Source organism: Argentina anserina, chromosome 2 (assembly GCF_933775445.1).
Source record: "Argentina anserina chromosome 2, drPotAnse1.1, whole genome shotgun sequence".
In the NCBI taxonomy this organism is placed as follows: domain Eukaryota; kingdom Viridiplantae; phylum Streptophyta; class Magnoliopsida; order Rosales; family Rosaceae; genus Argentina; species Argentina anserina.
Window position 1 is genome coordinate 7,259,291 of NC_065873.1, and position 60,948 is coordinate 7,320,238.

At 37.9% G+C, this 60,948-nt stretch overlaps 4 protein-coding genes and 1 pseudogene across 4 annotated transcripts; 2 read left to right on the forward strand and 3 right to left on the reverse strand.

Annotated features, from left to right (window-relative positions):
- Positions 1–3,636: 3,636 nt before the first annotated feature.
- On the reverse strand, positions 3,637–7,114 carry LOC126781978 (purple acid phosphatase). Its single transcript, XM_050507116.1, has 8 exons — positions 6,726–7,114; positions 6,253–6,450; positions 5,968–6,079; positions 5,562–5,791; positions 4,878–5,016; positions 4,491–4,711; positions 4,108–4,229; positions 3,637–4,007 (listed from the first exon to the last, which is right to left on the reverse strand). Exons 1-8 carry the CDS (start codon positions 6,918–6,920, stop codon positions 3,809–3,811), a joined length of 1,416 nt encoding a protein of 471 aa, XP_050363073.1. The 5' UTR covers positions 6,921–7,114; the 3' UTR covers positions 3,637–3,808.
- Positions 7,115–24,816: 17,702 nt separating this feature from the next.
- On the forward strand, positions 24,817–27,164 carry LOC126784983 (cysteine protease RD19A-like). Its single transcript, XM_050510549.1, has 4 exons — positions 24,817–25,304; positions 25,408–25,527; positions 26,307–26,553; positions 26,664–27,164. Exons 1-4 carry the CDS (start codon positions 24,840–24,842, stop codon positions 26,930–26,932), a joined length of 1,101 nt encoding a protein of 366 aa, XP_050366506.1. The 5' UTR covers positions 24,817–24,839; the 3' UTR covers positions 26,933–27,164.
- Positions 27,165–27,745: 581 nt separating this feature from the next.
- On the reverse strand, positions 27,746–28,729 carry LOC126784985 (N-(5'-phosphoribosyl)anthranilate isomerase 1, chloroplastic-like; annotated as a pseudogene).
- Positions 28,730–32,274: 3,545 nt separating this feature from the next.
- On the reverse strand, positions 32,275–47,122 carry LOC126784984 (V-type proton ATPase subunit a3). Its single transcript, XM_050510550.1, has 18 exons — positions 46,934–47,122; positions 46,572–46,616; positions 45,905–46,024; positions 45,714–45,821; positions 44,929–45,033; positions 44,657–44,830; positions 43,866–44,003; positions 37,097–37,204; positions 36,847–36,954; positions 36,583–36,731; positions 35,773–35,926; positions 34,720–34,880; positions 34,431–34,637; positions 34,066–34,249; positions 33,881–33,964; positions 33,578–33,774; positions 32,993–33,052; positions 32,275–32,765 (listed from the first exon to the last, which is right to left on the reverse strand). Exons 1-18 carry the CDS (start codon positions 47,066–47,068, stop codon positions 32,561–32,563), a joined length of 2,442 nt encoding a protein of 813 aa, XP_050366507.1. The 5' UTR covers positions 47,069–47,122; the 3' UTR covers positions 32,275–32,560.
- A 7,560-nt stretch (positions 47,123–54,682) lies between these two features.
- LOC126782764 (DNA replication licensing factor MCM4) lies at positions 54,683–60,290 on the forward strand. Its single transcript, XM_050508069.1, has 18 exons — positions 54,683–54,752; positions 54,842–55,480; positions 55,563–55,691; positions 55,761–55,842; positions 56,564–56,696; positions 56,785–56,856; positions 56,951–57,073; positions 57,165–57,278; positions 57,393–57,605; positions 57,709–57,807; positions 58,103–58,263; positions 58,501–58,597; positions 58,682–58,843; positions 59,218–59,298; positions 59,391–59,469; positions 59,552–59,688; positions 59,777–59,830; positions 59,917–60,290. Exons 1-18 carry the CDS (start codon positions 54,728–54,730, stop codon positions 59,989–59,991), a joined length of 2,475 nt encoding a protein of 824 aa, XP_050364026.1. The 5' UTR covers positions 54,683–54,727; the 3' UTR covers positions 59,992–60,290.
- Positions 60,291–60,948: the final 658 nt, after the last annotated feature.

The following is a 60,948-nucleotide window of genomic DNA, read 5'->3' on the forward strand; positions in this document are numbered from 1 at the left end:
TTTCAGATGAGAAAAAAAATTGCGGTAGAAGAAATGGGTTTTGGGATGTTTTTGCAGCTCCAGTGTGAGCAACTGCAGCTAGGTTTGTGTGGTTGGTTGATTGATAGATTTGATCATAGCCAGTGTTCCATTGTAGTACATGGCAAGAGATTCAAGCTTGGTCTGACCGACTTTGAGAACATAATGGGGGTCAAAGATGGAGGACATGAGGTTCAAATCCATGGCTCAAAAGCTGACATACAGGAACCAAGAAAAATCCACATTGGGAACAACATATATCGACTCAGTAATATGAATGAAATGGCGGCAAAGTTGAAAGAGATGAAGAATGCAGATGACACCTTTAGAGTCAGGTTTGTTCTATTTGCGTTGGCCACCTGGCTTTGTCCTTCAGGTGATTTGACTGAAAAGTATCTGTATCCACTAAGGGACATCAATGGTATAAAGTTAAAAAAATTGGGCGACATTTTCATTCAGTTTTCTAGTTGAAAGCCTTGGTACATTTAAGAAGAAAAATACAACATGTGTCAGCGGGTGTGTACTATTCTTGAAACTGTTTTATTTTGATCTTTCTGTTCATGGAATAACGTTTGTAAATAGATCATTGACTCCTATTGCTGCATGGGGGAAAAAGGAGGAAATTAAGTTGGTAAAGTGGATTGAAGAAAATGGGGGGTTTCTAGTTTGGACATTGCTGTTGCTTATGACCGTATAGCCTCAATCCCAATTAGTGGTGGTGAAGATCAGGTGGTCGCTGTGAGGTATGATCACTTAGCTGTTGCAACAGTTGAATCATAGGTACAACAAAAGGTACTATTAGCACGACTGCACTCAATCAATCAGTAATTTTTTCTTTGGTCTTTCATTTGGTTTATCCTATTCTCTTGATTGAGTAACTGTATGTGCTTCCAGTTTCTACTGTTTTGTGCTTTAAATCTCGTCATAATCTATTGGATTTTGTTATGTTTGTTAAATTAGTATGTAATCAATTAATCCCATGTACATATCATTCAATCCAACGTACATCTTGATATATGTCTTTGCATTTTCTTTTTTTAAGTTGTGGCATAACCCTATAAATCAGAGATCGCACTGGAGGGGATATGATGTACTCAACTAGTATTCAACTTACTGTTTGTAGTAAAAAGTATTCAGCTTTCTTTTGGTGCTAATTATTCCGTGAATTCGTGTACCATATAACAGTATGCTTTCAGTATCATGTTTAAGAATTAAAAGTGTGTCTATCCAGATTATTCATAGGATGAGAATGAGCTATTCTATTGGGTCCCTTAGAAAATTAGAACCGCCTGTTGAATAGGAATAGTAACATCTGATTAACAACTTCGGTAAGCTGTCATAAACTTATACATGATCATAAACAATTGAAATATATCTATGTTTTTCCTTAGTGTAGTTCTGAATTTCTTATTTTTAGCTGTGGATACTATGATGTCCTAATTGTCATTATTATTCTTCGGTTATGCCATGTAGATAAATGGCATTACTCTTGTTTACAAGCGTAGAGCCTCTGCTAGTTTTGAGAACTGTGTGGTGACCCTAAGGAATGATCTCTCAACCTCACACACAAAGGTTACCAAATTTGAACAAGCACTACAAGAAAAGGTTCTAACATTACTCTTTCTTTCTATCTTTATATCTTTCTTTCTCTTTATAATACACAGGCAGTCCACCATAAAAATTTGTTCAAACACCTGTACGATACTACTAGAGCAATATAACAACAGCAGAAAAACAATAATAGAAACATAAACTAACAAAAACCTTCAGACTTACTTTCACTGAAACTTTGTTGAGTTTTCTTATGTAAACTGACCGATATGGAATATAGGATGCAAGTACTTATTTTGTTACCTAGTTGTGGGTTTTGGAGGTTCGGATTTTTTTTTTGTGTGTGCTTCTGTTGGGTATGTATGAATTTGGGATTGGGTTATAATATTGGGATATGTTCACCATATTAAAAGTTACATGTAAATTCTTAATATGCTGTTTAAGAATGGCACCAAGCTGTTATAGTTGTTTTTTGTAAACAGTTGAGCGTGTATTAATTGGAAAAAAAAAGTGCACATGTATTTTTATTGGGATATGTTTTTGTTTTTGTCAATGAACATGTCATTAATTTGTTTTCTTTGCTGTTAATTTGTGATTGTATATCAATACTTTGATCCATGATATTCTGTTTGGTAGGTGTTAAATTATACCTTTTATTAATTCACATAATAATTAATCAGCTAATTCATTTTAGTTTGTTATGTCATGTTTGTAGACAAATGATGATAAGGCCACACCTCAAATGGAAGCTACACTTGGTAATGAGATGAGCAAGATTGAAGGCCTTACATGTTGGCAGGTGTTTCAAGCCACTAACAATTTTAACCACCAAATATGACCTTGTAGGAAAGTTTCTTCCCATGTCTGAGCAAAGCAAAAGGGCATTAATTTGTTCTAACTCTGTTAGAGTATGGCACCCATGGCTTATGACTAAATCATACATATTAGTGATATGACTATTAGTTAGAATTATGACCTTTACTGGGAATACGCATCAGCTTCACAAGTTGAATGTTTAGGGCACTTCACTAAACTCTGATCATGGATCAATAGCTGTACTGACTGTTTTTTGGTAAGCAGTTGGTGCTCTTTTGATTTCTCACAGTGATTCTAATCGAATCATTCTCTTGCTATTGCTTGCATTTGACTCAACTGATACTGGAAACTTACAACGTTGCTAGGCTCTAATTTCCTGAGAAATTATGTAACCAAAATGAGTGAACATCTACTCATCCGCCACATCTGCCTTCTTGCTGTTGCTTGTTTCTATAAATTACATACCCAGAATCACAAAATATCTACTTGTGTAGAATGAAAGGACTTCGACACCGTTGTCATCATCCTTGCACTAGCAGCCAGTGAGGGAGATTCAACTCTATCCAAGTCATTTGGGACTCGGATGTGTCGGCCATAATCAACTAGTTCGATTCGCATCTTGTAATGATGAAGTTGCTAGCCAACATTGTAACCAATGTAACCATGGTTGTGAGGAAATGCATTTGATGGCCGTAATGTAGTTGCTATTTCTCAGTTGAAATTGGATTGCTTTTTCCTTCATTTGTGCTGAAAATGCATGTAATATCCCCAAAAAAAGTCTTGAGATAGTTTGTTGAATGTCCCAATCTAAAAAGATGGAGACTTCCACTTCCATTTGCTCTTTGCTAAAAGAACTTTGCCCTGCCATGCTTCATTGGAAACATCTCGACTGTTCTTGTCAACTGCTATTGAAAAGCGTTTCGGATTGCCTGGAATATCATTTCGCTGTTTTGGAAAACAATGCTGAACTAGATTCGAGTCATCCACAGATAAAGGTTGTAAAAAGAGTTTGAAAGCTGGTATTGAGTTTAGGGTTTAAGGTGATGTGCTGAAAAATATGCTTTCTGGTATAAAATATGGTAATTTTCAATTTCTTCAAGGTTGATACTTTGATAGGAACATAATCTAAATGATGCAGCCATGCAGGGATCTGCAGCAAGCAGGAGAATCACCAAATCAATAGTTGACAAAGTAAAATGTCCTCAAACTGCTATTTTTTCACTTTGCTGATATGTGGAGGAGCATTTACTCTAATGGAATTTTCCCCAGTTCATTTGGGATTTGTTTTTCATTCTCTTAACTCATTCCATTCCGGTTGAATTAGGCAAAAAGACATAGTTCACACATTCATAAATTGAATACATATACAAAAAGAAACTACATTTTTATTCTAGATCAACATGATGCTTTTTGTATCCTATCATCATGATTGGGCACTTGTAGAATCATCCATAAGATGATAGTGTCGGTTGAAAAACCACATAGAGTCGGCTTGCACTGCATATCCATCATCGTTACGGTGCCAACTGTAGTAAGCATGGGTTCTGTTCTTGATGGAAAAAGTAGCATGACCAAAGCTGGCCTCTCTAAAAGCCGAGTATGCTGGCTGTGGTTCTGTCATACTGCACCAGAAAACAGAACAAAATAGATTCATTGCTTCATACACCGAATCACTAAAAAAAGTACCAAATGTATCATGCATACAGTATACTATACACTTACTTGGTTGCTAAGCCTTCAATATTTCCTCCATCACCAATGGTGATGTACACAGGTGCAGATTCATCTTTCACGGGAGCACAAATACCATTCACAATGTTATATGCAATGTTGGAAACACGCTCCTGTGGCATATTCAAATCAACATCTCAGACGACATCGTGGTTACAGAGTATTAATGGAGAATGGTAAACGAAAAACATAAGCAGGATTTGTTTATAATTTCAGATGAGAACTTTTACTCGAAAGGGTTTCCATTAAATTATCAAAAACTAAAAGATATATACAGTAAAAGTTGGCTTTCAAAATCTTACAGATTACCAGCTAAGTTTAGAGACACAGGTCCAATTCCATTCTATGAAGATAGCATATCAATGGGTACTTACAGTTCGTTCATAGGCATGGACATGACCAGCAAATACCACATCAACTTTGTGCTGCACAAACCAAGGCTCATACATAACTCTCATGGTCTCTCCTTCCATGTAGTGGTAATTGTAGCTATTATACCATGGGGAGTGCAGTAAAACAATCAGCCATGGGGTCTCGGTCCTGTTGACTTTTGGTAGTTCCTGCTCCAACCATTGGTACTGAGGAGTATATTTACCTAAGATATATGAAAATGATGTGTCAAATTTAAATTTGAAGCAATGGGGATACTGTATAGAGGATTTCGGGCCAAGTTACAACTTGATTAGAAATAAAAAAAAAGTTCTACCCTGTTTAGATGACTATTCAAATTAACAGGCTTAGAATTTGCTAGGTTTACTTACCATATGCAGAATATGAAGATAAGACTATAATGTGCGACGAAGCTCTCTTGATTGAGTACCAAAAAGGCGCAGTACTCCCTGCTGACTTGTATGGGACACGATACCGATTAGTGTAAGGCTTCCATGGTTTTGTTTCACCCTGCAAAAATATTAGCAATAGTCTCTTAGAAAAATAGCTCATAATAGAATTTCTTTCAGAATTAGAAAATAAATTCAGACAATAAGTACATTCTGGGTTCAATTAGAACATGGGAGACTAGAGCTGTACATAAAGTTACAAAACTTGAACATAATCGAGGAAGATGCTTTTCTGAGCTAATTAGCTACAATGGCTTATAATAGAGAACCTCCTATCACTCTTTTGGTTGCTGCATGAGAGGATCATTCTTATAGTGGAATCTCATAACTCAGATTGTACCCACAAAGCTTGGTTAAAAGAAGACAAGCAAGAGCGCAATTATCATCTGTAATAATTATAAAATAAGTCCCCAGATAAAGTTGATGTTATCTGTAGGTTAAATTTTGAAAGTTCAAAGCCAGAATTTTAGAATTTAAACTAAGAGGGAACAGGTATTATTATAATAAAAAATTAAAAATGATCTTTTCTATAACCAAAAATGATTAATTAGGGTAGGGTAATAAGATTACTTTCCACAGCAACATTATGTCTTATCAGACGCTTACAATTTCTGGAGCATAATCAAGTTCATGATTCCCTGCAGTCCATATCCAAGGTTGATAAGCAGTACTTCTCTCCACAAATCTTCCCCATGAATCCCATCTGTTATTATCATGATATGGATAGTTATCGGCATAAGAGAGGTCACCAACAAACAATACTGCTTGTCCTTTATGTGGGTTTAATTCATAATGAGTGAGTGTCTTATTCGAATCAAAGGTCTGGCCCAGATCACCTGCAAAAAATGGCAGAAAATACTCAGAATTGTAAATCACATTGAACATGCACAGACAATGAAGCAAAAATACTTCTCAAATAATGGCCGAAAAGCAGACTGCTTTCTATGATATAGCTTGCATTTAAATATGCTTTCTCAGAACCACTTAGCTGTATCTCATACAAAATAGTTACCTATGAGACCAAAAGTGTAAGGAACATCTGGCCCAACTGGTGGAGGAGTCACAAACCAGAATTGCCGTTTTGAGTGTCCAATCCCAACCTCATAGTAGTATTTGGTATTGTACTGCAAAAAACACGATGTTTCTATCATAATGTAATTCACACACTCAGCCTGCATTTTATCATTGGATCAGCAAATCCCAAAACCTTGTTTGGTGCATCTCATACAGATTGTATGAACCATTAATTTGAAACAAAAGAAAGGACAACTCGAAACACAAAGCAAATCAAATATACCTTTAAATTTCTGATTGTCACATGATGAATGTAAGGAGAGCTGTAATTGTAGTACTTGTAGGTGTTAAATTTACCCACAGCTATATTTTTCTTGCTATTTGCGCTCCAGTAGAGAACTTTGCTTAAACCTGGTTCATTCACAGTCACCCATGACACAATCACTGCCTTTCCCAGCTGGTCTCCTTGTGTTATATGAACCTATAATCAAATATACACACATCATACACCAGGGAAAAACTAACCACTAAATGTTCAGAATCACAACTACTAACCATTCAAAAAGGCCATAAGTATAGAAAATAAACTATTTACAATCATATAAAGGTACAATTAAATAAGGGGTTAGAATGATTCAACTTCCACAACCAAAAAGAAGTATAAATTAACTTATACCATAACAAGAAAAATCTACAATTGTTGGACAGAAAGCAATCATAAGTCTTAGCCATTAGTAAGAGAGAGAGAGAGTATACTTGTTGGGGAGCATTATAGCCATGAGGGGCTTTGAAGACATCACTATCAAAGGGCATATCCACAGTTTTCTCCACTTTCCTCACAAAAGAACTAGTCTTTCCTCCATTACAGACCACCCCCAAACTCAAAACCAAACCCAACACCAAAACAGCCGCTAGCATTGAAGAAGCAGAAGCAAAACCCTTCGCACCCATTTTTTGGTGATGAGATTATGCAGAGAGGACAAGGCCTTATATACTAGTAAATGGCTTTCTATCTATAAATGTGGGGAATATCCATAGCTCTATAGGCATATACACTTTCAGAGCTAACTGGTTTTGCTGGAACCCCGAGAGAGATATATTAAAGAAAACAAATTTCGATTGTGAAGGAGTTCTGTTGACTTTGGAGTCTTCTCTAAAATTTCTGCTGCGGCAATGTGAATAGATAAAATGGGAGTGAAAAGCTGCATTGTTTGACTTGGAAACTCGAGGATAACGACACCTGAGAATCTAATCACAGGCATAATTTCATGATAATAAAGAATCTTTTCATTATCTCTGTATATCTTTTCATTTACCAATTGTGTAGTTGTGTACAACTTCCTATCAAGCAGTCCAAGATTATTTTGTTTCCCTTTTTTTTTTTTCTAAAGTCCAATTTTATGACTTGAAATTGTTGATGAAGATAGATAAACTTCACTTTGAATTGGTACTTCTAAAGTCCAAGATAAGCTTCTACAGTTAACTGTAGTGGAAGATGTTTTCAAACACTGTATGAGTCTATGCCTAAGGCTTTGACAAAGATAATGAATTGGTACTTATTCTTTTTCCTTTAGTTGTGTATCATTCAAGGTGCTAGGTTTGTTATATATCTACTTGTTGGAGGGAGGATGTGACTCATTGAGGGTTTATTTTACATAGAAACCTCAGTATGGGACTGAAGTGATAGGGGAAAAACGACACAGCAAAAATATTTATTACTGAAGATATAAAGTGTTAAAAGTTTTAAATTGAGATAGATCATAAATACATTTTATTAAATACCTTTACTAGTTTGTTTTGGGATTATATTTGCATTTCCCAATGCACCTCCCATTTACTTTTTAAATTTTCTTAACCTAAGTATACCTCCTATTATACCATAATAACGTCCTCCACATTTCTTTATTTCTACCATATTTGTTTAGAAAGCCCACGACCGACCAAACTCTCTTGTTCTATCCCTTTCTCTCCAATGAGACATTGAAAGAAGAATAGTTTGAAAGTGAAAAGAATCAATTACATATCTTCTATGTCGTATGTGGGAAGAAAATATGTGAGCTAGAAAGAAAAAAAATTCTCTTTTTTTATTTTTTTATTTGTCTTTATCTATCTTTTTATAAGTGTTGAAAAAGTCAAATTAACATATATAATGTGTAGGGATGACAATGGGCAAGATAAGTTCAGGAGATCGAAATACCATACACATACCAAATTTCAATTACGTCCTTATACCCTCCAATTTCTTTTAGAAAGTAATAGGTATTCCCCGTCCCCATACCCACTGGGGATCCGTTTCTCATACCCGTCATAATACCCGTTAATGATATTTTGTTATATTATATAAAAATTCATATGAATTATAGAAAAATCTAAAATCTAAAATGAAAACTAAATATCATGATGAAATTAGTTTTTTTTTTACATTAAACAAATACAAGTCTAGTTCAAAATAAAATAATAACTATAAAAAAGTTTGTATTTACATAAATATTAATTAATTAAATAATATTGAAACATATATAATATATATTTTATTCTTATTGGGTGGGGATGGGGATGGGGATCAAAATATCATGCCCACCCGTTACCCGATTCCATATTTCGAATATAGGGGATCTCCATACATGTTCCCTATTTTTACCCATTACACAGCCCCATTAGGGTCGAATACCCGTGAATACCCTATCCAATGGGTAATATTGTCATCCCTAATAATATGTTACAGAATAATGTAATACACATTAAAATAAAGAGAAACAACATCTTTATTCATTGATAATGGAGACCTTTATATAAGCATTACATTGAATATCTCGTATATTCAGATATTATATATATATTCTTCTTTATCTAGACTAACATATATTAATTAGGACAAGATACACATGAATATTACGGAGAGTAATTCTGTTACAACACTCCCCCATGTATCGCGGTCCTAATGGGTCATGGTGCACAACTATTGCATCGGTAAAAACCTTGCCAAGCAAAATAAAAACCTCTTGAGTAAAATAAAAAAGCTTGGTTGAATGGAAAAGAGCACAACGCATCAAATACAATTGAATATAACATGTGGTATAGACTCCCCTGAAGTCTGTAAAACAACTCCCCTTATCAGTAACTCAATCTCAGAGTTTAGATAGATTACATATACGAACGCTCTTCACATTCTTCAAAAGTAGATATGGGTCAATGATTTGAATATCAAATCTCGCCAAACATTCTTAAATCAAACATATACATTTATCTGTACATGGATCAAAAGAAAGAGAATTGAATAACAACTCAAAACAAGAGTTTGTAATGAAAAACAGATTCACGCGTGGTATGACCTTCACACACTTAAACAGTTAAAACTTCTTCAACTCAATAGGTATGGATGAACTGTAAAAAGTAATGATTAGTAGACACCCGTGGCTTTCTAGTGATATATGATTCATAACCTAGTTCATTCAAAACTGATCACAAAGCTCTGTCGAAGTTGACTCAGCTGCAGGTTTTGGATAGAACCGTCATATTTAACAAAAACAGCTATAACTCACTCAATATAATATATATGGTCAAATGGTTGGTGTCCCTGGAAATTAGACACACAGAGATTTCCAATGATACCAAATTCACTATTTTCTAACAAGTGAGCTGCCCTATAGGTCCCGTGAAAATTTACCTATGAATCTGGGCAGATTCTGACATCGCTTCATTAAAGTGTCTTTTGTGTTGGGATATAGGATTTGATGTCATAACGTGTTGTGTTCAAGCATTGACATATGTGTGGGCGTACTCAGCCATCATATTGGCCTTATGAGTTTAAACCGAATGAGATGTCGAGTCAAGTATATTACAACAAGTACACGCATACACATATCATACTTAAATATTATAAGTTTCATTTCTTAAGACTTATCATCGCTCAAGTGGCGGAAACACGTCTTCTCCTTAATTCATGGAATACTTCTAAGCATCGGTTGAACGTTCTTACTGCCTTTAGCCAACCAATGGAAGAACACCATCAATAAAGGTCATCACTTTTGAGACCTAGTATTCTCAAGATCCTTTCATTCTAAGTATAGTTACATGCAATATTGAATATCCTCATGCAGTTATGGGTAAATTACATATGTGTAACGAGGGCTCTGGCTATAAGCTATAATCGCTTAATTGTCGCTCATGCTCATCCATTCTGCAGAATGAACATAGGGTTACGGGATGTTCAACATCTATCCCGTCATGCAATAAAAAGTCTTCGAAGTAAATTCTTCTGCATTATCCAGTCTAATAGACTTGATTGGATGGTCAAGGTGGTGAGCCCTGAGTATTAAGCAAGAAGCTTCAGAATTGCAGTTTTTGGCTCTTAGTTCATCAAGAGTCCATCACACTTCATTTTGATATCCCTACATTTATCAAGTTAACGCGCTCTGTAGTCTGGAGACACTTGAATTAAATTAAAACCAATCCAATTAGGATTTTTATCTACATCTCTTAGTCCTAACATAGATGATATGTGACCACAATCTGCAAATTCAATTGTTTTGGAAACCACCTAACTGATAAGGTATTATGAGAACAAACCGTCTCATATTTGATTCTATGGCGTTTTGTCAGAGAGTTTGCGCCATAAGGTGAGTCTAAACTCTTCTATTTCTCATTACGCCTAACAAAGGTATAACCAATAGGATTTACATGTGTGGTGTTTGAATTACTTGACCAATGACCTAACTCTTTGTTAAAACTAGATCATATGGTTTTTCAAGAGGTTGTGGCGGCGACATGGGTCGATCATCACCATCAATTCCTTCTAGATAGCACTTTCCATGTAGGCCAATCTACAATGTTGGAATTTTACTTCAACAAAGTGTATGGTTCGACATCAAACTCATTCAACATCGTCATTCTTCAAGATATCTCATTTGGATTAGTATTAACATTGAGGCGTCCCCCAATGATAACCATTATCCAAGAAAACAGACGAATGATTATCATTGATCATAGATCAAGTATTGTAAGAGCCACGGCCTATTGACACCATCTACCACATTTGTGGAGTCACCACGTCAACAACAAAGAATGAATACATGTCCATTTGTCGGACATCAATCCTTACAGGCATAGTTGCAACATGTATCTATAATCTCGTCCTTCCATTTATAGGACTATTAGGAACATGATGAGGCATAGTGGGATAAACCACGACAAACCAAGTCATTGAACTTGAACAAACTTGTTCTTATCTCCCCTTAACGACGGGGAGACTGGCTCATCAAAAGTGACTAAATGAGATAGGTGGAAGTTTATTTTTTATTCAAACACAAAATTCAACATCAAATGACCTAACATTATGCGCTTGTAGAGGCGCAATTTGGCACATAAAATATGTGGACGATAAACTGTTAACATAATCTGTTAACACACATGCATATTGTCAGACTTTAAACACTAACATGCGAATCATTACAACCGTAATGTTAATGATGGTGGTACAGATGGATACCGTAAAACAAGACATGCTACAAGTCATAGCTTATGGTTTGAATTGTTGGTTTGTTGGAATCCTAGGCACATCAACAACCAATACCAAACCTCTGTTTTACACTTCCTCGAATGATTCACTGAATTTTCTGAACCCCGAATGCTATGAGTTTTAAGGAGCCAGTAAACATGGGTGTTTTAAATCCAATATCACTAGCCTCATTGCCAAAATCGGTTAGAACATCACCGAACCAGCCAAAATACTCGCCAAAGGTCAGTGACCACTTATGTCGAGCGGTTCACCATGTTCAAGTCTCCAAATGCCCTCAAATTTTGTGAGCTGGTAGCCTTGGATGTTAGGAATCAGTGGTTGTAAGTAGAACCTCAATAGACCACCGAGAAGTAGGTGAACCGGTCCACACAATGACAAGTCCGCAATCTGTAAATCTTGAAATTTTAGGCTTTTTCACATTTTGTCATTGTTTGGGTGGTCCATAAGATCTAAGTGTTTTGGTTTGAGTTTAACCATGATATATGTATCACCACAACATATTTTATCCTCAAAGTGAATCATGAAAATCCAATTTTGGCTTCTCTCTTATGTCTCATTCTAACAATAAGAAGAAGGAAAAGAATTGAATAGAGGAACTCATAAACTTTGCTAAAGAATAGACTTGGAGATTGAGCATAGTCAATGAATAATCATAGAGGGGGCTTATGCACTTGTTAACGCATAGATTACGTCTTCATTACTTTAGATGAATTATATTGATATGTATAACATCTTTGCTCAAAAGAATATCCTATGAGAGTTACCGATTAATTAAACCGAATCATAGTAACGTGAAAGAATACAATTCACACTATATTGACTTTTGAGATGTGCTCCGTCATTAGAAGCGATACATAAGAACTCTTGCACAATGAGTTTTGAGGTTATACAAGTTGGTACAAGTATTGCCGTCAAGTAGTTTATCGTCTCACCAATTTAATTCATGGTTTCCATTGTTAATTCATCAACGTAGACAACTACTATAGCAAAACCAATTCATAGGTTTAATTGTTCTCTTGATGCATAAAAACATGTGACTTGAATCATAACGACATAAGACATTGTTCTCTTCGTAGTCACAATGGATTAAAAACTAAATCCATTAATAGCTTTAAGTTTTTCTAGCTATGCACTCAAAGTCTCTTGAACATATTCATAAACATAAATATAGACACAAGTAATCTTATGTTAAGACATAAATATCACAAAATAAAGCTCAGCAAGTGCACTAAAGTAGTCACAAATGGACGCCTAATGTTACTTAAGGGTTTTGGGACCCTTAAACATTATACACGAGTGATTTTGACTTGCAAATATCATGCATATATACCATAGATCCAAATATAAGGATCGGTGTTTCATAGACATACCTAAAAAGGGTTTCCAGTGTTAAAAATTAAAGCCGAAAAGGCTTGAAATTTGTGAAAAGACCGTGTAAGGGGGGTTGCGGAGGTCGTGCAGGGGATGCGAAGGAGCCCTGCAGGGGACTGCAGGGGCTCGGTAGGGGGGTTGTAGGGGTCTCGGCAAGGGGCTACAGGGAAGCTGTAGGGATCTCGGCAGGGGGGTTTGCAGGACAGCTGCATGAGTCTCGACAAGGGGGATGCCAATGGCCTAAGGGCCGAGCCAAGAGCTGGACCAATTTTTGATGTCATTAGGGGTAAAACCGAGCGGCAAATAGAACATGTTGGCGATACTGCAAAGGCCGTAATTCGCGAACATGTTATAGTTTGTTACTCCTCTAATCTTGTACGAGCGTTAGTTCAATACGAACTTTATGAAAAACATCACCATATTTTGAACCGGTGGAATATAGAGTACATTACATGGTGTGCAACACTTCAAATTATTGCCAAAATATGGTGGAAACATGTCATAACAAGACATTAATCAAGGCTTCATCATGCCAACGAGGCATAAATATGTTACAACAAGCATTGTCGGTTCAAAATAAAGCCGAGAGCAAATGCTCATGGCACGGAGTCATTCGGCGTTTTGCAATGCCAGTTTGCAAAGTTTTGATCAAAATCAATAGATGATGACCTAATCCGCCAAAGATTATGGAGAACTGAAACAGATGTATAATAACAACATTAAAGATTATATAAGTGTGCATTGTGCCACACAAAGATCGTGTAAGCTTGACTTATGCCACAATTAAAACTGTGGGTTTATGTAGGTGGTGTCATGTAGTATGTAATACGTTACATTGCATTAACATATTGTTTTTGATAATGAAACCATAATCACATCGAGACATTCTCGTATGTTTGTTTATTTGAACTACATGAAAATTTTTAACCAACAATTGGATTGAAATCTTAACCATAAATCAATTACTGATGCATCGACTAAGTAACATTAGTCACATAAACTTGAGAATAAACGGATATGTAGTCATTCAAATTATTAACCGAAGCATTTATGTTTCTTCTTTTTTTAATAACCGCAATGTATAATTATTTTGTATCAGTGTAATAGTTAGAAGATATTCTCATATTTTTCCATATAATGAATGTCTTGTTTCAAGAACTTCTCATATCTCACTCTTTTATATTTTGACCATAATGTTTCTATCTTTCAAAGAAACGATGTTGCACCAAAAGAAATTAATCTGGACTAGGTGCATAAACACATCCAACATGAAAATGTCAAATTTCAGGCGCATGTTGCGGTTGACAAGAGGGAAAATTCATTAGTATCAATACGATACAACTTCAAAATACTGAATTAGAGGTCAAGTCCCAAAGTATGGTAACTTAATTCAATAAACCGTGACAAATTCCGTCACAATGGTATAAGTGACAATTTCAGTCACAAACCGGTGGTATAAGCGACAATGTTAGTCGCAAACCAATGTTTGTTCCATTTTTTTCAAGCTTGTAGCTACACATAACGGCGATTACAGACAAGATACACATGAAGATTACGGAGAGTAATTCTCCTACAACATAATGATGGAAATATACACACTAATTTTAAAGGTGCAAAGATTGATTTTTTTTTCGTATATATATTCAAGTAATTCAACTATTTATCGAATTTCCGCTGAACAAAATTTGGGATATCAGTCAAGATAATGATAAATAGCATTCCAACAATAAATTTCCATACAAAATCTCACTTGGCCATAAATCCTTTTCTTTATGGTGTGTTTGGATGAAGGAAAGAAAGAGGGATTTTAATTAAAAGTGATGATTTTATAATTCCAACAGACAGTTCCCTCGTTTGGTAAGAGCATCTCCAACAGCTCCTCTAAAACTCAAATTATCCATATTCTAGAGAGAAAAACACCACATTTTTGCTCCAACATCTCATGTAAAACATTCTCTATTATAGAGAATATGGTAAGAGAGATAATGAAAATCTCTACATTTGTAGAATTCGTAAAACTTGCATAATTAAATAAAAAATCTCTAAACTTTATTAAAAAGTTTTATTCCTTAACCGATCTATTATATCACAAGTGAAGGTACATATATTGGCCTCCATATAGTTGATGAAGATCCAAAGGTGTGGAGGACAAGTCATGAAGATTTGATATGCAAAAGGAGAATTGAAGTTGTTTCCTAATTGGACTAGGAAAAGATTATGGTTTGTTTATCCTACCAAATAAGTCTCCACCGATTTGATTATGGGTAGATTGATATATATTTGGGTATATAGAAATTGTTATAGAAAAGAGAATTATTTTAAAAGGTGTATTCCATATTTATATGGATTTTTTCCTTTTCTATCTAAAGTTGTATTAGGAGGGGATTTGGGCTTAATACCTATTTGTGCTAGGGTTAAGAGGGAGTTGCCGTGCTATATATATGTGGTATATAGGCAGTAGGTTTCATAGCCTCAAGGGATATACACGGACAAGAGAAAAAGAAGAAAAGAGGTGAATCTAAGGAGAGCTTAGTGCTAGGAGATCTGTGTGACTCCATTGAAGACCTTAGTGGCAACATCAACGTTCTTAGTGAGGTTGATCATCCGTGTGACTACAACGATCTTAGTGAGGTTGTATCGACACTTGAAGCAACGATCTTAGTGAGGTTGTTTCATGTTTGATTGTGATTATCAAGTAAAAAGTATTTTTACTTTTGAAATAACATTATTATTGATTAAGGTGTAATCATTGTAATATCGTTTATTCAATAGAAAAGTAAAATTCTTCTACATATTCCGCTACTATTACTCGTCATTGTTATATCTTGTATTTTCAATTGGTACCAGAGCAGGTCACTAGACGTACTTAGTGAGATCTGTGGGATTAAAGATGGAACGTCAATGATTGAATCAACCACCCATGTTCTACAGTATGGATTTCGCTCAATGGAAGCTTCAAATGAGATCCTTTATATATGGTATTGATTTTCATGCATGGAGAAGCGTTGAACGTGGATGGAAACCTCCAATGAAAGATGTTAATTCAAAAGCTACTGAGGGGACATCCATTGGTGAATTAAAAGACGGAAGATGAGTGGACTGAAAAGAAGATTAAGGCTAGTGAAGGAAATCACAAGGCTCTTAATGCTCTATATGCGTCAATGGGCAGAGAAGAAAGGAAAAGAGTTTAGAATTGCGTTACAGTCAAACAGATTTGGGATAAACTTTGTGTTTTAAATGAAGGTAATGATACTGTAAAAGAACAAAGATTACAACAATATTATTCTGAAATCGATGCTTTAAAAATGAGAGATGATGAAACTATTGATGATTTTTATAGTCGTTTTACTGATCTCTCTAGTTTATGTGAAAGCCTTGGAAGACCTTTACAAGAATCTGATATTGTAAGAAAAATATTACGGTCTCTTCCAAAGTCTTACAGGATGAAAAAGACAACGATTCAGGAACAATATAATCTCAACACATATTTTGTGGACTTGTTGATTGGAAACCTGAAGGCTTGGGAGATGGAGCTTGAAGAGGATGAAAGACCAAAAGGTATGAATTCTAAAAATATTACTTTAAGTGTTACAAAAAATCCTAAATCAAGCTCTGAGGAGGCTGAAATAAATGAACTGTTGATTTTAGAATTTGAGAAATTTTTGAGTCAGAGAAAGTCATTTTCAAATGAACAAAATAATCAAAATTCTAGGAGGAATTTTAATGGAAATAATAGGCGTTTTGAGAAACGTAATGATAATTACTCACAAAAGAAGTATGAGTATGGAAGTAGTAGTAATAGTAATAAGAAGTGTTATACTTGTGGTAGCATTGGCCACGTTGCTACTAACTGTGGAAATAAAAATTTTGATTCAGGTAATAAGGCTTACAAGTCCTCTTGGAGTGATGATGATGATAGTTCCCTAAAAAGGGACAAAACATTTGCTCTTGTGTCTTCTTTCTCTTTAGATTATGCAGGTTCAAAAACTGAGGATGAAGAGGATCAAGAAGAAGATGGAGAAAACAACTATAAGGATAATGAGATGTTTGAATATCAAGCAAAAGTTATCAAGGCTGCTGAGAAAATTTCAGAAAAGAATGTTCTATTAAAGCAACAAGTGGAGAAGCTGGAAGGTGAAAAAATGGAATGGGAAATGGAGAAACTAAACCTGAGAAAGAAAAGTGACAATGGTGATCATGTGCTTGAAAGAAAACGGCTTCTAGCAAAGATTCAAATGCTCGAGGATGAGGTAATCGAAAAAGACAATCTAATTGATTTATTAAACTCTAAACTTGGCAAGTTGCAGGTTTTGCTTGATGGAACAGATAACAAGGTTGGAAAATTTCAAAATAGTTCTAAATCGTTATCTGACATTTTAAGTTCAGGGAAGAGCTACAATGATAGAACCCGACTTGGATATACTGGTAAGTCTAGCTCAAATAGAAATTCTAATTTCTCTACTAACTTTGTTCGTGAACAAACAGGTTCAAAGGCAAGTGAAACATATGTTGGAAAACATGAAAAAACTGAGAATATTCATACTTCTTTCAATTCAAAAGTGATCAACTCGAATGATAGATATGAGAAAGATATTAAAGATATTCGAAGTAAGTTGGAACAACATGATCAGTTTTTACTTGATATTTCTCACTTTGTCGGTTTATCTAAATCTTATAAAGAAACTAAGCAGGATGTGAAAAAGACTCAGAGATATCCAGGTAAGAAAGTTTGGAGGAAAAAGGAAGACCAGAGTCACATAGAAGCTTATTGTGATATGTGTTGTATTGATATAGATTATGAATCTGATGATAAAGAAACTAGAACTGTAATTGACTCTATAAATGTAACTGCTGATCATTATGTGGATTTGTTTGAATTATCTAATGATGGGTTACCAAGAACTAATAATACAAATGTGCAGTCACAGGGAGAATCAAGAGGAGTTGATAAAAGTTTACAACCTGCAACAAAACTTCGTACAGTTTTTAAACAGGTTCAAAAAGATCATTCAACTAGAGATGTCATTGGAGAAGGCATTCAGACCAGAGAAAGGACAATGGAAATTGTGTCACACAGAGGAGAAAACGCAGAAAGCTCCGACACTGAAAATGTGGAAATTAACAAAGCTCTAGTAAGTTTTATTAAAGAGAAAGTTAAAGGAACTAACGCTGAAATTGCAGGTTATTCTGATGCAGATTGGAGAGGTAATCTGCAAGGTCAGAAAAGTACTAGTGGTGGTTGTTTCTTCGTTGGTAAGAATTTAGTTGCACGGCATAATTAGAAACAAATTTGCACTCATTGTCTACAACAGAAGTTGAATATGTTGCTGCATGTAGTTGTTGTACACAAATGTTTTGGATGAAAAATATGCTTAAGGATTATGGTATTCCGCAAGAAAAGCGTGTTATATTATGTGATAATACAAGTGCTATTAGTATTTCCAAGAATCTTGTTCAACATACTAGAACTAACCATATTGATATATGTTATCATATCATTCGTGAACTTGTTGATAAGAATATTCTATCATTAGAATTTGTTTCTACAAATTATTAATAGGCAGACTTGTTTACCAAACCACTGGATACAGAACGCTTTCTGACCTTACGTAATGCCATTGGCATTTGCTCCCAATATTGACAAATAACAGCTTTGGTGAGTACATATGTCAAGGTAACATTTCCTTGTCCTTGATCTTATCTTACTATAGATGAGTTACTGCATTTTACCTGTTAGTTCTTTAGGGCTCTTGACATTGTTACTTTGGATCACCCATCCAATGTTCTCGGATATTATTCATGATCATTAGCCTTTATGTTTGATTCTCACGTACACATACTTCATAGTAGTGGACAAATCTGAGTTGAGTCACCTAATCAGGAGCCGGTGTAGTTGAATACATGTTATAGATTGTGACTGCATGCGGAAAAAAAATGTGTAAGGAATTTGTGCATGCAGTCTTAGGCCAGGCTAGTTCTACATCTCCAGGAGTTGACTAACTACTCGACTCCTAGAGGAATGGACTGATTTGGTCTCCCCGGAGGATATGATATGTTTAGGCCAAGCTAGCTCTCCTCTCCAGGGATTGACTAACTACTCGATACCTGTTGGAATGGGCTCGCTTGGTCTCCACGGTGGCTGGAAAAAAAAATCTCAGCAATGTACTGAGCTTATATTATCAAAATAAGAAAAATACGAATTATGATGTTATAAGGTGATTATATGGAGAGATTAAGGGGGAGTGTCGTTTAAGTTGGCTTGCGTATTTAATCACTCCTCTTTTTCATTCCCATTATGAAGTATATTCAAATGCACATCACATCTTGCTATTGGCTAATGATTATGCATATTACTCGAGGATGTTTGTTTGTGTGGTTGATAAAGTGTATTGTCTTGCTCAACAAGAATGTTTAGGTCATTGTATTAACTCTTACTATGGTTGGATGATATGCTTGGACCGTTTGTGTTACTGTGATATTATGGTCTCTGTCATGCCCCTACAAGTAGTGTTGAGAGCTAAGTGCATGTAAGGTCTTAAAATGGTTTATATCCTTAGAGTGGTCTGCCTGTTTCTAATTTATAGATTCCAAAATTCCCTCATGCCTTGAATAGTATCTATGTTGAGTGGTTCAAACCAACTTTTCTTTAGATTCTTATTTATTAGTAGTCGTGTACTAATATATATGTGATTTGCATGCAGTGGCTATTTGTGAAAATGCATCTAGAGTTTGGTTTCCATGATAATTGATTATATGGAAGTATATAGAGTATTGTACTTCTTACCTGTGTGGTTTTCTTGCCGTGTGCTTGATTTTTATGATGTGCATTCTTTTATGGACGGATATCTCTTATATGTCATAGTTATTTTGAGATAGTAATATCTATGCATCTGACTTCTTGCACATGTCTGTAAGGTTGGACCAAAATCTATTCCCGAAGCGGCTGTCATTTTGAATGCTAGAGTTTTATTTGAATCATGACTTATTTCTTCATCATGCATATTGAGGCTTTACTCTTTGATCTCTATGATACTAATGTCTTGCAAGCTTTTGTGAATGGAGCACTCGTCATGAGATTGAAGAGGATGATGTTCAGATTACTTTCTCCTCCTTTGGCTTCATCAACTTAGGGGGAGAATCAAGTCCCTACGACATTAGTGTTTATGTTTAAAGTTTGTTTATCAAAAAAAAAATTGTACTTACATTGTTCATAGTGGTCTTGTAGGTACTTGATGGTGAAAGTTGCATGGAAGGCCAAAGGGGGAGATTGAAGGTACATATATTGGCCTCCATATAGTTGATGAAGATCCAAAGGTGTGGAGGACAAGTCATGAAGATTTGATATGCAAAAGGAGAATTGAAGTTGTTTCCTAATTGGACTAGGAAAAGATTATGGTTTATTTTTCCTACCAAATAAGTCTCCACCGATTTGATTATGGGTAGATTGATATATATTTGGGTATATAGAAATTGTTATAGAAAAGGGAATTATTTTAAAAGGTGTATTCCATATTTATATGGATTTTTTCATTTTCTATCTAAAGTTGTATTATGAGGGAATTTGGGCTTAATACCTATTTGTGCTAGGGTTAAGAGGGAGTTGCAGTGCTATATATATGTGGTATATAGGCAGTAGGTTTCATAGCCTCAAGGGATATACACGGACAAGAGAAAAAGAAGAAAAGAGGTGAATCCAAGGAGAGCTTAGTGCTAGGAGATATGTGTGACTCCATTGAAGACCTTAGTGGCAACATCAACGTTCTTAGTGAGGTTGATCATCCGTGTGACTACAACGATCTTAGTGAGGTTGTATCGACACTTGAAGCAACGATCTTAGTGAGGTTGTTTCATGTTTGATTGTGATTATCAAGTAAGAAGTATTTTTACTTTTGAGAATAACATTATTATTGATTAAGGTGTAATCATTGTAATATCGTTTATTCAATAGAAAAGTAAAATTCTTCTACATATTCTGCTGCTATTACTCGTCATTGTTCTATCTTGTATTTTCAACAAGGCTTGAGAGAAGGATTAGATCGGAATTCATCAATTATCAATATTGTAACAAGACTCGAACTCATCAGCTCATGTTTATGTTGCCTTAACACCTTGTAGTAAGTGTGACAATTGTTAAAGTTCTTAATGTAGAAGAAACCATTGGCAGGGCACATTGAAGCATTGGCACACCAACCACAACCCTCAAAATCTTTATTGGAACACTGAGCAATAAGCATCTACTTATCATTCCTTACATACACAAACATGAACCCCACTTCAATTGCATATAGACATAACTTGCTCTCGAACGGTATGATGTTGATAGGTGATAAGCCTTTATCACTCTTTAATTAAACATGATATGATCAGTCTCTAACAAAAATTGGATTTCCTTATGAGTTTTCGGACATATGAGAATTACTTAAATAATTTCTAGGTGACTTTTGTTGAGATATAGTGGCTGTAATTTTCTTTTCTTTTTTTTACTCTCTTACCAATTGATCACTTAGTTTATATGCTCTCATTGTTCTGCATATCTTTTGTTGAGATATAGTGGTTGTATCTTTTTTTTTACTCTCTTTGAGATTGATTATATTCTAGGCATTAATCCGCATAATATGAGCTATGTGGTCGGATTTGGCAATCTATATCCTCTATGTACACCACATCGATTCCTCATAATTAGATGAAATATGATTGTAAAGGTGGATGGATTCGTTGATACTCAACCCCCAACATCATTAAGGGAACAATGGTTGGGGTCCCAACATGGATGATGGCTTTAAGGAGGTGAGGAATAATGTCAACCTTATGGAACCAACTATTGTAGGAAATGTCGGTTTAGTAGCTCTAGCGGTTGTCTATGTTATCAGCCAACATCAACAACAAATGCATTTTTACCCACGTCTTTCCACTGCCATAAACCACTTTCATTTTGTTGTTGTTTGTTTCCTCTTCGTATATCAGTTGTATGTGGCTGTGATTTTAATGACTAGTTCCATTTTATGAGGGATTAACATCTACGGTCACTTAGGAGTTGAGCACTCTCATATGAAAGGTTTGCTCTCTTTGAGGGATTACCATTTATTGCAGTGGCGTAGCCAGAATACTAAATCGGGTGGGTCAAATTTTGAACGCTTACTAAACACAATATAGTTTAATAATTAAATTACATAATATGAAAATTGATTGTTCCAAAGAGAATTGCACAAATTAGAATATTGGTTATTAATTAATCTCTCCAGACTAACTCTAATGGTTCATGATGATTGATCTAATTTTGAAATCCATCCATGTTTTGAGTATCAATAAAATGACCATAAGCTAGGTGAGCGAGCCAAATTGTTTGAATTTTAATTTAATTTTATTTTATTTCAAAAGACAAAAAGAAAGACAAACTCTGTATCAAATATAAATAACGACATAGAAATATGAGTAAATAGTTAAATTGGTTTGGATAAAATATTAGTCACTTCTCACAGTTTTACAAACTCGACAGTTTACTTCTTCAAGTTTCAATTTCAAGTAATCACTTCTTATACTTTTTAAATTCGAGCAATCTAGTTATTCCGTCATTTTTCCATCGAATTTGAGTGTTAAGTTGTTTTTAAGACAAACAGAAATTAGATGAACTTAACACCCAAATTAGATGGAAAAATGACGGAATGACCAAATTGCTCGAATTTGGAAAGTATAAGGAGTGGTCAGTCGAAATTGAAACTTAAAAGAGTAAACTGTCGAGTTTGTGATAGTTTGAGGAGTGACTAATATTTTGTTCATCTTTTTTTTTTTTAAGATTGAGTAAATAGTTATCAACTTAAATAGAGAAGTAATTATTGATTACTTGAGTACAAAATGTAGTAAAAACTTAATAGAACGGTGGAACGTGGTCGTGCAATTTACCAAAACTCAAAGTCTCAGTAAATTGACCAGTCATGAAAAGAATATTCTATTTTTGTCGGGCAATTGAAGGTATTATTAACCATGGATGTCGGGAACATGAAACACTATTTTAACCCTTTTTCTCTCTTTTTATTCTCAAATTTAATCCCAATGTATAGTCATGTACACAAAGTCACAAACTGTACATAATTTTAACCACCATCTAATTATCAACCACGTTATTGACGTCCTGAATTGAGAAACATAAGGGATAGGAGGCTTCCATGGCTCTATATACCACCGTCATGGGGTCAGGCCTGAACATTAGGGAGGATGGCTTCAGTCTCCTTCTACAGCTGCATAATCTATTGTTACGACCGGTGTTTTTGTCGATCCGACCCGACTCCGCCTGACTCGAATTGTGGTGGAAATCTAGACGCGAAAAACTTTAGAGACGAGACTGGGTTTGTAGGAGAGGCCTCAACGAAGTACGTATTTACTTGTATAGAAGCCTCAATTTCAGATGAAATTTTTTTAATACAATTTACTATCAGCTTTTAATTTTACGTACAAAAAAAGAAAAAAATCATTGAGCCACAAGTTTTCCTTGAATAAAAATAGATGTAGACAAGAAGACCTCAATATTGGACACGAGTTTTTTGTAACTATTTTGCTATAGTTTTCCTAGTTTTTAACTAGTGGTCGTGTCCTATATAATAGTTCACTGATATGACTATCTTTAATTTCATATAAGTCATATTTTGAATTGTATTATATTGAGCATGAAGTGAGGCTTTCCCAAGAGTGAGGCCTAATATTCTTGTCTTGGTTCTCTTGCCCAGGGGGATTGCAGCTCAAACTTTAGTGATCTAACATACATGCATGAAATTACAATTAAATAGATCGGTGCTGCCTTGTGCAAATTAATTAAGCTAACTATTTTCATGTGATTTTTGGAGGTAAGAGACTAATTCTGATTGTATAGTTCATGTTATCCAGGGTCGATCGCGAATTCGTGCATACATTCATGTGGGTTTTCTTTTCTTCATGCATTCGTGCATACGTCTTTCAGTTAGAGTGATTTGGTTGTGGTCAATTTGTTTGTGATCTTTACGAAAATCTACATGTGACCCCTTGCAACAAAGCCTAACTAGCTGAGGTTGTTGACTCAAGTCTTGGTTAATTAAATTTCTTTAGTTGATCCTTAAACAACTTCTGTTCTCAAATCCTTACATTATGTTGCAATGAAATTTGAGCATACTTCACTGGTTACTTCCACGCAAGAAACCTGTTAGTTTGCAAGCAATGTATATATACGTCGTTTGCATGCCCACGACTTCAAACACTATGTTATCTTTACATGGCAGCCCAACTCTTAATGACCTCATCACTCACACAATGCATTACAACTAAGCATTCTCGCAAAACCCTCAAGTTGTCAAGACTCAAGACCATTACTAAAACCCACGAGTATCTCAAGGGCGATGTTCTCCAAACTTAGAGAGATTTATTTTCATAAAACAAAACTCCTAGTTTTTTTAGTTAGTTCCGGATATCCGTTATAGCATAACCGTAAAGACCTAAAATCCGATTGTTATTCTAACTTAGTTTTCATCATTCGTTAATTTGTGTCTCTATGCATAGATACCATACGTAATTTGTTTCATTAAAAACTTACCCGTCAAACTCTGAGCAACGAATTGTGTAGTTCTCTTCAAACCAGCCAAAACAAGTCTCCATCGCCAAAACAAAAATCGCCGACCCAATCAGGACGAACAAACAGAAGCATCATCCAACTACCATTCAACTCCCCGCACTCCACATCCGCCACGCGTCCTCCTCCCATTCGTTCCCCATTACCCACTCCCGTAAGCTATCTACCCGCATCAATCTCCTACCTCACTCTCTAAATACCCCGCGTCCTTCTCCCAATCCCACCCCTCCAGAACCCCTAATCTCTACTCTGACTCACTTCCAACGGTCCAGATCCATTACCCCCCAAATCCGTACCGCAGACGATCACACACGTCGTCGTCCTCCACAGCTTTATAAAACAGAGTTGAAAGCCCTCCATTGCTACCATTCCAATTTTCTCAGAAAACATGAACCGATTCCTCTCTCTCTTCCTCCTCTCCTCCCTCCTCCTCTCCCTCGCCCGCGCTGACGTGGACGGCGGCGATCCGCTGATCCGCCAGGTCGTTGACGGCGCCGATGAATCCCACCACCACGATCACGACGAGATGCTCGGCGCCGACCACCACTTCTCGCTGTTCAAGAGCAGATTCGGGAAGTCGTACGCGAGCCAGGAGGAGCACGACTACAGATTCGAGGTGTTCAAGAGCAACATGAGGAGGGCCAAGAGGCACCAGAAACTTGACCCGACGGCCCAGCACGGCGTCACTCAATTCTCCGATTTGACTCCGGCCGAGTTCAGGAGGAGCCATTTGGGGCTCCGCGGGCTCAAGCTCCCGGCTGACGCCAACACGGCGCCGATTCTGCCTACCGAGAATTTGCCGGAGGACTTTGACTGGAGAGAGCGTGGAGCTGTTACTGAAGTCAAAAATCAGGTCCTTAATTAATTTCAATTGTTTTTTTTTCTATAATTAGGTTCGGATTAGTTAATTACTGAATTAATTAATTTGGGGATTTTGTTTTGATTTGGGAAATTAGGGTTCTTGCGGATCGTGCTGGAGTTTCAGTACCACCGGAGCTTTGGAAGGTGCACACTTTCTTGCGACTGGGGAGCTTGTGAGCCTCAGCGAGCAGCAGCTTGTGGATTGCGACCACGAGGTTTGACATTTTTTTCTTTTTCATTATAATTTCTGCAAGTATGAAAATTTCGCGACTTGAATATTGTTGTTGTTTGGTAATTAACAGATTAAAAGTTAATTGGTTCGATTATTATGATGAATAATCCTCTTTTACCCATAATTTAGATGTAGTAGTTTAATTTAGTACCATCAGGATTTCTGAGAACAAAAAAAATTCTGACTGGGTTATATGCGAGTCCCACATGGAATGAGATATCTTAGAGCTATGTGTTGAGAGAATAGTGGACACTTTTGAATAATAAATGACAATCTAAGCTGGATGTCATCACTGACAATGGGCTGTTGAGATTGGAAGTTCACTATCAGATAGATAGATGTATATATCTTGCCCCTTGTTTTCTATGATTCTCTAGTCAAGTACAAATCTAAGCTCTACCTAGAAAGCTTTATTTAATATCTTTGGATGTAGAATTCCTACACACATATATCAGATAGAAACAAGAAAGAACAGTGGTCCAAGTATTGTGCATATATCTTGCTTCTATTGGCATGCAAAGTTCTCAAATTTATTGGCATACGATATAATACACTTTGGAATTAGGTACTTTGTTGTATGCAGATACTGGTTAACATTCAATATAAGTTCATTCAATTGTACTGGAGAGTACAAATGTATGTTCATGTTAAGCATATTATTCTGTATGTATTGCTTGTGTATTTGCCTTGGAAATGTGGATTTGAACTTGAGATAGGATGTCTCCCAATTGCTATCTCTTACTCGTGTGTTGATGTTGACAGTGCGATCCAGAGGAGGCAGGTTCATGCGATTCTGGCTGCAATGGTGGGCTCATGAACAGCGCCTTTGAGTACACTCTCAAAGCTGGTGGACTGATGAAGGAAAAAGATTATCCATACACAGGTACTGATCGTGGAACCTGCAAATTTGACAAGACCAAAATTGCAGCCAAAGTTTCCAACTTCAGTGTTGTCTCCCTTGATGAAGAACAAATTGCTGCCAATCTTGTTAAGAATGGCCCTCTTGCTGGTAATTTACCAAGAATTTTGGTTTTTTGTTTATCTTTTTTATTTTTTTTTAATCAGGAAAATTTTAAGTAGAATAGCTATATATTCATATTTGACATTGTTTATATGCAGTGGCTATTAATGCTGTGTTCATGCAAACCTATGTTGGTGGAGTGTCATGCCCCTACATTTGCTCAAAGAGGCTGGACCATGGAGTTTTGTTAGTCGGTTATGGTGCTGCTGGTTACTCACCCGTCAGAATGAAGGAGAAGCCGTACTGGATCATTAAGAACTCATGGGGTGAGAATTGGGGAGAGAAGGGATTCTACAAAATCTGCCGGGGCCGTAATATCTGTGGTGTCGACTCCATGGTTTCAACTGTTGCTGCAGTTGAGCTATAGGTGTCACCCTAAGTTATACTGTTATTTGTGGTCATGTTTCTGTTCTGTATATACAAGGATTATGACATTTACTGGGCACATCCATAGGCGACTTCCAAATTATCTTCCATGTTTAAATATTCATTGGGTGTCCAAACAGCTTAAATGTCCTTTTAGTGTGGCATGTGTTTGTGATGTAACTTTCCTTTCGAGCTTTCTTATGGAGTCATTATATTAATCTACACTTTTAATCTATGGATGCGCACATTGCTCTCTAAAATCACGAAGCTAATGTACCATCGAAAGGATTGATGGTAGTCCATCTATTTGCCTCAAATGAGCTCTCAACCTACAAGGCAAACCATTGTTTCATCTTGCTCGTTCGTTTCACGTTTGCTCTTTTGGTTATGATTCAGGTTCGTAACATAGCATTGCATATTTAATAGGGTGATTTATCATTCTCCATCTCTCATTCTGTTTTAAATCTGCAGTCGATCTTGAAAGGGCATTCGACTAGAGTGCAATTCAAGTGAGCTACTTGCTAAAGTCGGTATGTGTGTGACAATGATTAAATTTTGTAGTTCATACAAGGGTTAAACAAACTACAAGGTCATGACGTCGTCAAATTTTGCAGGCTGCCATCGTATGAAGAGAAGGTACCTCGCGTACTTCGATTGCAGTCTATCTAATTGTACCAAGGGCTTAAAAGTTTCACTTTTTTTGTCCAATCACCAAGTACCAAGAGCAATGGTTGTTGCAGCATTAAAGTTTTACATTGTTGAAATAACTTTTCCTTTTTCTTAATTGTTTCCTTCTCTGCCTATGGTCGATGAATCAATAAGTTACCGAATGTACTGCACTCATGAATGAAGATATTCGCACCGGATCTTTCTGGATGCCATCTTGGCCACAGATGCCAGTTAATTCCTTGGGGTTTGAGAATAGAAAGAGCCTCAGAAGCATTCTCTGGTTTTATCCCTCCTGCCAAAAGCCAACCGTGCTTGCTCCTAATGCTTGGTAGCTTAAACTGTGTCCAATTAAATCCCTTGCCACTGCATCAGGAAATTCAATGATGGAATGAAAAGATGAAAAAACACACTATGTAAAACATGAAAAGATCAAGTTCATTTCTACGACTAGATTACATAAGAAGGTTCCATTACCTGCCACCGTTTGCACTATCCACAAGAAATTTGGACAGAAATTTGGTTTAAGAGAGATCCATCTTCATTAGCATGAAGGACATAGATTATACGGTTCTCTTGGACTAAAGCCGGAAAAGCAGCACGAGAACCGTCTCCATGAAGCTGCATGAGAAAACATCACCTTCTTAAAGCATTTTCTTTTTGAACTATTATGTGCAAGTAAATCAAATACATAGCCAAAAGATGTATACCTGAACAAATTCAAGATCAGCTGTATCAGAGGCTCTTGATATTGTGTCCGCATCGTCATCCACAAACACCCCAACAGGCTGTGCCCCGGACTCCCTTGCAGCCCTGGAAATCTCTTTTGCCACTGAAAGTGACACAGACCGCTTAGAGTTTGGTCAAATGATCTTCCCAATAAAGTCAGCACCAGCTTCTGCTGCTATTGCCGCATCTCCTGCGGAAGTAATTCCACACATCTTGACCAAAGGCCGAATCTTTCTGAATTCCTCACGCTTATACAAGACATCATCTTCCTCCTGGACAACTCTGCATGTAATTATATTATTTGTAGACAACTCTACACTTGATGATGAGCCCCGCTTCAAACCTACCAATACATAACACCACTGACAAATCCTGCAAATGTGTACTAATGGTTTCATATAAGTTTCGACATCTACGACAAGAGTAGAGATACCAGAATTTTGTGTATGTCCACCACTTTTGACAACTCCAGGGCAAAACTGGCTACTAGAAACTAATCCTGAGAACAAAGAGAGCAACAATCAATGAAATCCCATTTCTAAAGGCATTGCATATATCAAGACATCAAGTGCGTTCTACTGAACTGAAATGCATGCAAATATTGGATTTTCTTGCTACTCAAACTGATTCACAATGCGCGTTAGGAGCAAAGAATACAAGGGAACTATCAAGACTACAAAAGCGTCTGTGTGGGGGAAATTAATGATTGGTTCTCTCTGTTTGGCCCATCAGACCTGTTCCATTTAGAATGTTGGTAAAAATCTAGTTTTGAAAGTTCCACCTTCTTTTAAGATTTCCAAATGGATCAAAATTGTAAATCAGATATCGAGATGTCATAATTTTGAATGTTTTCCATTTAGAAGAAGGGAGAGGATCCTCTCCTGAGCAAAAGAATTGCCCGACTTTCCTGACCTTTGAATGGTTTGCCTGACATCCCTTTTTTACGTACAATTCTTTTCTACCAGACCATGGTTTCACACATTCGCAAGTCACATAAATTGGAAAAAATGAAAACATAAACATAAACTTTAACATCCCATCTGTGAAACCAAAACAACCAAAGACCTGAAACACAAACCGAAGCTGCACAATTTGGTCTCCAACAATTACTAAGCACACCACAAAGGCGAATGATGATGGAAATTAGAAAATTTAAGCATTCAATAACAGTGGAGATGATATATAGAAAACAATCTCATATATATATATATATATATATATATATATATATATATAATGAGTACCTAATTTAAAAAGAAAAACTAACGAGGAATAAAGATTGCTAGCCAATATTTGAAAAACGCCATCACCTCAGCAACAAAATCTCATGTTAGAAACTCCTCCATAAAATTGTTTAATGTATCACCAAGTCTGGCTCCTGAAATATCAGAAAACATATTATTGATCAATAGAATAGCATACCTTTATCTGAAACAAAACTTGCAAACTCATTTGCATTTTACAATATTGCACTACTGGTTTCTTTCTCTAGTTTCAGACTTTGTGGGAACAAACAGACATGGGGTTGTTAATGTGTAGCTTTGATTTAGTTGGGGGTCTGTGCACAACAGCAATGCCAGTAGAGAAAAAATCGTTGGTACAGCTAAAACCTGATGAGGAATTCAAACATACTGACGGTTTTTCCATTTAGGGGACATGTTTTTATTTCTTTTATATAGTTGGAATTGCACTTTTGGAGTCCATGAGTACAAACCTTGAATGTCATACACCAAATTTGAGAAAAGCTGAGCTTACTTTTCGATAAGTACACCAGTTGCTTAATTTCTATGATGGTTATCGAGTAGCACAACTCTTGAAGCTTTTAACATGAACTGAGTCTCTCAACACAGAATTTAAATTTCAAAAGAGAACAAACAACAATGGCTCTAAAGTAGGAAAAAAGAAGATGGCCTGAAGAGCACAGCAGGTCATCATGAGGATCCAATCATCCAAACGAAACCGTAATTGAAATTCAGGCCTTCGACAAATTGTGACCATCTCAGAGACCGATCCTTATTCTAGAATTTGATTAACAATCAAACGCAATGCCATAATGAACCACAGAAGAAAGAAAATCAAAAATACGTGAATATCGCCGAAAATGAGAAATCGTTCGCCTATGAAATCTGTGGAACGTCTCACTGTGAATAAGAAGAAAGCCCCTCTCTTTCAAAAGCAAACCAAGATGGGAGCCAATTTTACTATAATAACCCTACATTTCTCTCTCGGTTCAGCCAATAAATGGGCATTTTCGGAAAACAACATCGAATTTTCACTTTAAGACCCTATACTGGGTTTAGTATATGCTAACTATTAATTTGGACACTTGATTTCATAGAACACAAACCACAATTCCCTTCAATGCCAACTAGCATTCTTGCACGCGCGATACAACAATTGTTGCTTATGAAAATAGTCTCACTGGGTAATTACCAAGCTCTATTAGAAAATTTGTGCTAGTCGCAGATTAACTGGGGACATTCCTAGTCGCATGTGGAATGCTTTGAATTTGAGTTATGTGTTGATGAGCAACAATTTTGTTTACCAGTGATCTTCCTGGGAAGATGTCATATGATATTCTGAGGGTGGAAATCCGAAACAACAAGTTTTCGGGTCAGATTCCAAGAGGGGTGTCTTCCTTTAAGAAGCTACAAGTAGTTGATGCTAGTAATAACCTCTTCAATGGTAGTATTCCTCAGAAAATTAACTACTCTTCCGAGCTTGGCGACTCTTCTCCTTCATCAGAATCGGCTTACTGGACAACTTCCATCAGAAATTGATCATGGGATGACCTAAACGTTGTTGATCTCAGTAGAAATCAACTCTCTGGAGTCTGGACTGATACCAGTTGAATCTAGCTTGGTGTTTTGCCATCTCTTACTGAGTTAAACCCTTCAGAAAACCAATTTTCTGGCCTAATTCTAGATCAACTTGGTATTCTGAATTTCAACGCTTTCAATTCAATTCTCCTCACTGGAGAGATCCCTAGTTCATTTGAAATCTCTATGTATGGTATAAGCTTCTTAAATCATACTGGTCTCTGTGCAAGCATCAGTGTTTGAATGTCAACATATGCTCTAAATCACCAATCTCCAGCAAGATTTTAAATCGGTATCTGGCTTTGATTTGTTGAAGTCTAAGAGCAGTGTTGTTCCGGCCTGTTGGTTTTGTTCTAAGTCTTCTTTGCTAGAGGTTACTTGAGAAGGAAGGATGGATCAAATGCAAACTGGTCGGACTGGAAGCTCACTTCATTTCAGAGGTTAAATTTCGGGGTCATCCTGCTGGAGCTGGCAACTGATAGGGAGCACACTTCTCTTGCCTAATAGGCGTGGTGCCATGCTCAAGAAGGCAAACCTATTGCCGATGCTACCCGACCAGGACGCCAAAGAGCCTTGTTACTTGGATGTAATGCATGCTGTTTTCAACTCGGCATCTAGACTAATACGCTAGATTGTGTATGTATAAGTAGGCTTGTAGGCGGTTTATGATTTGCACAATGTACATTGAGCCCTTCATAGAGGAGCATGGTGCTGTGACCATTTCAGACTAGATGCAGAAGTTCCATTCTTAGATTTACTTGATTTTGATCTTCGGACAGATACTTGATAGTTGATACTAACAATCTAACATCCCTAGGTCTTCCTCACCATATTGAATCTCTCACTCCTATATCATTTGTTCACATTTTTCCATTACTTGTTCCTTTATTCACATCATATCGGTACTCTGAATGACGATCTTAAATCTGAAAAATAGCGTCTCATTTCACTCCGTAGTTTAGTGAAAGCCAACCACAGCCCCACGAATTTGAAACATTCAGTGGAAATATTAGTGTTTCACCTTCTATTAACGTGTTTTTCGATGGTGTTTGTATTAATGTGGTTGTTTCTAAGACCAGAGAAGGCAATAGCGAGTTGAAACAGATAAACTAAGTAAACAATGCATTGGTTGTGCCTAATAATAAATAATCAATATATAAATAGAAAGAAGCTCCAATTATTACACACGGCCACAACTACCACTACAGATAACGATGCTTGGCCTGAACTGCTTATTTCGTCCAACAACAAATAAAAATACTGAAGGAGTGATGCTGAATTTGAAAACCATCCGCTAACTCCTTCATGGAGCACCACAATTGCCTTCTTGTACTGTTCAAATGAAAAAATCAACTTCGATTCATACCTATTCACACTCAATTCCAAGGCTTAAACACTGCCTATGGCTTGATTTATCACTCATCTTCATCGTCGTGAGACACGAATGAGAATGGATAGAACTTGTAACCGTCTCCCTCATAAAACTTGTTTTGGAATTCTACCCAGTGAAGTCGCAAAGCATGAAGGAAAGCACTGAGAGTTTCCATGAGTAGCAAAACACCAACAGTCGCGCAAACGAAGACAATGATGCCCACAATACGTATAATCCAATTGTTGAACCTGCGAAATTTGAATTAGTTTGTAGATACCTCTAACTTTCAAGTCCTCAATTATGCACTCCTTTGGCGTTGATAAGATATACAGTTGAATTTAAGAAAAAAGAAACAGAAATAACTCCTCCAAAGGCATTCAATATCAATTATGCTTAATCACACTATTTTCCACACCCAAGAGTTGACACAGATTTTATACTTAAAAAAAGACAGCAGTAAAAGGTGAATACATACCCAAAAGCCATGAGGAGAACTTTGTCATAGAACACACTGGATAATTCTGAATGAGCAAGACTGTTCATGACAGATAAATACACAAATTAGCATTACTAATTGTGCAAATAGATGATAATATAAATGTTCACAAATAAAACTCATTTGTCATTTCCATATTCTAATTTGTAATCACATGTAAGTTGAGAGTTGAGACCAAAAAAATTGGTATTTGTGGACCCCAAGTAATTAGCCTGACAAAATATCAAGTCATGACACAAACCAAATTGGAAAAGATATCCTATTACCAGCCATCAGCAGTGAAAAAAAGCTTCCACTATGATTAATGACTATTTTTAAAACACTGACAAGTTAACAATTATGCAGCGTCAATTTGACATTTCTCCAGAAACAAGGTCCACAATTTAATATAGATGCAAATTTTCTTATTTTTCTGCATCCATGAAAAAGCTAGAAATTTCATAATATGATACAAGCTTTTTAGTAAAGAACGCCAATTCTTATAAACAGTAAAAACACAGATATGCATTCACATGCGACTGTAAGCTTGTATTTGCAATCATATAAAAAAAAGGCAGAAACTACCTTAGGGCCCAGAGTCGAAGATAAGAAGCTGTATTTGAGACTGCCCCAAGTACAAATTCTATTGTGTGTATGAGTTGATGTACAAAAATTTCACTGATATCAAACTCCTCATGACCATGGGCATCATGGTTTGAAGTCACTTGCAAACTTTCCTCTGTATTCTCAAGTAAAGCATATGATTGGTGGCCGTGGTGCCGCTGAAACAACACGATATCAGAAAGAAAAAAAAAACGTATAACATTAGGAACAGTGAGCGATCAAAATGACCGAGAGAAACTGATGAAAGGATGTTAGCAAACATACAGCTTCATGTTGCTTCATCATGAGGAAAGGCTTTGGAAAAAGCATCCATGGTACAGCGACAAGGGCCAACCCCAATAGCACTAACTGATGAAAGAAAATGAAATGTTATAAAACTAATATTGTTTACCAAAAAGGCCACAGAGAGAGAGAGAGACTCCAAAAAAAAAACTGGTAATAGGGACTACCTGAACTGTCTTCTGACCACTGAAAAGCTGATTTTCACCTAGCTCATCTAGAGGACTTAGGAACATATATATCATTACATGGTATAGATCAACTTTTGAACCAGTCCACCACTTCATAACAATCAAACCGGACAGGTAGCCAAATAGACTGTTTAAGAATATAAGCTGAGGGATAAACTGGAACCTGGATCAATGCAGGATATAAGAAGAATATAAGCAATAAAAAGGGGGAAAGTGGATACGAAAGAAACTACTGATACAGTCATAACACAAATGCAAGCATTCATAGTACACATGTGAATAACTGGCATTTGGCAGTGTGTATTTGTTGCTTTAATGGTCAAATTGACAGATGCACAACTTACCAAACGTTCAGGCCATTTTGAAAGAACTTTGCATTGAAAAAACTTAACACAATTCCAAGGTTCATTTGCACCACCCCAAGAAGAATCGACATTTTCATCTTCAATGAGTTTAAGAACGGCAGTTCAGTGCGAGATCCGTGCCATACAGGATCTAAACCAAATGGGTATGTGGGACCCACCTTAATTAAACCAGCAGTGGTAGCATCTCTGAAAACAGAAATTTCAATTTACTATCAGGACCTCAAAGAAAGGATAAAGCCAAGCTAATACCAATAGTTTAAGCTTATACCTGCAAGAAAGATCACGGCATGCATATGCTGAGCGACCAAACAGTTCAAATGGGACAGAAAAGAACTCATTGTATATGAAACCGGTGTAGATTGAGAAAATTGACATCAATAGAATAACATAACGGCCACCAAATGCCATCTCCATGATATCTCCAAGTTTCTGTGAAAGCATAATGGTGATCAATTAGAATCAAACATGAAGATAAGAATGATATTGCACGTTTTGAGAAACATCTTCCAAATTAAAACAAGGTGAAAAGAGGGACCAACCACAACAAACAGTCCAAAGATTATGCAGAGAAACAAGCTCATGGAGAAAACAAAAACACAGTAATTGCAAGGTTAAGGGGATTGATAATAAGGGATAGCTAGAGCCAATTTCTGATGTCCAGGTGTGGATGATTTGAAGCTTCTCTTGAAATTAGATTCCACATAGGCAAAAGCTACATAACATTCTAACCTAAATCTGCACTTGTGTTTTTATTTGAAAACCCTGAATACGACAGGAAGAAAAAAATTCAACATAAAAGAAACAACTATAATTTTTTGTTTTTTAATGCCTATAACCCTTGTATTCAGATTATAAAGCACATGCTATAATCAGCAATCCAACTAACGCAACAAACCGACAAAGGAACAATGAAATAGCATAAGGACAACAGCTAACACCTTTTGATTTTGACTTTTCAACTCAGCTATAGTAGAAGGCAAACGCTATGTCCAGGCAGATTTAAACTTGATAGTAATTGTAAAGCATAAACATCCATAAGATTCCACCAGTATAACAATAGACATTTTAATACTGGTAGTATAACTGGGCAACAAGCAGGCATCATTGATTCCTGCTGCTTATACTTCCTTAATAAGAGAGCATTAGTAGAAGAACAGAATATATTACATTCCACTTTAACCAAACCAAGGTGTTGAAACAATCAACTATCATAAAATTCCCCGGGTATAATATCATATATATTTGAGTACACTCTATGTCCAACAGATTGCAGACCACTGGACAACAACAGATTAAGTACTTCAGAGTTAATATATATTACCTCATTAGAAAACTTCCTTTCCCTGACTATTAAATATAATGTCGCGAGAAGAATACATAGTCCATGTCCCCAATCACCAAACATAACAGCAAAAAGAAATGGAAATGTGATGATAGTGTATACGGCAGGATTTGCTTCTTGATACTTTGCCACACTGCAATTAAAACCAAAACATTTTAGTACCCAATATATATTTACGTTGTCAGAAAGTGAATTGTCATCAAACCTTGTTAGATGCACGTCACTGTAAGTCTGTAACATCAGTCACTAACAGTTCATATATTTTAACAATTGTCCTTCATTAGTGTCTATTGTGGATAAAAACTTGATAGTTAATGTAGTATTTGCTTCTTTATACTTTGCCTCACTGCAATTATGTTCAACTACTTAGTACACTATGGTCAAGGAAATCATTAATGATTTTGTCAAATGATAGGGGTATTTAACATAGAAAGAGTAAAGCATTCCCATTAAAACCCAGCTAGTTAATGTTAATATGTTTTCCAGTATATGACTAACTTTACAGGGAAGTGTTAGATGACTGAGAAAAAGAAATATATATCAAGTATCAGTCAGGCTATCATGTACAAGAGGACCAAAGTACAGAAGAAGGCCATTAGTATATTAGGGGGGGAAACAATCAGTTTAGGCTATTTCGATATAATAGAATTCCAGTTCTTAAGACAGGGGGGCCATACATGATAACACATGACAAGGTCTACGTAAGGCGTGCACACATATTCATTGCCTATGCTTTCTAATAACAATAACAGAGAGCACAGAACAGTACAATATTGCTGTGAAACTCACCCATATGCATCGACGATATCTTGAAATGAAGAAGTGAACTTGTTTGTGCGGAAGTATGTTGGAGGTGGTTCCGTTGTATGCAGAACCTGGAAGATAGCTCCAACTTGAGAATTGGAGTCAAAAGCTGCCCGCTGCAATGCCTCCTGGATCTGCATCAGTTTAAGGAAAGAAATTCCATAACATATGAGACTTGTATGGCATGATTCATAACCTTTTCATCTAAATCCTGGACTACTTTTTTTTCTCTTTTATATTAGAGGATACCTGCTTCGATGCAAAAGTAGGACTCCACCCCTCAGCCACAAGACATTTTTTTGTTACATCAAGGCTAAGCATATTCAGAGTGTGGTGTATGGCTTTCTCCTTCCTCACCTTTATGCATAGAAACATTGTCAAAAACCTCAATTTTCGCAACAATTTGCAACACACAAACACCATATATTTGAGGGAGCACTTATCTTATTTCCACAAACATAATAGATAAAATTTATTGAATAAATATTTTTAAGCCCACCAAATTGTTCCATTGCTCATAATGTTCGCCAATAGTCTGTAACAAGCTTCCCCGGTGTAAAACTCCAATATCTATAGTAGTCTTTAGCTCCGAAAGTTTACCAGTAACCTGAATATCAAATATATGGTTATACCAGAAGAAAGTGGTAAAGAAAACTCTTAGATGAAATGCAGTATTTTAAACATAAATGCAACCACAAAAGCAAGGCACAAACTTAGATAAACAACCAAGTCAAACATATAAACACTTTGTTCTAAGATTGTGTTGTGTTTTTGGCTCGTTGATGCATGTTGGAGTTAGGATTCAGTAATCAAATCCAGGTTTAGAAAGGAAATAAGTTAGCACAGCTTTTCTATATGTTTTAGGAGAGTATATCTTCCAATATTCTATTAGGATTTGTGTTAGGTTTAGTAATCCTAGTCCATATTGTATCAAGCAGCCCCTATTGATATAAATAGGGCTGCAGGGAGGTTTTTAGACACACAGAGACAGAAATCCTAAAGGGAGAGCTAAGGGTGATAGAGAGATAGGAGCTAGACATGGAGGGGTTAAGGTCTACAATAAATACTTGTACCTAAATTCTTCAGTACTAGTAAATCTCTCAAGAGAGATCATAGTGGAGGTAGGCTTCAGCTGAACCACTATAACTTTGGTGTGTTTCTGTTTACTCTTCTTTGCTTATATCGCAAATAACTATTAAGATCTAAAGGCGCTTATAACAACACGTGGTATCAAGAGCTGGTTTATTTCGCGATGTCGATTGGCAAAGGAATGGCTGAGGCAGGAGAGGTGAGAGCGTCCATAAAGCTATTCAATGGCAAGGACAACTTCACGCTTTGGCAGAGGAAGATGAGGAACGTTCTGATCCAGCATAAGGTTGATGTAGCTCTTGAAGCATCAAAGCCTACATCAATGTCTGATGCAGATTGGGCAGAAAAGTGTAAGATAGCAAAGAGTTGCATTGAGTTGCATCTTGCTGATAATGTTGTGCTTCAGATCGGAGAGGAGCTGACTGCAAAGCAGGCATGGGACAAGCTGCAAAGCGTTTATATGGGTACAACCATCAGCAACAAGCTACTCTTGAAGGAACAACTCTTTGGACTCAAGATGGAGGAAGGGGATGATCTTACTGATCATATATCCAAGTTTCAGAACTGCATAATTAACTTAGAGAAGGTTGGGGCAAAGATGGGAGATGAGGACTCGGCTATGATGTTACTACAGTCTTTGCCATCATCATTCAAACACTTCAAGACCACCATGATATTCAACAAAGAGACCATCACACTTGCAGGAGTGTGTGAGAACCTGGAACAATATGTCAGGATGCAGAGGGAAGAAGATAATTCCCAAGCACGAGGACTGAGTGTCAGAGGGAAGGAGAGAGGAAGGTCTAAGAGTAAAGGTGGTGGATTTGAAGACAAGGGCAGGTCTAAATCCAAGGGAAAAGGCAAAGAAAAGAATGATGGTTGCTTCGTATGTGGTTCACCCGACCACTGGAAAAGAAATTGCAAACAATGGAAGGAGAAGAAGGCGCAGATGCTTAGAGGAAGCTCCCAGTCAGCCAATGTCGTTATTGGGAATGATAGCGATGATGGAGAACTCCTTGCAATCTCAGCCATCTCCGGCGCGCCTAGACATTGGACCTTGGACACAGCCTGCACATTTCACATGTGTGCACACAGAGATTGGTTTGACACATATGAAGAGAGGGACACCGGATCAGTTTTGATGGGGAATGATTCACCAAGTAGAATCATGGGAATCGGCACAGTAAAGATCTCAATGTATGATGGCATTGTCAGAACATTGGGAAAGGTCAGACACATTCCACATTTGAGCAGAAATCTGATTTCTCTAAGTCTATTGGATAGGGAAGGATTGTGGTATAAAGGTAACAATGGAGTGCTCAAAGTCGGAAAGGGTCAGTTGGTCTACATGAAAGGTGTGTTGCAGCCTGATAATATGTATAAACTCACAGGTTCTACAATAGTAGGTGGAGCATCAGTTTGTACGGAAGAAGACAAGACTGAGCTCTGGCATAGACGGCTAGGGCACATGAGTCAAAGGGGGCTGCAAGAATTACATAAGCAAGATAAGCTAGAAGGCATAACGAGTTGCAGCCTTGACTTCTGCAAGTATTGCACACTCGGTAAGCAGACCAAGGTATCATTCAAAGTGAGCAGCAGTGAGAACAAATCCAAAGGAGTATTAGACTATATTCACACAGATGTTTGGGGGCCTGCATCAACAAACTCGTTGGGTAAGGCCAGATACTTTGTCTCTTTCATAGATGATTTTTCAAGGAAGGTTTGGGTTTACTTTATGAAGTCAAAAGATGAGGTCTTTCCAAAGTTCAAGGAGTGGAAGGCTGAAATCGAGAACCAAACGGGCAGGAAAATCAAAGTGTTGAGAAGTGACAATGGAGGTGAATATATAAGTAATCAGTTCTTACAATTCTGCAAGGATGAAGGCATTACAAGACAACTTTACTGTTAAGAAAACTCCCCAGCAAAACGGTGTTGCTGAGAGGATGAACAGAACTCTCTTGGAGAGAGAAAGAAGCATGAGGCTTCATGCAGGGTTGCCTGAAGAGTTTTGGGCAGAATCGCTTAATCATGCTTGTTACTTGATTAATCGATCACCTTCAAAGGCTATTAACTTCAAGTGTGCAGAGGAGGTATGGTCTGGAAAACCAGTTGATTATTCCAATTTAAGAGTGTTTGGATGCAGCGCCTTTGCGCATATTCCCAAGGATGAAAGAACCAAGCTGGAACCAAAGTCACTTGAATGTGTGTTTATTGGTTTTCAGAGAGGAGTAAAAGGTTATAAGTTGTGGGATATAATCAATGAGAAAAGAGTGCTCAGCAGGGACGTTGTTTTTGATGAGAAGACTATGCCGTTAAATATAGAAGCTAATAGTAAGGAGAAGATGACTGTTGCTGAAAAAGATGAAGAAGCAATCGAGATATCATTAGCTAAACGATCAGTTGAAGATTCTCAAGCTCAGGTGGAGCAAGTATGGAATGATCAAGTAGCCATTGAGGAACCAGAGCAGCAACAACAGTCACCAGTTAGGGCTCAGGTGGAGCAGTCCCCACGTAGGGGTCAAAATCCTCCCATCCCACAAGAACCTGAGCCAATGAGGCGAGTCATAGCACTTGACAAACCAAAGAGGATTTTAAAGAAGGTACAACGGTATGGATTTGAAACCGAAGAAGATGTGAGTCATGCTCTGACCATAAGTCAAGGTGATCCAACTACTTATCAAGAAGCTATAGAAAACGAAGAAAGGGAAGGTTGGATTGGTGTTATGGCAGAAGAGATGGAATCTCTGCACAAGAATTCCGTGTGGGAGCTGGTTCCTAAACCCAAAGAAAGAAAACTTGTTGGTTGCAAGTGGGTGTTTAGGAAGAAAGAAGGAATACATGATGATGATGCCATAAAGTACAAAGCACGTCTTGTGGCAAAAGGGTATTCGCAGAAAGAGGGAGTGGACTATGACGAGATTTTCTCTCCGGTGGTCAAACATACTTCAATACGGTTGTTGTTGTCTATAGCAGCTCAGTATGATATGGAGATTGAGCAGATGGATGTTAAAACTGCGTTTCTTCATGGGGACCTCGAAGAAGACATTTACATGTCGCAGCCGGAGGGTTTTGTCGAAACAGGGAAAGAGAATCTGGTTTGTCGACTAAAGAAGTCTCTATATGGACTCAAGCAATCGCCAAGGCAGTGGTACAAGCGTTTCGACACATACATGCTGAAGATAGGCTACACAAGGTGTCAATATGACTGATGCGTTTACTACCATGTATTCGAAGATGGGGAGGTAATTCTACTACTACTGTATGTAGATGACATGCTGATTGCATGCAAGGATATGTTGAAAATTCAGAAACTTAAGGAAAAGTTGGGGGCTGAATTCGACATGAAGGATCTAGGAGCTGCACAGAAGATCCTTGGAATTGAAATAAGAAGGGATAGAAACACAAGTGAAATATGGCTGTCACAAGAGAAGTACATTATGAAGGTACTTGAACGGTTCAACATGGATGAAGCTAAGGTTGTTTCTACCCCATTAGCTGCACACTTTCGGCTGAGTGCAGAGCATAAGCCATCAAATCAAAAGGAGATTGATGCGATGAAGAATGTTCCATATGCTAATGCAGTAGGGTGTCTCATGTATGCAATGATATGCACAAGCCCAGATTTAGCTCAAGCATTGAGTGTTGTCTCTAAGTATATGTCAAATCCGGGAAAACGTCATTGGGAAGCAGTGAAGTGGATTCTAAGGTACTTAAAGAGAACTAGGCAGTTTGGAATCAAGTTTGAAAGAAAACAAGAAGAAGCTTGTGTGGCTGGTTTTGTTGACTCTGATTTTGCAGGAGACTTAGATAGAAGAAGGTCTACAACAGGTTATGTTTTCACTTGTGGTGGAGGGCCTGTGAGCTGGAAAGCAAATCTTCAAGAGGTTACAGCTCTATCTACTACTGAGGCAGAGTATATGGCGTTGACAGAAGCTTCTAAGGAAGCTATTTGGTTGAATGGACTGGCAGGACAGTTTGGTATTCACCAGGAAGGTGTGGTAGTGAAGTGTGACAGCCAAAGTGACATACATTTGGCAAAGAATCAAGTGTTTCATGCAAGGACAAAGCACATTGATGTTCGCTATCACCGGATCAGAGATTGGATAGAAGCTGGATATATTATTGTGGAGAAAGTTCACACAAATGACAATGCAGCAGATTGTCTAACCAAACCAGTTTCTGTGGAGAAGTTCAAGCACTGCTTGAACTTGCTTAGTGTCACAACATGCTGAGTTGTGGTGGAGCACCTCCTCACTTGAGGTGTGATGAGGCAAGAGGAGTATTGCCAAGGTGAATGATCTTGGAGGTTTGTTCATGGTTACTTCAAGAGATACAAGACATCCTGAAGGTTGCAACAATCATTTGGTATCAACTCACCAAGGTGGAGATTGTTGTGTTTTTGGCTCGTTGATGCATGTTGGAGTTAGGATTCAGTAATCAAATCCAGGTTTAGAAAGGAAATAAGTTAGCACAGCTTTTCTATATGTTTTAGGAGAGTATATCTTCCAATATTCTATTAGGATTTGTGTTAGGTTTAGTAATCCTAGTCCATATTGTATCAAGCAGCCCCTATTGATATAAATAGGGCTGCAGGGAGGTTTTTAGACACACAGAGACAGAAATCCTAAAGGGAGAGCTAAGGGTGATAGAGAGATAGGAGCTAGACATGGAGGGGTTAAGGTCTACAATAAATACTTGTACCTAAATTCTTCAGTACTAGTAAATCTCTCAAGAGAGATCATAGTGGAGGTAGGCTTCAGCTGAACCACTATAACTTTGGTGTGTTTCTGTTTACTCTTCTTTGCTTATATCGCAAATAACTATTAAGATCTAAAGGCGCTTATAACAACAGATTGAAGCATAATGTTTTTGGAGTGAAGTAGGAAGGAACTGGACCACTTAAGGTTTTATGAAATAATTTAATTAGTATAAACAGAAACGACCCTTTCTTTTAAGAAAATTAATAGCAGTGCCCCTAGTACATAAATATCTTAGTCAACTAAAGTAGCAGATGAAGAAAAGAGAGACGGCCTTAATCAACGTCTATGCTCCGACTCTTGCAGGGTACCCAGGCATCACAAAACCTAGGTTTCACGGAGATGGCAGCGGGGCTTATGCTCCTCCATCCAAGTAGGGGTGAGATGGTGATGTCGTGTGCTTGAAGGACGTTTCACTCCTCTTATGCAGGCACTACAATCCCGACCATAAGTTCTCACAGGTCTCAGCAGCGGTCTCTGGCAGCTAAAGGTGTCGTTGGCGCTTAAAGGGATTCGATTTCAAAGGAAGTCGATGATGGGGTGTCGCCGGCATGGATTCCTTCAAGCTGGTCATCAAGGATGCTGGGGTGATGGATGTTGGTGGGTGGAAGATTGGAACATGGAAGCCCCGTACAGCATTGCTGGTCGGTTTTAATAGTGGCGGGAACTTGGCTGTCAACAACGTTGCCGGTGGCTGGACTAGGTTGGCCGGCGCCGGAGATGACTATCACTAAAATGGTGCACCAGATCCCTTTTCGGGTTTGGGTTTGGGTTCTGATCCTTGGGCTTGGATCTGAGCTCAAATTTAGGCTTGCGTTGGGTCTTTCGGCTTGATTCCGAATTTGAAGTGATTAGCCCTAATAATGAGGGCAAAGGAATTGCTTAAATTTCTTTGTTCTTACCTACGCTACTGATTGATTACTCTCGTTTAATTCTGGTATTATTTTGTTCTACACCAATTGTGGTCCTTAGGCAACGGATAACATCCTTTGTACGAATTACACCAAATTTTTTTTGGTTAGCAATTTAGTAGTGGAAGGTTCTAGAGCGCACAATTTAATGAAGGTTACAAATATGTCATCTGTTAGGTGCTTGTGCATTAACATATCTAGGTAGTGGAAGGTTCTAGAGCAATTCCATAGGGGAAGGTTCTAGAGCATATATATAATGAAGGTTACAAATATGTCATCTATTAGGCGCTAGTTAGCATGGGCTCACAGCTAGGAGATTAACAGTAATACAGATTTAATACTAAGTAAAAACATTTATGGTCAAAACTTCATGCTGGGGAAAATGGCATCAACAATGAGAAATGAAACAGAAAGGTAACTGAGACGAGCAAAAATGCGACAGAACAACATCAGCAGCCATCTTTCCATTTGAAAATAACAGCAACAATATCCAAGAAGAATCAGTGCATACCTCGTTAATTGTTTGGGCCTGTCTACTTAGGTCCTCAGTAAAAGGGTAACGATTGGCTCCGAAAGCATCACAAATTTTAAGAATCTTGTTCTTTGCTCTTTCTCCAGAGTAGAATACCACAAAAACATTTTTTTCAACCTGAAGAACATTCATAGTCAGGGACACAACTTAATTACCAAAGCAAATGATAATGCCTTCGGTAATTCATATAAAAAAGGTAAAACTTCATCTATTTTTTGTGCTAAACAATAATTTATCAAGATGCCTGGAACAAAAGTAGAAATGTTCTCTAAAGTCCAGATAAGAACTAACAAGCCCCAAGAAAATTAACATCAGTAGATTGCATCCTCTCCCTAGTTTTCCCATACTTAGAAGAACAACTACCATGCCAAAACCTTACTGGCCCTCAGCTTCTTACATTTCTTATCAATGGTATGTTTCATTGGCCTTTTGAACAAATGCTGTCTGTATCGAGGTTAGATTCATATTCTTCAAGCAAACTTAAGTGTCCAAAATCCAACTGATATCAGCAGTTACTGTTTTTAAAATCCATATACCAAGGGCTTAGGAGTTCATATTGCAATTGAAACTAATGTATCTCCTACTTTTGTATGAGAACAGAGGTTAACGGGTGACATTGTCATGTCTTTTCAAAGAACTCCACTCCATGAACCAATGGAGGTCAAAGAGACAGGTACTCCGGCAACAAAAATAAATAAATAAAGAGAGGTAAAAATTTACCTCTAATCTTTCCTAAGAAACAAAAAATATATAAAAGATACGAATAGTACCTTCTCTCCCGTCACAGGATCTGTAACAGGATTTTCAACAACAGCCTGCCTTAGAAAAACGTTACCCCTAGTAGCCCGAAATAAAATCCTCTCAAATGCTAAAGACTTTCCCCTCGGAACAAGACCAGTGATAAACCCCAACTTGACTTGCTTTGATGGATCAGTAGATGATTCCTGAGAAGCAGTCAAACAACACGAGTTCACTCAGCAGAAGTAAAAGAAAGTGATTGGCTCATCAGCCAAGTTCAAGAAAAGAAATTTGAAATCCATACTTGGTCCAATAACGGTGTATCCAGGTCATCATCACCATTACGACGGGATTCATCTCTCTGCTGCAACCTCGCACTGCTTTCAGCTGAATGAAAAAACTCACCAGCCTGAAAAATAGTATATTAGTCCCATGACAGATGTATAGGCTAAGATAAACATGCAATTTGAGACAAAAGTTAGTGAGAAAACTCTAAATTAATACATCAAAGCCATAATCACTTCAATATTAATAATCAAAGACAACCTCATGTATGAATCCAAGATTTAAAATTCTCTGAACCGACTCAGTTGGTGTAACAATATTTAATTTGCATTTCAACTCATATTACTATAATGCCTGCATTAGTACATAGCCAACACACATGATCTGATCATGAATATTTTGTGCTTTTGAACAGGTTATTGTCACCAACCAGTTCAGAACGTGTGTATTAATATGGTATTATTTGGACATGAGGCTATATGTTTCCATTCGTTTGGCTACTTCTGTTGGTTGCTCTACTAACCTTCATAGGACGAGGGCATGCCGATCATTACAAGATGGAAAAACAAACACTTAAGGACATTTTTGTTATATCTTAGATTTTATGTTTAAGCCGAGGTTAGAGAATAGAGAACAGAGCACTCACTCCCTTCTCAAACTAGCATTTATCCTTTGCTTTTTCCATAAATAAAAGTAACAATAATCATGAACATATGGACTCTCACATGAGAAAATGAGCGTGATCTGATATCCCAATTAACACTAATGTAGTAGCAGAGACATAACAAGCAGAAGGGAAGTTACCTTTTGCAGGACGAGCTTATATTCTACAAGTTCATTATATGAACGCTGCAACTTATCACCATTAGCATTAATCTCTATCAGCTCGGCCTCAAGCTCACCAAGTTTTACCTAGCATACACACAATAAGTAGTGTTAAGACATGCAATACCAAGCATCTTTTGCTAGACAATAAACATCACATCTTGTAATACCTCCAGATCATCTACATTGAGGTCCACTTGTCTTAAAGACTTTGGAGGAGGCAGACCAGACTTTAACATTTGGTCCTTGAAGAAACGTAATTTGCGTGCCATCTCACCACATCTTTTGATCTACATAGATAAAACAAACCAATTGGGCAGTCAACCAATATGCAAACATAAGTCCTAGGTAATTAAAATAAATATTAAATTTCCTCAAAGAAACTGGATGTCAAAGACCTTTTCAAGATTCATCTTTGGTTGGAAACAATTTGAAACATTTCAAAAGAAAACCAAGTGATACCAAGAAACACTAAACCAGATATAGAAAATAGTGTGAGGTTAAACAATTGATTAAAATAACTTGACCAAACTCAAAATGAGGTACTTTGTAAGTGCAACTGTCTCTATTTGCACACACCCTAGGATGCGGAAGAGCTAAAAACGCACTTGAATTACATGCTTTGGCTAATTAAGCCAACTTCCAAAATTATATCGGTTTAGTGCAGCAGCATTCATCTATTTTTCAATTATGTTAACTCAAGTCAGGTCTAGTGCTAAAGTGATCATAAAGTTTATGGGGATATGAAACTTATCAGAATGTAAGTTCTAGGTTTAGCTATGAACTATTGTTTAATAGAAAGTCCCATCTCTTGGTAAGATAGGAGCATAAACACACCTGAGTAGCATAAGTCCTCTGAAACGGGCTCTTCTCAGAATTCAGCTGGAGCAAGTGAATCATTGAAATTATTAGTTGCAAGGAACAAAACAATATATATATATCTAAAAGCAGAGTGCTTCATCTTAATCAGGAACTAAATAGTTCGCATTGCGTTTTCACAGAGCTAAAACACACACTGAGATAATCACCGCCGTTTTGATCGCGATCGACATAAGAATCGATTGATTGATCAAAAAACACAGATGCGAAAGCAATAAGCAGCAGTCTATACAAGTAATTAAAAAGCCCCAAAATCGGTGGAAAGAATCGCAGGAAAGAATGAAATGGAATTGGAATAGAGAGAAAGGGAGAGGGATTACATCTTTGAATTGGAGGAGGGCGAGGTCGCCGAGATAAGAGACGGTGAGGTGGGCGGACTCGATGGGGATGATGATCTGGACGAGCTGCATAGGCTCCGACCTCAACAGATCCATGGGGGGACAGCATCCTCCCATATTCTCTGCTTCTCTCTCTCTCTCTCTCTCTCTCTCTCTCTCTCTCTCTCTGATTGATTTGGATTTGGATTTGGAATTGGAATTGTGGCTCTGTGTGTATAAATTGAGTTGTGAGGCACAAACAGTCAAAAACCCAGAGAGAGAGATGATTCTCGACTCTCGAGTATTTTAGAGTATTACTGGGATGTTTGTATGATTAAATCCTCCAATCTTGTTTGTTTGTTTCTTTGCCACACAACTCGCCACCCCGCAAAGCTCCACGTCCCACCGGGTCCTCATCCCTTCTTCTAGTATTTATGTTTGGGTCCTACCCCTACTACGCTTCTACGTTTGAGGGAAATTTCCTACAATTTTCCATGGCTTTTTCAATTTTTTTTTTTTCGTTTAGCTCCCTCAGTTTTTTCTTCCTTTCTATCTCATTTTAGAGCATCTATTTTTTTTTAAGAAAACCACTTAGTTTATAAAAATGATAAAAAAATGTCAATAGTCATTACATATCCCTCCGCTACTATCTCTAAATAGTCAAGAGGCTTGTGAGCATACTCACAATGATACATAGCATATGACTAATTCTACATAACACATTACTTATTCATCATACAACTACGACTGAACATAATTGTACGACATTAAAAACTTAAACACATGAAGAAGCCTTAAGGAGCATACCAAGCCCATCTCCCCAGGCCTCAGCCCCAGCCCAGATGCGTGAGGCCCAACGCCAAGCCAAACTTTTTGCCCAATCAGCAGCAACAATCTCGATGTCACCGACATCAGCAGCGACCAACCTTTCCCCAGCGCTAGCAACTGGGACCCAAAAGGATCACAACACCGAACACCTAGGATCGATTGAGTCACCACCAAGAGACCCGCACCACACAGAACCATCGCAACCCAGCCTTGAAACAACCTCTGGCATGCGTGCCCTTGTGCAGATCTGGCAGCACCTCCCCTACAATCGACGCCTCTTGCATACGCCGTCACCATGATCTGAATCCAAAAACTCTCATCATGGTTGAAGAAGCCACCAAAGAGGAGCTTCTCGCCACCAAAACGATCCACGCCGAGATCCTTAGCATGGCCGCTAACCACGATCGACGTCCCCCTTGCAAGCAGAATGAGGCCGCCAATCGAAACCCTAGGTTTTGCCTTCCCAGGTTGATCTGAAGTATCTGGAGTCACCCGCATATTTTCGTTTCAACTCTTTTCCTTGGGGACTGATTGGTTATCTCATTTTAGAGCCTTCATTTTATGTTGCATAAATATTTCTTTTTCTTTTTAAACAAGAGAAATCTTGTTGAACATTTCATTAAGAGTACCACGGATTGAAGTTAGGTGTAATCTGATGATAACAACCAAGTCGACCCACACAGTTCAAGCCAAACTAGCTAACTGGTCACAATCTACCGCAAGTTTGATCATATCGATGTTTTAATTAGACAAGTTGATTTTTATCGACTCTAACAGTCTCATTCGAACCTAATTAATACAATATACCTCTGCATTGTGCAAGCCAACAAGCAAAGAATAACCAATGAAAGCCCAACAACCTAGCCCATACAAAACAAGCTTGAGCAACTAGAACTAGAGGGGAAAAGGGCCACTGCTAACCAATGTCGCCGCAAATGTTGCATCACTAAACAAGAAGTCTTAACTATGCATGGTCGCGTCGTATATGCATATGCTTCCAAACCAGGAACAAAAAAAATGTAGATAGAGTCGCTCGAGCAGTTAGAAAGTTGCACTAATTAAACCACCAAGAAGACAAACATGACCACCTATGTGACAAAACGAGACACCATTGAATAGAAGGAGTCACAAGTTGGAACTGTGATGTATCACAAATTCATATATAAATATAATAAAATTAAATATTTAAATCAACTAAGCATATCATACAAACACTAAAACATATATCTAAAGAATAATATAATTTAAGAGTTTAGACTTTGTTAATGCAGTGTACTACGACGGTGAAGTTCACTCCACTACGCTAATCTGTATCGCGCCATGCTTCTTGTCCTTTTTCATGTCACAAGTAGCACAACTTGTTAGTGGAGACCACAGTGGCGTGGTCTTCAACTCTCTGATGCTCAAGTCAGGCGAATGGTAATTTTGGCAGAGTAACAGTGAATAGCCAGTTTACTTGAAATGTCAAAGGGTTTGGCCTTTAATAGCTGAGTAGAGGGGAGCCAAGCATTCATTTCCCAATGTGCCACTTGCTCCATCTAAAAGTGTTTCCTGGAGCCATCTTCGGGGGGCGTGTGAGGGTGCGTCCATAGTCAGATTAAGTCGTGCTACGGCCCACTGCGTAGTTGGCGTGGTTAGCTCCACGCTGGTGTTGTGGGTTCGAGCTTTGCTTGGGTTTAGCTGTGTTCATTTCAGTGCTGATTATGGCTAGACATAAGTCTATGCCAACAGACTTTCAGTATAACTATATAAGACGGGAAAATTTTACTAACCATACATCATGTATGACCCACTATTAATATATGTACATCAAGTTCTAAAATATAAACTTGAGTACACCAAATTATAATCCTGACCCCTTATACATACACGACGTTAATGACGTCGTCAATTTCTTTAACATATGACAAACTTTAAAGGGTAAAATAGTCTCTCTCTATGAGCCCCAAATTTTTTTTGTTCTTTCTGACGTAATTTGTAGTTTAATAGTCTTGTATTGAACTACACGTCATCACGAGTGTGCGAGTATTCACGGAATATTTTTCCGATGATCGGTTAATTTTCTACACGTTTACTAAGTTTACAGAATTTTAAAAACGTTTTTCGCAAAATTACATTTGGGTTTTGGTTTTGGGCTTGAGAGAAGCCCAAGCCTCTCTTTAAAACCCGAGCCAGGCCATTTTAGCCCATGATCCCTCTCTCTCTTTTTTCTTTTCCTCTTCTTCTTTTTCTGTCTCGACCTCATCTCTCTCTCTCAACCCAGAGACCGACGACTTTGACCGGCCGCACCGCCGATGTCCGGCCACGTCAGGGCACGCCACCACTGCCATTATCTCTCCCTCGATGAGCTCTACAAAATCCAGTTATTGCATGTGAGATTCGAATTAATTTCCGGCGGGGTCAAGGTTGAAGCTGTGCGACGCCGACGGGGTTTCTCTTCGAGTTTGGACCTCCGACGATCTCGATTCTTCAATTCTAGGTAATCCCGAGCCTCTATAACATTTATAGCTACATTTCTTTGTCGATCAGTTACACCGAGCCATAAACTCCATTTCATTTCCTGGTTTTCGCCGCCATGGAGCTTGAAGCTCCGACAACTGAGTTTCATCGAGCCACCGGCCCAGTCGAGCTTGGAGTGAACCCAGAAACGTAGCAGCATCCTAGGAGATTGGTGGAGGACCTCGGACGAGCAGCAACAGCTTGAAATCGTGGAGGAGGAGCACAACGGCGACTGGTTTCGTCATTGCTCTTCATTGAGGTATAAAACGACTTCGTCTCTCTCTGATTTTGGTATAGTTGTGTTCGATTTGACGTTTTGATTCATTCTATATAATTGCATGTTGGATTGAGGTGGTTTTCTGCCGGATTTTGGCCGGATTGCATATCGGAGGAACAAAGGATTAAACACCCTGGTTTTTACCATTTTACTGTTTTATTGTGGAGTGAAATTACCAAAATAACCCTGTAACTTTCGATGATTACAGTCCTATCCCTGGCAAAAAAATGGGTTTAAAAAGTTACTGTTTTACCTAAATTGTAAATATTTGACTTTTTATCTAAGCCATTTTAACCTTTCTTTTTTAGGATTTTTGATCTATCTCAGATTAAAGAGAATTAGTAACTTCCCACTAAAGACGTAATATTAGCTTGTCAGATAAACGTAAACTCGATCAGGATTGTTAAACTCGATTTCTGATCCTAATCAAGGAACTCTTAAGCGTGATATTACATTAAATATTTCCATTTTTATCAGTTATTCGTGTCTTAAATCTAAGATACGAATATCCATTAAGTCAAATCCACACTCACCTTTGTTAAATCAACCTTACATCCCGAGATCTCAACTCGGACGGTTAATCTAATCGAATCGTTGATAATTATTAAATCTACTAAAAAGAATCGACGATAATTTATTACTTCCCTTTTTCATTACTTGTTTAGTTACGTGATGAACTCAATGGATGCGATTCTACGCGAAGCACGAGGAGTGAGACTTGGGGCGCGGACTTCGCCAATGCCATCCCAGGTAAGGTGGCCGCCCGTTAGGATGAGCCGATACCTTCCGGGTTAGTGGTTTTCTATATGTAAAAATATATATGTGTAAGATGGTGTTTTTACAGTGCGACTAGGCCCAAAATCGATCGAGGAAATGATCTAAGAATGATTTTGTTGTGATTGATCGGACTTGATAGTAACAACAACAATTCACTTGTAACAGCAGCGATTCACTTATAACAGCATCGATTCTCTTCTAACGGCACAAATTTGCTTGACCGTAACAGCAGCAAGTCGAATTTACACGAAACTTACAGAAGGCATAGCAGCAAATCAAATTCACATGTAACTTACAGAGGGCATGGTATGGGAGCTGGATGCTTGTGAGTTTAGTACATATGGGATTGCATGATTTGGATGATGATTAAGGTGTGGTGGGTAAAGGTTTGAAGAAGAGAGATATTACTTGAAGCTACTAGGTTTTTCTGGGTTGGGATGAGATGAGATGAGTTGGAATGAATTGGGATGAATCTTCCCCAAGTTGGAATGAGTCCCCCCCAATCCTCATGAATCCCCCCTCTTTATAGTGGAGCTGGGAAAGGAAGGAGAGCCTCAAGGACCGCTGGTTTCTTGGATTCTTCTTCATCTCGGATGTGTGGTCTATGGATAGGGGCGATGATGGCAGAAGTAGGTTGGCACCTTGGTGCTACTGTCACCAACCAAAGATTATGGGCTCTTTAAATCATGCTCAAAAGAAGTTGTGGGGATAGGAAATCAAAGAGATCTTAGAAGATCTAGGTGTGATTTGAGCTCCCTAGTTTTCTAGTGTTGCCGGAAAGGGCTGAGCACCAGTCTCAACAGCAAAAAGAGAGAACGTGCCTTCTGTTTGAGGAAGAAGCAGCTGGGATGGATTTGGGCCTTGGGTTATATGATGGGTTTGGGCCAGAAATGGGCATTTGCTTTATTGGGTTGAAGATCCCTTTCTCTACTAGCCCAATGTCGAATTTAAAGCCACATAATGTATGAATTTTGGTTCCTAAGCCCAAAATTTATTTACGTGCTCTATTTTGACGATGGGCCTCACAAGCTCCGTTACCTTCCATACCACGACCCTCATGTAATCCCCAAAGCGTAGCTTGGGTCTACGAGAATTGCATGACGTGTTTTAATTTATGCTTGGCTTGATATTAAGCTTGGCGTGATTTTAGGACCGTTGATTCGGTTCTTCGCATGTCGGGTCTTGACTTTGGGCTTGTGGAAAAAAAGGGATCAACAATATGTAATATGTCTTTATCGTCTGCATGCTTACATTTGCACTTTATTTTGGTCGTTATGTCTTGAGATTGACTTTCTATTTTATGCATGATTATAAGTCGATGATTTCGTGTACTGATGTTTGGCACCATATGTTTATTATTATATGGTGAATCCGTGTACTGATGTCTTGCACCATGAATTATCCATGGTAATTGTTGATGTCCTGATGTCCGACGCGTTGTGACTTAATTTACGGTGATAACCGTGTCCTGATATCTAGCACCGTAGTTTTATGATTTTAGTGCATTATTATCTCTTGGTTCGCCCGAAGGCGAACCTTGGAGCCGGTCGGGTTATATACACCCCATCGGCATTTTTGATATTTCGAGCTGAGTCGCATATTTCACATGTGCATGATTTGTCTGACTTGTCCGATTTGTTTGACTTACCCTATTTGTCAAGAGACATGTCATTGTCTCGGTTTGACTTTCGTTACGTATTTCTACGTTAACGGTCTATATATATACTCTTTATATATATATATATATATATATATATACGGTTTTAAAACCTAACTACAATTGGGTCGTCTTACTCGAATCAGGTTCGTGAGGACGAGGACTAGGTGCTAGTGGCGTTGCATCGCTCGTGGTCTATTTCCGGCACCTCGAAGCTAGTTTCCGGTGTGACTTCTTATTTACCCGATCTCCGTTTATACTTCCACAATCGTACGACGCGTACTATATTACTTTGCATTTTCAGTCATGCGGTTGTTTCCTTTGGCCCATATTTATTGTGATGACGTACTTTTCTCACGTCGTACTTGTACTTTTATTTTAATTGCTACCTTTCACTTATTTGTGTTAATCTAAATTTGAGCCTCATTTGCTGTGATGTTTATTTTCTTTTATTTCTTTTCATTTCCTTTTAGCCTTGCAGTCGCAAGTAAGGGTGATCGATGCGTCAGATCCCGTATCGATTGCTTCTATTTCGGGACTGTGGCGATTACTGTTGCATTTCGGGACCGGAATTGGTCTTGGGGTGTGACACTCTCGGTCCACTCCATTGATTTCCCAATACCATCATAACCACCACAAACACCGTTGACACCTCCACCCCCAACCTTACATCAGTCTCTAGCACACTAACTTTGCCATCGTAGCCCTTGAAGTCAATCATTAAGATTTGTGTGTCGTACAACGTATACCTACCAAGTGACCTTGTACGGACTACGGAGTAGATCGAAGGTGGTTGGTCTTGGCGGAGCCTTGTTGTTCTGGCATGATCCCGAAGAGCTTACAAATGGATCCGACAACCAAATAAAATTGGATGAATATGATCTTGATCGGTTTGTTTGGTCTTGATCTTGGTTTTGTGGCGATGATCCGAAGCTGGGATGGTGAAATCAATGAAGGAGGGAAGATCATGATAGCGGGATGGTGAAGTGGCAGAGGATTTAATGGAGATATGATGACAAGCTTGAGCTTAGCAGTAGTTGACAACATTTGGTTAGTCTATGGCTTTTGGTATTAAGGCTGGGGCACTCCCTTTGGCGCCAATTTATTATGTTTTATTTATTAACTTTAAGTTGCTTTAAGTTTTTAATAATATCTTACTCTGAGTTAGTGGGCTGAGTTGGGATTCAGTTTTATTTATGCATCTTGAGTGCCGGTGGTTAGTACTGCAACGAGTTCTTTAAAATTATCAAATGTCGCATCCTCCTAATGATATGATGAAATGAAGTGTTGTAAGATAGTAATAGCATATCGCAAAAGTAATCTTAATTGTTTTATAATTACTTTGTATGAGTTTTATCTTTTCAAAATTAATATTTGTTTCAATTCTTACTAGTTTGTGCGTGTTTGATTATATAAGATCATGTGAGGCTCTTGTTAGTGTTTCAGTTGTTCTCTCTTACTAATTGTTCGGAGTTTAGGCGGTATATCTTCCTGTTTCTGTTTGTATTTAAACAGTTTCATTAATCGAAGGCTTTACGGCAGTCGCACCGGTTGTTACCTAAAAAAACCAATGAAAATGGAGGAAGATCAAAAGACCATCTAAACCCTTACCAAGTAACGTATCTGGCGGGAACATTACAGTCCCTTCCCGCTAAAATTATTCTAAAAGGCAAACCCCCTCCGTGCAGAGTGAAGCTACCTCTCTCAAACCCTAATCCCTCTCCTTCTCTCTCTCTCTCTCTCTCTCTGACCAGTAACCATGGCCTCCGACTCTTTCAACAACGGTAACCTCTCTCTCTCTCTCTCTATTGAATTGCTTTTAATCCCTAATCAATTCCCAATTTGGTTTCATTCCGATTTCCAATTTCAACAGGCCCTTCCTCGCCGGATGACTCCATCTCCAGCCCAATCGGCAACACCTTCTCTTCTCCCGCCGCCCGCCAGAGACGCCGCCGCAGATCCGTCACCCCCACCGCATTCGCCACCCCTCCGGCCTCCCGCTCCCGCTTCGCCGCCTCCGAAACAACCCCGACCCCAACCTCTCGCACTCACCGCACCAACGCGCGCACCCCGTCCTCCACCGATGACGCGCCGCCGTCCTCCGAGGCCGGCGACAGCTACGGCATGGACGAGGACCGGCCCACCTACGTCTGGGGCACCAACATCAGCGTCAATGATGTCAAAACCGCCATTAATAGGTTCCTGAAGAATTTTCGGGACCAATCGCAGAGCTCGGAGAGCGAGTATGTTACTGAAGGGAAGTACATTGAGGCAATTAAGAGGATTCTGGAAGTGGAAGAAGAGTCTCTCGATGTGGATGCTCGAAATGTGTTCGATTACGATCCTGATTTGTATGCTAAGATGGTCAGGTACCCTCTTGAGGTTCTTGCCATTTTCGACATTGTTTTGATGGAAATGGTGCCTGTTATAAACCCCTTGTTTGAGAAGCACATTCAGACTCGGATTTTCAATCTCAAAACATCAACTTCCATGAGAAATCTGAACCCGTCTGGTTAGTTTTATTTTCGTCGCATTCTTTTTGTTTGTTGTTGAGAATGTGCTGTTTGTTAATTGAGTTGTTAGCCTGTTTGTAGACATTGAGAGGATGGTTTCGATAAAGGGAATGATTATCCGGTCCAGTTCGATAATACCCGAGATAAGGGAAGCAATATTTAGATGCCTCGTGTGCGGCTACTACTCCGACCCTCTTCCTGTAGAGAAAGGTAAATATTGTGTGAGGTTGTTTGTCTATGAATTTATCTTCTGTTTTGCTGATTGTTGAGTGCTGTCAGGGAAAATAAACGAACCTCAAAGGTGCATGAAAGAAGAGTGTCAAGCCAAGAATTCTATGACACTTGTGCACAATCGTTGCAGGTAATTCCTGGCATCATGTTGGGGTTTTGAGTCATACAGATAACATATGAGTTTATGCCCCTTTAATTGTTAGATTATCACCTTATGACCAGAAATGGTACATTTTATCCCATTTTGCTTCTTACGAACTTGTTCTATGCTTGTTTCTTGCTGACATCTTGCACTTGTAGTGGGTATTCGTCATTACAATCTTTTGAGTTTTTTTTTTGTAACAGTAGTTGCTTGCTGTTGTCACACAAAAGAAAACCATAATTGTTGTTCTTATCTTAAAGTTATATTACATTGGTTTATGGTCTGCAACCCCTTTTCATTTCTGGGGGCATTTTGTCTTTTTGCAGTTTTGCGTAAACCTTTGATGCATTTATGCGGTTTGTAGTCATAGTGAATCATAAGTCCTGTATATATCCAAGTGTTTAAGTACTACTATGGAAGGTACCATATTTATGAAGATTGCAAGATGCGTGCTTTCTTTTCTTTAATTAAAGCAAAAGTCCAAACCCATTTTCTTACTTGGAATTGTGACTAAAGGTGTGCAGTGTATAATGGTTTGCATGAAGTATGTTCAGGAAAAAACCTAATAAGAGAGTTCAAATTGATTTGGAATTATAGCATGATATTTTTTTGTGTGTAAAAATTGATTTGGATATGCAACTTTCATTTTTTTTTTGACAACCAAGTTCCGTAGTGAGACTATCTTAATGGGTCCTACTGTGTGAATCAGGTTTACTGATAAACAGATTGTGAGGCTCCAGGAGACGCCTGATGAGATCCCTGAAGGAGGGACACCACATACTGTGAGTTTGTTGATGCATGACAAACTGGTTGATGCTGGAAAACCAGGTGACAGAGTTGAGGTAAGGCTATTATGCCATATGGTAAAGAGTTGTCGGTCCAAAGGAAGATAAAGATATAATTTGTTTATCTGGTCATTGTTTTCAATAGGTTACTGGGATATATCGGGCTATGAGCGTAAGAGTTGGACCAACACAGAGAACTGTAAAATCATTATTCAAGGCATGCTTCTATCTTTTTGTCCCTGTTAAAGTTCAAGCTCTTAGTCATTGAGGTGGCTTCCTATAATGTATACAGTGTTCGTTTTCTTTTTCAGACTTATATTGATTGTCTGCATATAAAAAAGTCTGACAAGTCAAGAATGCTGGCGGAGGAGCAGACTGAAGTTGAGAATTCCTTGGGTGGAAATTCAGATGAGATTCTTTTTGATGATAAGAAGGTAGATCAATTTATACCATCTTTTCATGTGTACTTGCATCAGGGTTTGTTTGTTTGTATGGCCTCCACTTATCATATCACATTGTTTCAAGGTGGAACAATTGAAAGAGCTGGCTAAACAGCCTGACATATATGATCGCCTAACCAGATCTTTGGCACCAAACATCTGGGAGCTAGACGATGTCAAAAAAGGCCTTCTTTGCCAGGTATATATATGTTACATTTACCGATTCTTTCAGTACTACATTGAATAGTCACATTAATTATTTCATTTCTAATGATTTCTGAATCAATGCTTGTTATTTTTGTCCTAAATGCAGCTTTTTGGGGGAAATGCTTTGAAGTTGCCATCTGGTGCCAGGTTTCGTGGTGATATCAATATTCTTCTTGTTGGTGATCCTGGAACCAGCAAGTCCCAGCTGCTCCAGTACATACACAAGCTTGCTCCCCGTGGCATATACACTAGTGGAAGAGGGAGTTCTGCTGTTGGTTTGACTGCTTATGTTGCAAAAGATCCTGAAACAGGGGAAACTGTATGATTCTTTTTCTTTCTTTGTAAATGATTTACTCTCATACATTTGGTACATTTGGTAAATACAATATGTAGCTGAGTGGCAACAATTTATAACTTCTCAGGTTTTAGAAAGTGGAGCCTTAGTTTTGAGTGATCGAGGTATTTGTTGCATTGATGAGTTTGACAAAATGTCTGACAGTGCAAGGAGCATGTTACACGAGGTTGGCTATTCTTTATCTACTATAAATATATGCCAGGATATGTGCATTTTATCACATGCTATAACATTTATCTTCTTATTTGTGCTTAACTTTGTACCTCTTATTCCTGATAATGAAGACTGAAAACTGATTTTTCATCCTACAATTTTTTTAATGGCATAATTGCTTCTCTTTATCGATTATGTCAGGCATATAATACACTCAACTAGATACCATGCGATATGTTGATTTGCAATCCATGACTTTTGAGAAACTACATTCTGACTAATTTAGGGCTCTTATACTTATATTTCAGGTGATGGAGCAGCAAACTGTGTCAATAGCGAAGGCAGGAATTATTGCCTCCCTTAATGCTAGGACATCAGTCCTGGCTTGTGCAAATCCCAGTGGATCTCGCTATAATCCTCGCTTGTCAGTAATTGACAACATACACCTTCCTCCTACCTTATTATCCAGGTATAATATACTCAAGCCCTTCCACTGGAAGAATCATTTTTCTGTGCCAGTAGTGACATTAAACCAGGCTTGTTCAGTTTAATGAGTTCGTATTATAATGCTGTACTTCTCTTGAATATCTTCTGGCTCTCTCTCTTTCTCTCTCTCTCTCTCTCCTCAAATCCATTGTCTATGAAGCATTTGCCAACACACTAGAGTTTATTACTGTCTTGAGCTTCTGTCTGGTGATTTTCTCAGGTTTGATCTGATCTACTTAATCCTTGACAAGGCTGATGAGCAGACTGACAGGCGCCTTGCAAAACATATTGTTGCCTTGCACTTTGAGAATCCTGAGGTCTGGTGACTATGGGATATCTTTCAAGAAAATGGTTGTCCCAAATCTTTTGTTTTACTTAACACGCAATGTCTTCTCTTGCAGACTGTACAGCAGGATGTTTTAGACCTTGCCACATTGACTGCTTATGTGGGATATGCTCGAAAGCATATTCACCCACAATTATCTGATGAAGCTGCAGAGGAGTTGACTCGTGGCTATGTAGAGTTGAGGAGGAGAGGAAATTTTCCAGGCAGCAGCAAGAAGGTATAATGTGACGAGCATCTTCCTATATATCCTCCATTTAATACTTGTTTTGCATAATTATAAAATTGATATCACTGCCTTCTACATTTACTCGCAGCTACTCGTTTTTGGGAGTTGTAATAGATTATTCTTCAATGATACAAATGCAATTGAATTGTTCTGTCCCCATGGAAGATATCATCTCTTCCATCAAGTGCTCATCTGTTTGCACTTTCACTTGCGATTTCATTTTATAAGAAAAAAAATAAAGAAATCTGGCTATTATGTGCTTTTGATCAGAAATATTTCTTGATGCTCTTTTCTTTATATTAAATCTTTTAAATAATTTTTTGTATGTCTATGTATCATGATCATTTGTGTGATAATTTTAACAGGTGATAACAGCAACACCGAGGCAAATTGAGAGTTTGATACGTCTTAGTGAAGCTCTTGCTCGGATTCGGTTTTCAGAAACTGTTAGCAAAGATTGCATTCCTAACTTGATGTTTACAATGACTACATTATGAGTTTGAGTAAAATAATCAAAATTATGTCCTGATATATGCAGGTTGAAAAGCATGATGTGATGGAGGCATTTCGGCTTCTTGAAGTTGCAATGCAACAATCAGCAACAGATCACTCCACTGGTATAGTTTACTGCAGTTGTGCATGCTTTTTCTCATTCTATTTTCATTGAAGACAGTTTATTTATATGACTTGATACTGAAGGAACCATCGACATGGATCTTATTAATACTGGAATCTCGGCAAGTGAAAGAATGAGAAGGGAAAATCTAGTGGCATCGGCTCGCAACTTTATTATGGAGAAGATGCAACTCGGGGGACCCTCAATGCGTTTATTAGAGGTACGGTTACTTACAAGATGTACAACGAATCAAAATCCAAATGTTAAGAAGATTTAAAATCTCAATGTTCTTAATTATTTTTCTGTAGCTGCTGGAGGAGCTCAAGAAGCAGGGTTCTGGCGGCGAAATCCACCTCAATGATGTTAGTACATACTTCGATCTCTCAGATTCTCTCTCTCTCTCTCTCTCATACACAGGTATACTAATGGGAATTAATTGGTAATTCAGCTGAGGAATGCAATGGCTACACTTGCAAGTGAGGGATTTGTGGCTGTTCAGGGCGACAGTGTCAAAAGAGTATGATAGGAGAACGAAGACATGTATCGACCAATTATTGACATTAATGTAGGATTTTCAGTGTCTTTGTCTTTTTTAAGATGATGAATTGTATGTAAATTATTTCCGTGCAGTCATCTTTAATGGGTGTTGTACACAGTTCTGAAGTAAGAAAAACGTATTCGAGACTAATTGGTGGAAATTGTATCGATCCTTCTACATCCCGTATACTAGCGCCAAGTAGTACTTGGATCCCTCTATTTCCTAAATGTCTAGGTTTCTTATTTCGGCCAGCGCTTGAGTCGTGGCTTTTGTCCATGTATTAATTCTTCCATTCCAAGATCAACTTGTGGTCGCATTTTCTCATACTTGTGCTTGTGCAACCTTACTTCTCATCAAGTGCTGCATGAAAGAAAGTAGGAAACAACATCTACCCTTGGAGATTCTAAGAAAAGAAACGAAAAAACTGATCATTTGTGTTCATGCCATATATCTCATTGCACCTGAGGTCCTGAGGGACGTCTTGGCCAACTGCCTTTACAAAGATTGAAATCGTTTCATAGCGAGTCTAAGTTTTTGTTCAGATTTTCACACAACGATCCAAATACTAGAGTTTTGGGTCATTTGATCTGCTCAAGAGTTGTATATGCAACCACTCAAATGACTCAATGTTGTCAAGTAATGCGTTTCGTTCGCCCAAGTAGTGGTCATTTATTCATAAGTGAGAAAACAATAGTTGGATTTCACCGAGCTGTATACGAATTGTTACCTACGACCGTGCGAATGACTATTGAGATAGTAATGCACTAAATCCACTAATGCATGGCTGACCACACCATTCACATCACGAAGAGGGGAGGATCCGAGAATGTATAAATAAATGGAACCTGAATTGGTGTCTTACGCATTGATGCAAAATTGTATAGTGTCTTAAGGGACTGAGGTAGCTTAGGAGAACAAGTGGCACATTTTTGCGTTAACGAA

Excerpts from the sequence above, each read along its gene's own strand:
- LOC126781978 (XM_050507116.1), bottom strand. The coding sequence starts at position 6,920 with ATGGGTGCGAAGGGTTTTGCTTCTGCTTCTTCAATGCTAGCGGCTGTT. Across the intron at positions 6,451-6,725 it reads GCTATAATGCTCCCCAACAA|GTTCATATAACACAAGGAGA; the intron begins GTATACTCTCTC and ends ATTTGATTATAG. Across the intron at positions 4,230-4,490 it reads TCCATGCCTATGAACGAACT|GAGCGTGTTTCCAACATTGC; the intron begins GTAAGTACCCAT and ends AATATGCCACAG.
- LOC126782764 (XM_050508069.1), top strand. The coding sequence starts at position 54,728 with ATGGCCTCCGACTCTTTCAACAACG. Across the intron at positions 57,279-57,392 it reads AAAAAGGCCTTCTTTGCCAG|CTTTTTGGGGGAAATGCTTT; the intron begins GTATATATATGT and ends TCCTAAATGCAG. Across the intron at positions 59,689-59,776 it reads CCTCAATGCGTTTATTAGAG|CTGCTGGAGGAGCTCAAGAA; the intron begins GTACGGTTACTT and ends ATTTTTCTGTAG.
- LOC126784984 (XM_050510550.1), bottom strand. The coding sequence starts at position 47,068 with ATGGGAGGATGCTGTCCCCCCATGGATCTGTTGAGGTCGGAGCCTATG. Across the intron at positions 45,034-45,713 it reads ATAAGCTCGTCCTGCAAAAG|GCTGGTGAGTTTTTTCATTC; the intron begins GTAACTTCCCTT and ends ACTATTTTTCAG. Across the intron at positions 32,766-32,992 it reads GTTCTCCTCATGGCTTTTGG|GTTCAACAATTGGATTATAC; the intron begins GTATGTATTCAC and ends CAAATTTCGCAG.
- LOC126784983 (XM_050510549.1), top strand. The coding sequence starts at position 24,840 with ATGAACCGATTCCTCTCTCTCTTCCTCCTCTCCTCCCTCCTCCTCTCC. Across the intron at positions 25,305-25,407 it reads TTACTGAAGTCAAAAATCAG|GGTTCTTGCGGATCGTGCTG; the intron begins GTCCTTAATTAA and ends TTGGGAAATTAG. Across the intron at positions 26,554-26,663 it reads TAAGAATGGCCCTCTTGCTG|TGGCTATTAATGCTGTGTTC; the intron begins GTAATTTACCAA and ends GTTTATATGCAG.